The 72,089-nt window shown below is 39.1% G+C and overlaps 1 protein-coding gene and 1 non-coding gene across 2 annotated transcripts; both read right to left on the bottom strand.

Annotated features, from left to right (window-relative positions):
- Positions 1–29,006: 29,006 nt before the first annotated feature.
- LOC112699931 (small nucleolar RNA R71) lies at positions 29,007–29,114 on the bottom strand. Its single transcript, XR_003152862.1, has one exon. It is a non-coding gene; the product is annotated as a small nucleolar RNA R71 (small nucleolar RNA).
- Positions 29,115–58,877: 29,763 nt separating this feature from the next.
- LOC140173702 (uncharacterized) lies at positions 58,878–59,915 on the bottom strand. The gene is made up of 2 exons (XM_072198222.1): positions 59,746–59,915; positions 58,878–59,436 (listed from the first exon to the last, which is right to left on the bottom strand). Exons 1-2 carry the CDS (start codon positions 59,913–59,915, stop codon positions 58,878–58,880), a joined length of 729 nt encoding a protein of 242 aa, XP_072054323.1.
- Positions 59,916–72,089: the final 12,174 nt, after the last annotated feature.

Here is a 72,089-nt window from a genome sequence, read left to right on the forward strand (position 1 = left end):
CAAATAGGTCTCAACTTCTTTCTCAATCACATGAGTAGATCTATGGCAGATTGTAAGTGATTAGATCCCAATTCCTTGGCAACCTAATCTCTCTAATCACAATCAATCTTGCCAATTCCTTGATCTAACTGTCATGAGAAGAGGTTAAGCACTTTCTCTCATCCATAACCCACACAAATTATCAAGACCTCAATTTCTCCCGAATAGTGTTGGTCAAGAGAATTGTGAAGGATAGAGCCCCAACTCTAATGCCCATGATTCCCCTTTCGAGGCTCACACAAGCATTCAACAGATTCAAACCCCATTCCGGAGTAAATGAATCTCAAACAAAATAGAGGATATCCTATAGATACTCAAACGGATTGAGAAATAGAACAAGTTCACTCAATCATGTGATTTATAATAGAACTCCTCCCCTAATGAAGTGGGGTTCAATTGATCATTGCTCTAAGAACACTTGCAGGAAATTTAAATTACTTGAAAGTAAATCAATCTCAATGCCAAAGTAGATGTAACATTGCAGAAAGGAAAGTTGCAGAAGAGAAGTGTAAGAAATTGAAATTGCATAAACTAAGCTAAATTCCATACAACTAAAATGTAAAAGTGCAGAAAAGAAAAAGGAAATTTTAAGCAAAGCTATCTGGAGTCTCTAATCCTTCAGCCTTTAGTCCTCGAGAGCCTTCTGCTTCAAGCCTTACTACTCCTCCTAGCTCTTCTGAGTGTCCCCGAATTCTATGAAACCAATGCCTTTATATAGGCTTTCCTAAATTACAAATTGAAATGAAATTTAAAACAAATTACAATAAAATCAAAATTAAATCTAAATGATTCTTGTGGCCTTGATTGAATGATATGAATGGGCTTGCTTGGTTGTTCAAATGGGCTTGGAATGAAATTAATTGAACCACAATTCTGCTCCCAGGAGAACGCAGCGTTTTGAGGAGAGCGCAGCGCTTGGGCACCCATGCGTACAGATACCCCATGCGTACACATGGTTCGGCAATTTGGCATATCGATGCGTATGCATTGCCTTCAGCGCTCTTAAGGGGAGCATAGCAGTCGCGTTAAGAGCGCTCCTCCATGCGTACGCGTCACCTACACATATGCGTGGCTCTTCAAAGATGCCACTTTCACGCAGCGCTTGATTCACGCATTCGCATGCTTCTTCAAAAAAGTCACATCGACGCGTACACGTCACCCACGCGTACGCATTGCCATCCCAATTTTCCACTCTGTTATCGCAGGCGCTCTTGGGTGAAGAATGTAGTGCTCTTGTCTAAGAGCGCTCTTGGTCATGTACGGTGCTATGTAGAAGAACGTAGCACTCTTAGAGAAAGAAACGGAGCACCAAGCTTCCTTTATTTTATCATGGGCCACACTTTTAAAAGCGTGGCCTAAGGTTCCAAAGCGTGCTCAAACTTCAAATTGTGCGCCAAAATTTCTCTTTTCTCCTTTTGAGCTTAATTTGTGCTTTTTTTTGCTTCTTTTTCTACTTATTTCCTACAAAATTTATAAAATCAAAAGATCAAACCAATATACTATTTAAGCACTAAAATACACAATAATTAAGCATTAAATCATCAATTTCTTGTATGAAAAAGCATAGAAAAACCTAACATGATGCCCAGTCATCACAACACCAAACTTAAACTTTGCTTGTCCTCAAGCAAACAAAGATCCATGCAATAGAGTTTGACAATCCAAGGTGAGAAAAACAGCAACTTAATGTTCATGGTTGGCTAGTTTTCTATCCATGCTACAATCACAAAAGAAATTCAAATGATTGATGCTTCTATCTAACTCATTTTATGAAATTTTTTCTTTATGAAATTTTTTCTTTATGTTCCTTCCTTGAAACAAGCTTTTAATTCTCTTCTTAGCTTATCCTTTTGGGTGCTTTGCACCATGAGTTGAAAGCTATGACTCTAACTGCTTTGTTTTCAAGTATTACCACTTGATACATAAGCACCACAAGCATTTAATTAGAGGACTTCTTTAAGCTCATTTGTGTCTTTTCTTTACTCTCTACTCATTGATGCTCAGAGCCTTGAGCTTTGAGGGAGTGTTTTTACACTTAAGCCTAGCCTTGACTCTAAGTGTTTTGTTTTCAAACTTTTTGCTTGATACATAAACACCAAAAGTACTTAACAAATAAATTGTCATTGGTACTCAGAGCCTTCAGCTTTCTCATTCTTTCCCTTTTCTTTTCTTGCCTTATTTGCATTTGCTTCTTCAAGGTTTTTGTGATTTCAAAAAAAAATTTCATAAAAATGTTCTAAATGAAAACTTCAATTAAATAAATTCAAATGCAATTGAGCAACAACAATTAATCATGCTAGCCTCCCAGTATTCATATGTCCATGCTAAGTTCTTCTTTAATGACCTTGTTTGTTTATAATCATGATTACTTGATTACTTTGACTCACAAAATTCAAAATGGTACTCATAATATCACAGCATCATGATACAATTCAGAATTCAAGCTATGCTTTATTCACAAGGAGCAGCCACACATTCATAGAAAAGAATAAAAGACAATCATGCAATTTAAAGTACTAGAAATAAATAAGAGGAAAAGGAACTTTACCACCTTGTAGTTCATCTTCATTGTTGTTGTCATTTCCCTCCTATTATTCTCCTTTCTAACACCAAACTTAGAATGATTGCTTATCCCAAGTAATAAGTAAAACAGTGGTAATAGGGTTTATGATGGGTCATGAGTGTCTTTAACAATGAAATGTGAGTGATGCATGTGCTCAAGCAGGAAAAATTAAGGATACAATAAAGACACAAGAAGTAAAAACAAAGACAATATGATTGCAAAAATAAGTGGGGTGTGCATGATACATTGCATGAAAAATAAGTGGCATACCAAACTTAGTGTGATGTTTTCACTTGGAATTGATGCAAGTATCCAGTAAAGATTGTAAATCATTTTGTTGCAAGGCAACACCAAACTTAGAATGCAATCATATGCCAAATTATTGAAAATAAACAAAGCAGAGAAAGAAAATGTTACCTATAGTTGGGTTGCCTCCCAATAAGTGCTCCTTTAATGTCATTAGCTTGACATGCTGTTCATGGCTTTCTTCCTCTTCTTCCAGTTTATTAAGATGAATGACCTTAGAGAGATAGACGAGCCAGTCAGTATCCCCTGTCTTGGCCTCTTTCCAACAAGCTTTCTTTTGTTATTTGCTTGATTGAACTTGCTTGCTGGATCAGGGGTTGGATTGCTTGTGGTTGACCTTTTCTTCTTCATGGATGTGGTCAATTGTAGCTTGGTCATAATCCTCTCTTCGATGCCCTTGTTGGTTGCCTTCACTTCTTGGATATCATGACTTGGGTGTATGTGATGATTAGAGTGTTCTCTTCATCAAAAGCCTCTTGAATTGGTGGTTCAATGAACCTTTCCTCTATGCAACTCTCTGTTTTACTTGAGTGTGGACTCCCTTGATTGATTTCTCCCCTTTCTTCTACATGATGTTCCATTGAGTCATTTGGGAGGAAGTTTTCATGTTCCTCTGCCACCACAAGTAGCCTCTGTGGATATGGAATCCTAGGCTCATATACCTCAACAACTTCATTCTTCATTGAGATTTCACTTGACACAGGGACCTCTTCTTCCACTTCCTCACTCACAGATTGGTCTCCATCTTTATTGCTTGGCAATCCTAAGTTTTTTCCTATTTGCTCTAAGTGCCCATCCATCTTCTTAAAGAGGATTTCTTGCTCTTTCCAGGATTGTTCTTGACTTTCCAAGAATTGTTCTTGTATTTCCAAGAGTTATTTAGCTCTCTCCTGAGAGTCTATGGCACTTCGAAGGCATTGTTCTACTTGTAGCAAGAGAGGAGAAGGTTGTGGCAGATTTTGTGCACTTGTGGGTATTGTGGTGAAGTTGTGTTGAGGGATATGGAATAAACGTTGTGAGTAATCAGATGTGTTTTGTGGTTGGTAAAATGAATTGTATGGATTTTGGAGGGAACTTTGTGTTGAAGCATAATCAAGTGATGAAAAATCCTCAAATGAAAAATTGGGAGGTGGGGTTGGAAAATTTTGCATAAATGCATTGAAGGTACCCTCAAATGATGATGGCTCTTGATGAATGGAGTATGGACTATCAAGTGCTCTTTGAGTTTGATCCTCCAAAACACAACTTGAAGAATCGTTGAATTCATCACAGTATGGATCATTTTGTGGCACTGGGGAGCAATCTTGCATGAATGTATTGACAGCACAATCAAATGATGATGTCTCTTGATGAGAAAAATATGGATCATTAAAATCTCCTTAGTTTTGACCTTCCTAGCCACAACATGAGTAGTTGTTAGATTCATCAAAGTATGGGTCATGTTGTGTCTCTGGGAGGCATTCATACTCCATCATTCTTTGTTGATACTCCCATCCACCATTAAAATAATGACATGAATCATTTTGTGGTGTTGGGTAATATCCATTGAATTTGTCTTGATCATTTTGTGACTTTGAAGCATATCCCCACTGGGTGGATTACTCATAATCTGTCATTTCTTAGTGATATTCCCAAGCACCATTAGGATAGTCATTTTGTGGTGGTAGGTAATATCCCATGAAATTTTCTTCATCAAAAGATGAGGTGAACTCTATTTGAATTTTGTAGAACACAATCACCAAAGAAGATTGAAATTTCTCATGTCACAGAGAAGAATTTCTTAGTGAGGCAATAACACAAACACCTTAGTGTAAGCAAAAAATAGAAAATAAAAAAGAACTTAAATGACAAGAACAAAGAAAATGCTTAATCTAGACTTATCACCCACTTAATTATTGTCGATCTTAATCAATCCCCGACAACGGCGCCAAAAATTTGATGAGGGAAAATTGATTTCACACAAACTAACCGACAAGTGTACCGAGTCATATCAAGTAGTAAAACTCACCGGAGTGAGGTCGATCCCACAAGGATTGATGGATCAAGAAACTTTAGTATGGTGATTAGTTTAGTCAAGCTAATAGTGGTGAATTGAGTGAAATTGATTAATAGAATGTAAATTACAAGGGATTTAAAGTGCTAAAAGTAAATGGCAGAATATTAAATGAAGCTCAAAGCAATCAAAATGAGAAATAACAGAGAACAAGATTCATTAGGGATTGGAGATATCATAATCCATCACGAGTCAAATGGGTCTCAACTTCTTTCTCAATCACATGAGTAGATCTATGGCAGATTGTAAGTTATTGGATCCCAATTTCTTGACAACCCAATCTCTCTAATCACAATCAATCTTGCCAATTTCTTGATCTAATTGTCATGAGAAGAGGTTAAGCACTTTCTCTCATCCATAACCTACACAAATTCTCAAGACCTCAATTCCTCCCGAATAGTATTGGTCAAGAGAATTGTGAAGGATAGAGCCTCAATTCTAATGTCCATGATTCTCCTTCCGAGGCTCACACAAGCATTCAACAGATTCAAACCCCCTTCCGGAGTGAATGAATCTCAATAAAAAAGAGGATATCCTATAGATACCTAAATAGATTGAGAAGAAGAAGAAGTTCACTCAATCATGTGAATTATAATAGAGCTTCTCCCCTAATAAAGTGGGGTTCAATTGATCATCGCTCTAAGAACACTTGCAGAAAATTTAAATTGCTTGAAAGTAAATCAATCCTAATGTCAAAGCAGATGTAAAATTGCAGAAAGGTAAGTTGCAGAAGAGAAGTGTAAGAAATTAAAATTGCATAAACTAAACTAAATTTCATACAACTGAAATGTAAAAGTGCAGAAAAGAAAAAAGAAATTCTAAGCTAAGCTCTCTGGAAGTTCTAATCCTCCAAGATAGCTCTAGAGCTAATCCTCCAGCCTCTAGTCCTAAGAGAGCCTTCTACTCCAAGCCTTACTACTCCTCCCAGCTCTTCTGAGTGTCCCCGAATTCTATGAAACCAATGCCTTTATATAGGCTTTCCTAAATTACAAATTGAAATGAAATTTAAAACAAATTACAATCAAATCAAAATTAAATCTAAATGATTCTTGTGGCCTTGATTGAGTGATATGAATGGGCTTGCTTGCTTGTTCAAATGGGCATGGAATGAAATTAATTGAACCACAATTCTGCTCCCAGGAGAACGCACCGTTTTGAGGAGAGCGTAGCGCTCGGGCACCCACGCGTACGCATACCCCATGCATACGCGTGGTTCGGCAATTTGGCACATCGACGCGTACGCGTCGCCTTTAGTGTTGTTAAGAAGAGCATAGAGTTCGTGTTAAGAGCGCTCCTCCACGCGTACGTGTCACCCACGCGTACGCATGACCCTTAAAAGATGCCACTTTCAAGCTACGCTTCATTCATGTGTTCGCGTGCTTCTTCACAAAAGTCACACTGACGCGTACGCGTCGCCATCCCAATTTTTCCACTCTGTTATTGCAGGCGCTCTTGGTCATGTATGGTGCTATGTAGAAGAACGTAACGCTCTTAGAGAAAGAAATGGAGTGCCAAGCTTCGTTGATTTTATCATGGGCCACACTTTTAAAAGTGTGGCCTAAGATTCCAAAGCGTGCTCAAACTTCGAATTGTGCCCCAAAATTTCTCTTTTCTCCTTTTGAGCTTAGTTTATGCTTTTTTCTTCTTTTTCTACTTATTTCCTACAAATTTATAAAATCAAAAGATCAAAGCAATATACTATTTAAGCACTAAAATACTCAATAATTAAGCATTAATCATCAATTTCTTGTATGAAAAAGCATAGAAAAACCTAACATGATGCGCAGTCATCAACCGCCAAATTGAACTCCGAATCAACAAGAACACAATATAATTCACAAAATATCACTATAATCATCATAGAGTTTACTAATTCAATGATTCACAAAGATTCAATAGTTTCCTACTTTACCCATGGATCAATTGAACAAAAGCCAATGATTATTCACTGCTAGAGTTCACCTAAATCATCAAAATCATTCAATTCCACAATTCTCAAACTCAAAACCCACGAAATTGAAGAGAGAAAGAACTGGGTGAGAAATGTAAATTTTTTACCACTTTGTTCACATAGAATTAAAGAGAATTCCAAGAAGAACATGTGGCCATTGACGGCTCGTCAATCGGAGCTCCGAATCGAAAGTTATAGGCGATTGAATTTTCGGAGGCAAGGGTTAGGGATTTTTACGTTAAATCTCCTCTTCTCAACAGATCTGTAGAAAATAATGAAGAAGAAGGCTTGTTTTAGTGGTTTTATAGGTTGGGTCTTGGGTTCTGTTCAACCGATTTGGCCTGTTGGCCCGGTTTTGGGCCAAAATCTTTAAAAGTAGCGTCAAAATTCGTATTTTTAATATTTCTATTCCTCTAAATTATAAAAATTTATTTTTCTAATTTCTTTGAATAATAATTAATTTATTATCTAATTATTTATTAATTTCACGGGGTTTACATCATACCGACCTAATTAATAAGTTTGCTCTTAAAATTCAGATTCAATTGCCTGAAAATAAGTGTGGGTAGTCTCTTCTCATTTCAAATTTCAGGTTTCCAGGCATGTTCCTCAATCCCATCTTGACTCCATGCAACCTTTACTAACGGTACTACTCTTCCACGTAGTCGCTTATCACAGGTATCGTCAATTCTAACTGGAATTATTTGAAACGTCATATTCTCCCTCAATTGAACTGATTCGGGTTTTAAAACATGGCTTATCTCAGAATTATAATACCGAAGCTATGAAATGTGGAGTGTGTTATGCAGTTTCAAAAGATACGACGGTAAAATTATTTGATATGCCACCGGTCACTAATCTGCCTTAGTTCTTTAAACGGCCCAATACACCTTGGTTCCATCCCAATTGTCATGATTGCCCATCGATTCCAGTATGTTGAAGTAACCTCCAAGAATGCATAACTTCCTTCTTCAAACTATCTATGTTTTCTTCTCTTTTATTCGCATAACTCTTTTGTTGGCCTTGCGTAGTTAGGATCTTAACTTGAATTCGCTTAAATCTCTTTTTTGTTGTTTTGGCTATCTAATTCAAGATGTAAGACGCTTGATTTTTTCGGATCTACACCAACACAGAAGCGGTTAACACTTGTGCAACCTTACTGTCTTCTTGATATATAGCCTTGCCAATTTCTTTAAAGAATATATTTTATTAATTTATTATATGAAATATGCAAAACTATATAATCTATTCTCATGTCAGGTTGACTTGATTTAATCTAACTTATATGAGATTAATTTGAGATCAAGTTCAAATCTTTAAAATTTGACTGGTAAAATATTAGGGTCAAATCTAGGTCTAACAAAATTAGGTCTAAACCTATCCATGCACACCTTTACTTTGAATGGTGAGAGAAAAAAATAGAAAAAAGGAGATAATGATGATGATAGAGAAAATAGTAATGGTGATAAAGTACTAGACACAATGAAAATAGTTAAGGTAGAATTTATCAATTATCAGAATAAGAGAAGTGGTGTTTTTATTAGCATTTTTGACGTATTTTTACAATTGAGTTATGTTATCTCAAAATAACAAGATTAAATCGTATTACTATTGCTTTTGTAAGGAATTGTATTATCTTTTGTGTAAATAGACCGGGTCACTTATTTTAAATTGGACCTATTTTTAGCCAAAGGTTATACACATTCTATCATCACCAAGTCTTTAAACATTGAGATTGAACATGTGAAAATATTCAGTGTTATAAAAATTAAACTAGACTAGCCAACTCAACCAAAAGACTGACAAACTAGATCTTTATCTAGTTCGATTTGATGTTATGATCATTTGAGGTTGAAAACTGGTCAAATTTACTTAAACTAGTCAAAACTGATGTAAACCACAACTAAATCAGACTGGTCACCTCGTGGTCAACCGCGCGCTGATGATGTTAGTGCATGGATTTGACTTGCGCCTGGTGCACGAAATTGCAATCACACTTTTGCAACTCCGCACAACTAACCAGCAAGTGCACTGGGTCGTCCAAGTAATACCTTGCGTGAGCAAGGGTCGATCCCACGGAGATTGTCGGTTTGAAGCAAGCTATGGTTATCTTGTAAATCTTAGTCAGGATATCAGAAATTATCAGGATTGATTGTGAAAAGCTAAAGAACATGAAATGGTTACTTGTTTTGCAGTAATGGGGAATAGGTTGAGGTTTTGGAGATGCTCTGTCTTCTGAATCTCTGCTTTCCTACTGTCTCCTTCTTCAAGCACGCAAGACTCCTTCCATGGCAAGCTGTATGTAGGGTTTCACCGTTGTCAATGGCTACCTCCCATCCTCTCAGTGAAAATGTTCCTATGCTCTGTCACAGCATGGCTAATCATCTGTCGGTTCTCGATCAGGCCGGAATAGAATCCAGTGATTCTTTTGCGTCTGTCACTAACGCCCTGCCTTCAGGAGTTTGAAGCTCGTCACAGTCATTCAATCATTGAATCCTACTCAGAATACCACAGACAAGGTTTAGACCTTCCGGATTCTCTTGAATGCCGCCATCAGTTCTAGCTTATACCACGAAGATTCCGGTTAAAGAATCCAAGAGATAACTACTTAATCTAAGGTAGAACGGAGGTGGTTGTCAGGCACGTGTTCATAGTTGAGAATGATGATGATTGTCACGGATCATCACATTCATCCGGGTTAAGAACAAGTATTATCTTAGAATGGAAGCAAGCATGATTGAATGAGAAATAGTAGTAATTGCATTAATCCATCAAGACACAGCAGAGCTCCTCACCCCCAACCATGGGGTTTAGAGACTCATGCCGTGAAAGATACACAAAGAAAACATGTAAAGTGTCATGAGGTACTGATACAATGTCAAAAGATCCTATTAATAGTAAACTAGTAGCCTAGGGTATACAGAAATGAGTAAATGACGTAAAAATCCACTTCTGGGTCCACTTGGTGTGTGCTTGGGCTGAGCAATGAAGCATTTTCGTGTAGAGACCTTTCCTGGAGTTAAACGCCAGCTTTTATGCCAGTTTGGGCGTTTAACTCCAAGTTTTATGCCAGTTCCAGCGTTAAACGCTGGAATTTCTGAGGCTGATTTGCCACGCCGGTTTGGGCCATCAAATCTTGGGCAAAGTATAGACTATCATATATTGCTGGAAAGCCCAGGATGTCTACTTTCCAACGCCGTTGAGAGCGCGCCAATTGGGTTTCTGTAGCTCCAGAAAATCCACTTTGAGTGCAGGGAGGTCAGAATCCAACAGCATCTGCAGTCCTTTCCAGTCTCTGAATCAGATTTTTTGCTCAGGACCCTCAATTTCAGCCAGAAAATACCTGAAATCACAGAAAAACACACAAACTCATAGTAAAGTCTAGAAAAGTGAATTTTAACTAAAAACTACTAAAAATATACTAAAAACTAACTTGATTATATTAAAAACACACTAAAAACAATGCCAAAAAGCGTATAAATTATCCGCTCATCACAACACCAAACTTAAATTGTTGCTTGTCCCCAAGCAACTGAAAATCAAAATAGGATAAAAAGAAGAGAATATACTATAGACTCCAAAAATATCAAGGAAACATAGCTCCAATTAGATGAGCGGGACTAGTAGCTTTTTGCTTCCGAACAGTTTTGGCATCTCACTCTATCCTTTGAAGTTCAGAATGATTGGCATCTATAAGAACTCAGAACTCAGATAGTGTTATTGATTCTCCTAGTTAAGTGTAATGATTCTTGAACATAGCTAGTGTATGAGTCTTGGCTGTGGCCCAAAGCACTCTGTTTTCCAGTATTACCACCGGATACATACATGCCACAGACACATAATTGGGTGAACCTTTTCAGATTGTGACCCAGCTTTGCTAGAGTCCCCAATTAGAAGTGTCCAGGGTTCTTAAGCACACTCTTTTTGCCTTGGATCACAACTTTATTTCTTGCTTTTTCTTTCTCTTTCTTTCTCTCTTTTTTTTGTATCCACTGCTTTTTCTTGCTTCAAGAATCAATCTAATGATTTTTTAGATCCTCAATAACAGTTCTCTTTTTCCTCATTCTTTCAAGAGCCAACAATTTCTAACATTCTCAAAACAACAAATTCAAGAGACATATGCACTGTTCAAGCATTCATTCAGAAAACAAAAATTATTGTCACCACATCAAACTAATTCAACTAGTTTCAAGGATAAATTTCGAAATCCTGTACTTCTTGTTCTTTTGTGATTAAAGCATTTTTCATTTAAGAGAGGTGATGGATTCATAGGACATTCATATCTTTAAGGCATAAAATTTCAATTTATTAATTATGAATTAAGAACAAGACTCAAAGATAAATATAAGATGAGACTAAAAAATAAAAAATATAAAAATAGAAAACAAAACAAAAGAAAAAAAAAACGCAAAAACATAGGCTCCTAATGATAGAGGTTTTCACAGAGTTAGGACTCAACAACCTTGATTTTGAGAAGTGGATACTCCCTCAGCTTGAGAGGAGAGCTTTTGGCGTTTCAACTCTTGGAGTTCACGCCCCTGCTTCTCTTGTTCGTTCAGCAATTTGCAGAGCATGCAGTTCTGATTCTGCTGTTCTTCCTTCAGTTGCTCCATAGTCTCTTGCAACTTGGTGATAGATGCTTCTAGGCTGGTCCAGTAGTCAATTCTTGGGAATTCAGGGAGGAATTCCTGCGCCCTCCTCTTGATAGAGTTGTCTTGCATTTGTCCTTCCATTGACTTCTTGGTGATTGGGTGTTCAATGGGTATGAACTCATCTACTCCCATCTTCACCCCAGCCTCTTTACAGAGCAAGGAGATCAAGCTTGGGTAAGTCAATTTGGCTTCAGTGGAATTCTTATTTGCAATTGTGTATATCTCACAAGCAATCACATGATGAACCTCCACTTCTTTTCCAAGTATAATGCAATGAATCATCACTGCTCTCTTGATGGTGACCTCAGAACGGTTGCTAGTGGGCAATATGGAACGCCCAATAAAGTCTAGCCAACCTCTTGCAATTGGTTTGAGGTCTCCCCTCTTGAGTTGGTTTGGGACACCCTTTGAATTGGTTATCCACTTAGTTCCAGGGAGGCATATGTCCTCTAGAACTTGATCCAACCCTTTATCTGCTCTCACCATCCTCCTATTAAAGGATTCAGGATCATCTTGCAGTTGAGGTAGTTTGAAGATTTCTCTTATTTTGTCCAGATGGAAGTACATAACTTTCCCTCTGACCATGGTTCTGTAGGTATGGTAAGCAGTTCCAGTCATTCTCTGCTTATCTGTTAGCCACAGATTAGAGTAGAATTCCTGAACCATGTTCCTTCCAACCTTTATTTCAGGATTGGTCAGAACTTTCCATCCTCTGTTTCGAATTTGCTCTTGGATCCCCGGATATTCATCTTCTTTCAGATCAAATTTAACTTCCGGGATCACTGACCTCAGACCCATTATTTTGTGATAATGGTCTTCATGTTCTTTGGTTAAGAACTTCTCTTGATTCCAAAGATTCTTTGGATTATTCTCTTTCTTTCCTCTTAAATTGGTTTGTTTTCCCTTAGGAGCCATGATCTTGATGAATCTTGGCTTAGTGATCACGGAAAAGCACACCAAACTTAGAGGTTTGCTTGTCCTCAAGCAAAAGAAAGGAAAGAAGAGAGAGAGAGGAAGAGGAAATTCGAATGGTGTGGTGGGAAGAGGGAGCCAAACGTGTATTTATAAGGTGGGGAGGGGAGTTTTCGAAAAAAAAAGAAATTTGAAAAGAGATTTGAGAAGATATGGAAAGAAATTGAGAGAAAGGTGAGTTTTTTGAACAAAATTTGGGAATGATTTGAAAGATTTGAAGAATGATTTTAGATAATTGAAAATTTGAAAGTGAATGATGAGAGATTGAAATGTATTTTTGTAGAAAAATATGGGTGAGAAAAAGAAAGTTTGAAAAAATCTGATTTGAAAACAAAATTGTGGTCCCCCCACCTTACTGGCGTTAAACGCCCAGAATGGCACCCATTCTGGCATTTAACGCCCATTGGATGCCCCTTTTGGGCGTTTAACGCCCAGCCAGGTGCCCTGGCTGGCGTTAAACGCCAGAAATCCTTTATCACTGGGCATTTTTCTGAACGCCCAGGATGCTGCACACCTGGCGTTAAACGCCCAGAATGGTGCCCATTCTGGCGTTTAACGCCCAAAATGGCACCATTCCTGGCGTTAAACGCCCAGAATGGTACCCATTCTGGCGTTTAACGCCCAAAATGCCCCTTACTGGCGTTTTTTCGCCAGTAAGCTCTTTTTCTCTGCTTTTTGAGCTGAATCCTTCTGTAACTCTGTGAATTCCTTCATTTTTGATACTTGCCTCTGTAAAAACAAAACATATAACCTCCTAATGACTGGGTTGCCTCTCAGCAAGCGCTTCTTTACTGTCTTTAGCTGGACCTTCACTGAGAATCATTCAAGTCTCAGTTTTGAGCATTCCTGCTCAAAATTGCCTTCAAGATAATGCTTGATTCTCTGTCCATTAACAATGAACTTTTTGTCAGAATCAATATCCTGAAGCTCAACATATCCATATGGTGATACTCCTGTAATCACATACGGACCCCTCCACCGGGATTTAAGTTTTCCTGGAAACAGTCTGAGCCTAGAGTTGAAGAGCAGAACTTTTTGTCCTGGCTCAAAGACTCTGGTTGACAACTTCTTGTCATGCCATTTCTTTGCCTTTTCCTTATAAATTTTTGCATTTTCAAAGGCATTGAGTCTGAACTCCTCTAGCTCATTTAGCTGGAGCAATCTTTTTTCACCAGCTAACTATGCATCCATGTTTAGGAATCTGGTTGCCCAGTAGGCTTTATGTTCCAGTTCCACGGGCAGATGACAGGCCTTCCCATACACCAGTTGGTATGGAGAGGTTCCTATAGGAGTCTTGAATGCTGTTCTGTATGCCCACAGAGCATCATCCAACTCTTTGCCCAATCCTTTCTTCGGGCTATCACAGTCCGTTCCAGGATTCTTTTTAGCTCTCTGTTAGAGACTTCAGCTTGCCCATTTGTCTGTGGATGATATGGAGTTGCCACTTTGTGGCTAATTCCATATCTAACCATAGCAGAGTATAGCTGTCTGTTGCAGAAATGAGTGCCCCCGTCACTGATTAGTACTCTGGGAACACCAAATCTGCTGAAGATGTGTTTCTGGAGGAATTTCAGCACGGTCTTGGTATCATTAGTGGGTGTAGCAATTGCTTCTACCCACTTAGATACATAGTCCACTGCCACCAGAATGTAAGTGTTTGAGTATGATGGTGGGAATGGCCCCATGAAGTCAATTCCCCATACATCAAACAATTCTATCTCTAGTATCCCTTGTTGAGGCATGGCATATTCGTGAGGCAAGTTACCAGCTCTTTGGCAACTGTCACAGTTACGCACAAACTCTCAGGAATCTTTATAGAGAGTAGGCCAGTAGAAGCCACATTGGAGGACCTTAGTGGCTGTTCGCTCACTTCCAAAGTGTCCTCCATACTGTGATCCATGGCAGTGCCATAGGATCCTTTGTGCTTCTTCTCTGGGTACACATCTGCGGATCACTCCGTCAGCACATCTCTTAAAGATATATGGTTCATCCCAGAGGTAGTACTTGGCATCTGAAATTAATTTCTTTCTTTGCACACTGCTGTACTCCTTGGGTATGAACCTCACAGCTTTATAATTTGCAATATCTGCAAACCATGGAGCTTCCTGAATGGCAAAGAGTTGCTCATCTGGGAAAGTCTCAGAGATCTCAGTAGAAGGGAGGGACGCCCCAGCTACTGGTTCTATTCGGGACAGATGGTCAGCTACTTGGTTCTCTGTCCCTTTTCTGTCTTTTATTTCTATGTCAAACTCTTGCAGAAGCAACACCCATCTTATAAGTCTGGGTTTTGAATCCTGCTTTGTGAGTAAGTATTTAAGAGCAGCATGGTCAGTGTACACAACCACTTTGGATCCCACTAGATAGGATCTAAACTTGTCAATGGCATAGACCACTGCAAGTAACTCTTTTTCTGTGGTTGTGTAATTCTTCTGTGCGTCATTTAGAACACGGCTGGCATAATAAATGACGTGCAGAAGCTTGTTATGCCTCTGTCCCAACACTGCACCAATGGCATGGTCACTGGCATCACACATTAGTTCAAATGGCAATGTCCAATCTGGTGCAGAGATGACTGGTGCTGTGACCAGCTTAGCTTTCAGGGTCTCAAATGCCTGCAGACACTGTGTGTCAAACACAAATGGTGTGTCAGCAGCTAGCAGGTTACTCAAAGGTTTTGCAATTTTTGAAAAATCCTTTATGAACCTTCTGTAGAATCCTGCATGCCCCAGAAAGCTTTTGATTGCCTTAACATTGGCAGGTGGTGGTAACTTTTCAATTACCTCTACCTTTGCCTTATCCACCTCTATTCCCCTGCTTGAAATTTTGTGCCCAAGGACAATTCCTTCAGTCACCATAAAGTGACATTTCTCCCAGTTTAAAACCAGGTTAGTCTCTTGGCACCTTTTCAGGACAAGTGCTAGGTGGTTAAGACATGAGCTGAATGAGTCTCCATATACTGAGAAGTCATCCATGAAGACTTCCAGGAATTTCTCCACCATATCAGAGAAGATGGATAACATGCATCTCTGAAAGGTTGCAGGAGCATTACACAGACCAAAAGGCATCCTTCTGTAGGCAAACACGCCAGAAGGGCAAGTAAATGTTGTTTTCTCTTGGTCCTGAGGATCTACTGCAATTTGGTTGTAACCTGAATAGCCATCCAAAAAGCAGTAGTAATCAGGACCAGCTAGTCTTTCTAGCATTTGGTCTATGAATGGTAAAGGAAAATGATCCTTTCTGGTGGCTGTATTGAGCCTTCTGTAGTCAATACACATGCGCCACCCTGTGACTGTTCTTGTAGGAACCAGTTCATTTTTTTCATTATGAACCACTGTCATGCCTCCCTTTTTGGGGACAACTTGGACAGGGCTCACCCAGGGGCTATCAGAAATAGGATAAATAATCCCAGCCTCTAGTAATTTAGTGACCTCTTTCTGCACCACCTCCTTCATGGCTGGATTTAGCCTCCTCTGTGGTTGGACCACTGGCTTGGCATTATCCTCCAACAGGATCTTGTGCATGCATCTAGCTGGGCTAATGCCCTTGAGATCACTTATGGACCACCCAAGAGCTGTCTTGTGTGTCCTTAGCACTTGAATCAGTGCTTCCTCTTCCTGTGCATTTAAAGTAGAGCTTATAATCACTGGAAAAGTGTCACCCTCTCCCAGAAATGCATACTTCAAGGATGGTGGTAGTGGTTTGAGTTCAGGTTTGGGAGGCTTATCCTCCTCCTGAGGAATTTTCGAAAATTCCTTTGTTTCCACTGATTCTTCTTGATCAGGTTGAGCATCTTTGAAGATGTCCTCAAGCTCTGATTCTAGGCTTTCAGTCATATTAATCTCTTCTACCAGAGAGTCAATAATGTCAGCGCCCATGCAGTCATTTGGTGTGTCTGGATGCTGCATAGCTTTTACAGCATTCAACTTGAACTCATCCTCATTGACTCTCAGGGTTACTTCCCCTTTTTGTACATCAATGAGAGTTCGTCCAGTTGCTAGGAAAGGTCTTCCTAGAATGAGAGTTGCACTCTTGTGCTCCTCCATTTCCAGCACCACAAAGTCAGTTGGAAAGGCAAATGGCCCAACCTTGACAATCATGTCCTCAATTATGCCTGATGGGTGTTTAATGGAACCATCAGCAAGTTGGAGGCATATCCGGGTTGGTTTGACTTCTCCAGTCAACCCAAGCTTTCTGATAGTGGATGCAGGTATTAGATTGATGCTTGCTCCAAGATCACACAGGGCTGTCTTGGTGCAAGCACCTTCTAATGTGCATGGTATCATAAAGCTTCCTGGATATTGAAGCTTTTCTGGTAAGCTTTTTAGAATGACTGCACTGCATTCTTCAGTGAGAAACACTTTTTCAGTTTCTCTCCAATCCTTCTTATGGCTTAAGATTTCTTTCATGAACTTAGCATAAGAAGGTATTTGCTCAAGTGCCTCTGCAAACGGAATCTTTATTTCAAGAGTCCTTAGATAGTCTGCAAAGCGGGCAAATTGCTTATCCTATTCCGCTTGGCGGAGTTTTTGAGGATAAGGCATCTTGGCTTTATATTCTTCAACCTTAGATGCTGCAGGTTTATTCCTTACAGAAGTGGTTGAAGAAGCCTTGTTAGAGGGATTACTGTCAGCACTCTCAGGTGTCTGATCTTCCCTTGGCGTCTGAACGCCAGGATTGGGTGGAAAATGGGCGTTTAACGCCAACTTTTCCCCCTTTTCTGGCGTTTGAACGCCAGAACTGGGCAAGGAGTGGGCGTTTAACGCCAGCTTTCCTTCCCTCTCTGGCGTTTGAACGCCAATAACATTCCTCTCTGGGCTCTTACTGTCCTCAGAGGGATTTTGAACAGTGGTTTGGTTATCCCCTGTCAATCGTTCATTGTTTGGCTTTTTGCTACTTTGAGCAGTGTTATTCAGTGTCTTCCCACTCCTCAGTTGAACTGCTTGACATTCCTCTGTTATCTGTTTAGATATTTGCTGTTTTGCTTGATTCAACTGCAGTTCTATGTTCTTGTTAGCAACTTTAGTTTCATAGAGCATCTCTTTAAATTCTGCTAACTGTTCTGTCATTCGGAGCAATTGTTGATTAAGCTTAATCATCTGTTCTTGAGGATTAGGGTCAGTGACTACTGTCATGACTTCCTCTTTTGGAGAGAGCTCATTGCTAGAGTACAAATATTGATTTCTAGCAACAGTGTCTATAAGCTCTTGAGCCTCTTCAATTGTCTTCCTCATGTGGATAGATCCACCAGCTGAGTGGTCTAAAGACATCTGAGCTTTTTCTGTGAGCCCATAGTAGAAGATGTCTAACTGTACCCACTCTGAAAACATTTCAGAGGGGCATTTTCTTAGCATACCTCTATACCTCTCCCAGGCATTATAAAGGGATTCATTATCCTCTTGTTTAAAGCCTTGGATGTCCAGCCTTAGCTGTGTCATCCTCTTTGGAGGGTAAAAATGATTCAGGAATTTGTCTGACAACTGTTTCCATGTCTTTATGCTTGCTGTAGGTTGGTTATTCAACCACCTTTTAGCCTGATCTTTTACAGCAAATGAAAACAGTAATAGTCTGTAGACATCCTGATCCACCTCTTTATCATGTACTGTGTCAGTAATTTGTAAAAACTATGCCAGAAACTCAGTAGGTTCTTCCTGTGGAAGACCGGAATACTGGCAATTTTGCTGCACTATGATAATGAATTGAGGATTTAGCTCAAAGCTGCTTGCTTTGATGGGAGGTGTACATATGCTACTCCCATATGCAGCTGTAATGGGGTTAGCATATGACCCCAGAGTCCTTTTGGACTGATCAATTCCACTTAGGTCCATGATGGATAAAATATTTTTTTTTGAATTAATGAAAAAAATAAATTAAAATAAAAGAAAATTAAAATAAAAATTCGAAAATCAAAAAGAAAATAAGATCAAAGCAAATTGAGAACTGAATCAATTAGTTAATCAAAAAGATTTTGAAAACAGCAATTAAAAAGATCTGATTGAAAAATTTTTATGAAAAAGATTTGGTTTTTGAAAAGAGGAAAGAGAAAAACAACAAAAAGACACCAAATTTAAAATTTTTAGAAAATCAAACACTAATTTTCGAAAAATTTTAAGGGAAAAACACAAAGAGGACACCAAACTTAGAATTTTTATGAATCAAAAAGGGACTAAGAACATGCAAATTCGAAAATTAAAAGAAAAAACAAAAGCATGCAATTGACACCAAACTTAAAATATGAACTAGACTCTAAACCAACAAAAATAAACAGTCCTAATCTAAGCAACAAGATAAGCCGTCAGTTGTCCAAACTCGAACAATCCCCGGCAACGGCGCCAAAAACTTGGTGCACGAAATTGCAATCACACTTTTGCAACTCCGCACAACTAACCAGCAAGTGCACTGGGTCGTCCAAGTAATACCTTGCGTGAGCAAGGGTCGATCCCACGGAGATTGTCGGTTTGAAGCAAGCTATGGTTATCTTGTAAATCTTAGTCAGGATATCAGAAATTATCAGGATTGATTGTGAAAAGCTAAAGAACATGAAATGGTTACTTGTTTTGCAGTAATGGGGAATAGGTTGAGGTTTTGGAGATGCTCTGTCTTTTGAATCTCTGCTTTCCTACTGTCTCCTTCTTCAAGCACGCAAGACTCCTTCCATGGCAAGCTGTATGTAGGGTTTCACCGTTGTCAATGGCTACCTCCCATCCTCTCAGTGAAAATGTTCCTATGCTCTGTCACAGCATGGCTAATCATCTGTCGGTTCTCGATCAGGCCGGAATAGAATCCAGTGATTCTTTTGCGTCTGTCACTAACGCCCCGCCTTCAGGAGTTTGAAGCTCGTCACAGTCATTCAATCATTGAATCCTACTCAGAATACCACAGACAAGGTTTAGACCTTCCGGATTCTCTTGAATGCCGCCATCAGTTCTAGCTTATACCACGAAGATTCCGGTTAAAGAATCCAAGAGATAACTACTTAATCTAAGGTAGAACGGAGGTGGTTGTCAGGCACGCGTTCATAGTTGAGAATGATGATGATTGTCACGGATCATCACATTCATCCGGGTTAAGAACAAGTATTATCTTAGAATGGAAGCAAGCATGATTGAATGAGAAACAGTAGTAATTGCATTAATCCATCAAGACACAACAGAGCTCCTCACCTCCAACCATGGGGTTTAGAGACTCATGCCGTGAAAGATACACAAAGAAAACGTGTAAAGTGTCATGAGGTACTGATACAATGTCAAAAGATCCTATTAATAGTAAACTAGTAGCCTAGGGTATACAGAAATGAGTAAATGACGTAAAAATCCACTTCTGGGTCCACTTGGTGTGTGCTTGGGCTGAGCAATGAAGCATTTTCGTGTAGAGACCTTTCCTGGAGTTAAACGCCAGCTTTTATGCCAGTTTGGGCGTTTAACTCCAAGTTTTATGCCAGTTCCAGCGTTAAACGCTGGAATTTCTGAGGCTGATTTGCCACGCCGGTTTGGGCCATCAAATCTTGGGCAAAGTATGGACTATCATATATTGCTGGAAAGCCCAGGATGTCTACTTTCCAACGCCGTTAAGAGAGCGCCAATTGGACTTCTGTAGCTCCAGAAAATCCACTTCGAGTGCAGGGAGGTCAGAATCCAACAGCATCTGCAGTCCTTTCCAGTCTCTGAATCAGATTTTTTGCTCAGGACCCTCAATTTCAGCCAGAAAATACCTGAAATCACAGAAAAACACACAAACTCATAGTAAAGTCCAGAAAAGTGAATTTTAACTAAAAACTACTAAAAATATACTAAAAACTAACTAGATTATACTAAAAACACACTAAAAACAATGCCAAAAAGCGTATAAATTATCCGCTCATCAGCGCCTCCACGAGGGGGCTTGCAGTGTATAGATCACAGTAGGAGCTCCTGAAAATTTTCAAAAGGTGGTGCAAGCAAGTTTCGAAGCTTGTACCTTGTGAAACCATATTAACCACTGAACCAGATTCTTTCTTGCTATATATTTTGTTTATAATTCCCTTATACTTTTTCTTTTATATATTGTAAATAAAATAAAATAATTAATACTGGGAGAGAGTGAAATGTAAAGTAAAAATTATATATTTTTGTTAATGATAGGGCTCACAAGTCACAATAGAATAGATGATGAGCTGATCAGACCAGCACAATGAAGAACGGAAAACTGTTTGTTTATGTATGTGGTGCTGCTTACAATTTGTATATAATTTAATTAAGTTAAAACTAAGTGATTTGAAATATTAATTTTAATTTTTCATTTAATAATAATATTGTATTTTTTATTTTATTATAGATTTATATATTTATTTTATTACTATTAGATTAAACGGTTCGATGAGTGACTTACCAGTCGAATCACTGACCCAGTGACCTAGTACTTTGATAGGGTTGATTGTTGGTTTAGTTTTGATAAGTATAGAAATATCTTTTGCGATAATCATTTGCTACTTTTCAGGCTTATATGTTGCTCTTTCTGAAATATTTTCCTAAGCAAATGTAGTTAACAAATAGTATAGGAAGATTTTCACATATGTCAGTCAGTTTTACTGGCACTTTGCTATGTCATGTATCTTTAAGTTGCAGGTGTGACTTTTGTCTTGTAGTGCGAATGTGAATGTCTAAAGTAACCTCAAGCTCGTTAGAGAAAAGTTAGGAAAACCTAGTAGCAGTAGCGGCTTCCATAGTATGGCGCAGTGCAACCCATATGCAAGTATAACATAGCTGAAAATGTTCAGAGCCGCAGAGGATGGGCTGTTCTTTTAGATGGCCTAACTCATTTTGTTTGGGCTATATGTATGATAAAGTCATAGAGGAAGGGCCTTTCTCTTATGGACTCATTATTTTTTTTTGTGAGACTGCTATACTAGGTAAGAAGTGTCCTCGATAGAGGACCAAAGCAAGCAAAAATTACCTTTTGAAATGTTGGCTTGGGATTGATGGAGAAAAAAGTGTTAGGGTTAAGGCTGAGAAGAAATTGTAGATATACAAGGGGTGTTAATAATGGAATGAGAAAAGTAAAGGTGGATAGCGGTAGGTGAAGATGATCACCGAATCCTGAAGGCTAGGTGATGACGATGGTCGGTGAATGACTCGTTGGAGAAAGCATTAGAGGTACAATCTGATCTCGAGGTAAGAGGTAGATTTAGTGGTTGGTAGCATCATGGCGAATGACGAGTAGTGACGCTAGAATTGTTAAGTAATTGAGTTTGTGTGTTGTGTACCATTTCAGGTAAGAGAACTCCAATGGAAAATGGCATCAAGTAGCAGCAAGGCGGAAGACCCGTGGAAATGAAACGTAGCGACGATGGAGATGTTTTTGCAGGCTGAAACCGATTATGTTGACGAGTAGGTATGTATGCAATTTTCTCTAATTGGCCAAGATTGAATTTTGTCATAGGGTTGATGGTGAGGTATTGTGGTGTAAGAATATAATTGTGAGCAACATGTGATGATTTATTATTAATTAGGGTTTTTAATGGGGCTTTGCCGTTGTGTAGTTAGTGGGAAGGTAACATCGCTATAGGTGTTTTTATTTTTGGGGCTCATAGATGGAGAAGGTGAGGGTGCTGCTTGGTATAAATGTGCAATGACTATTTTTTTGGTATTAAAGAACGGTATAGGACACTGAGGAGTGGTTATGAGTTTGTTAATTATGGTGGAATGATGTTGATGTAATATGTGTCAATTGAGCTTGATGTTAAGTTTGCAAGCAATGTATTTCATCCAACTCATTTTATTATTAATTTCTTTTGAAACCAATCTTTTATTAATAAGTTCAAAATCTAGAAAAACTAAATTTACATGGTTATTGAATTAAGCCGTCATTGTTGTGGGTGATATGTCTTTGGAGAAAAAAATTGCAGGAAATTAAGTAAAGATGGAAAGACATATTTAGAAGAGGGAAACAAAAAGAGAGAAAATAATGAGTGAATGTGTTGCTTTTCTTTGAGTTTGTTTGGGTTTTGAACTTATTAATAAATGACTAGTTTGAAAAAAAATTGAAAATTATGAAATGAGTTTTTTTAATAACTCTTGTAATTTGAAAAAAATGTTGTTATGATTAATTAGTAATTTATTTCATTTAATAATTGTTAGACATGTCAGAGAGGGTAACTTACCCTTTATTTTTAAATAACATGAGCATAATATGTAATTTCATATTAGTAAATTATAAATCAAGTTACCAAAATAAATTGTTTGCCTTTCAATATTAGCAGAAAATAAAATCTATACATTGAAAATGCGAATGTGTTTTTCTTATTTCTATAGAAACCGCGATAAGGGTATGGTGGATTATGATTTGGACGAAAACTGCGGTAAGGGTGTAGCGGTTTACGTTGGGTTGCGTGTGAGAAGAAACTACTACACTCTTCTAGCGGTTTCTGATGGAACGCTTAAAAGGCATAAACCGTGGTACTCCTATAGTGGTTTATACTTGCTTATATCAATTTAAAAGTTGGATGAATAATTGGGATCTTGTCTATATCGATTTCAGGTTATATCCGTAATAATATCAACTTTAGCATATGATTGTTGTATCTTGTTTGGAATTTGAATTTGTTAGTTTGGCAGATGGTTAAGTACGATTTAGGTTGAGTATATACTCTGCACATTTTTTGAGTTTTGACACTACACTAGTTAGCCTAAATAATGATATGTTAAACTTGTATTCATATAAAATAAAAATCTTTCTCATTTATCTAAAATGGAACTTAAAGAGGTATAAAACAAAGAATTATGTGTTGTGTGCATATCATTTTAACTATCATGAGTTAATTAACTTACTATTCATTCCTTTTGGTGTACCATTCTAGATTCATTAGAACCAGATGTAAACCAAAGTGGTATAAAAATAATACAAGTTTTCATAAGTAGTGTTGTTTTAAACTCAACAAAAAAAATATGATACAGTTCATACAAACAACACTAAAATATATAACGACTTCAACCACTCGTACATGTGTACTTAATCCATCACAATAATTCATAGTATTAAGAACTTTAACCTCTCATTTTGTTTTCTTATTCCATTGTACCTTTATAAAATGAGAATAATTCTTGTCAATTTTTTTATTGTATTGTAATAGAGTAAACTACCATTTGTATCCACGAAAGTTGAAAACACTGACATATCTACCTATAGAAGAAAAAAATTACCATTTGTACCCATGAAACATAAAATTTTCCTAACAAAACTATCCAAATCCAAAAAAAAATTATTTGAAATTCCCAAATTACTCTACCATCACCACTTACTCCACGCCACCATTTTTCCAATCCCAAACACACCACCGAAACTCTTCCTCACCACCACCTTAAACCCTAACTACCACCACCACTCAAAATGCTTCCCGTGCCTTCGACAAACATTCCAGAAACAACGATTATTTCAACCAAACACAAAATAAGTACAAACTTCAACCATGTCTTGTTATAACTCAAAGAAAAGAAAGAGACGCACCTGGATTTAGGGTAGAGTCCTTCCATTGAAGGGGTTGCAGATGTGACGGTCATAGAATACAGATCCTAATCCGTTGGTTCTCCTAGGAGCGTTTTATGGCCGTAATGAGGGAGTGATGAATGAATTTTTGTCGGTATAGAAATTATCAAGTAATCAATCGTAGTATAGTCTAAACCGATGCAAAATCCATCATCAAACAATTCTACAATCTATAACCAAGAGTATTAGTCCCGAGTCGTTCTTCCCTAGGAATGCTACAAGGGTGTATGTTAGTGGTTAAGTGATCTTTTGTGGCTTGAAGAGTGTGGCATAAAAGTGCTAATAAAAGAAAACAACAATCAATCAATATTAAAAGCCTTGGCCAAGGTTGAACATTGGAAGTTCCATCACTATAGCTTCCTTCAATTGTGATAACAAAGGAGTGTTGCTTCACTTAGTTAACCCCTAATTATATAGGAAAGTCAAGTAAAAGTAACTAACTTGAGTCACAAGTCCTAGTCTTACCCTAGGGAAGTCTAGCTTTAGTGCACCCTAAATCAATTAGCAATTCTCAATTCTTAATCAACAATTGACATCCATTATTCAAGTGTCTCCAATGACTTAACTACTAGGCCAAGTGAGGGGATGCTACTCCATATCTAAAGTTGGCATTTTCTCAAACATTTGGAGAGCAAGAATGAAAGACATAGTAAAATTGAGAAGAGGTTTAGAATCAAAGTGATTCAACACAAGAGATTAACAAGAATCAACAATGAACAACAATGAAAATGAGATCTTCAATGAATTAATAGAATCCAAAACAACAAAGTTAAATCTAAGATCTATGAGAATTGAACAATTACAAACACTAATTGAGATTAGAGAAGATGATCTACAACATGAACAAAGTAAAGTGAGAGTTGCAATAGATCTCACTAAGGAATGGTTGAGAATTGAGAAAATGAAGATGAATCCTAGAGAGAGGTTGGAGTTTCTCTCTCTACAAATGTAACTAACTAAAAATATCTAAGAAAACTTGTAAAATGAGTCTATGGATGTGAATGTGTGTCAATCCCCTTCAATCCTTGGCTCTTATATGCATTTTGGCGCCAAAGTTGGTTGCTGAAACCTTCCAAAATCGCCAGGCACGTGTTGCAATAACAGAATCACGTGCGGACTACGACGTGTGCGCGCATGGTACGCGTGCGCGTCCCTGGCTTATTCCACAATGTGCGCGCGAGCGCCTTGTGCGAGTGCGCGTGTGATGAGCGGATAATTTATACGCTTTTTGGCATTGTTTTTAGTATGTTTCTAGTAGGATTTAGTTAGTTTTTAGTATATTTTTATTAGTTTTTAGTTAAAATTCACTTTTCTAGACTTTACTATGAGTTTGTGTGTTTTTCTGTGATTTCAGGTATTTTCTGGCTGAAATTGAGGGACTTGAGCAAAAATCTGATTCAGAGACTAAAAAGGACTGCAGATGCTGTTGGATTCTGACCTTCCTGCACTCGAAGTGGATTTTCTGGAGCTACAGATACCCAATTGGCTCGCTCTCAACGGCGTTGGAAAGTAGACATCCTGGACTTTCCAGCAATGTATAATAGTCCATACTTTGCCCAAGATTTGACAGCCCAAACCGGCATTCCAAATCAGCTCAAAACTGCCCGGCGTTAAACACCGGAACTGGCACAAGAATGGGAGTTAAACGCCCAAATTGGCACAAAAGCTGCCGTTTAACTCCAAGAAGAGTCTCTACACGAAAATGCTTCAATGCTCAGCCCAAGCACACACCAAGTGGGGCCGGAAGTGGATTTTTATGTCATTTACTTATCTTTGTAAACCCTAGGCTACTAGTTCTCTATAAGTAGGACCTTTTACTATTGTATTTTCATCTTGAGATCTTTGAATCTTTTGATCTTTGGGATCTTTTGATCATGTTTTGATGATTGAACCCTCTTTGGGAGGCTGGCCATTCGGCTATGCCTAGACCTTTGTTCTTATGTATTTTCAACGATGGAGTTTCTACACACCATAGATTAAGGTGTGGAGCTCTGCTGTACCTCGAGTATTAATGCAATTACTATTGTTCTTCTATTCAATTCAGCTTGTTCTTGTTCTAAGATATCACTTGTTTTTCAACTTGATGAATGTGATGATCCGTGACACTCATCATCATTCTCACCTATGAACGTGTGACTGTCAATCACCTCCGTTCTACCTTAGATTGGGTGGATATCTCTTGGATTCTTTAACCGGAATCTTCGTGGTATAAGCTAGAATTGATGGCTGCATTCAAGAGAATCCGGAAGGTCTAAACCTTGTCTGTGGTATTCTGAGTAGGATTCAATGATTGAATGACTGTGACGAGCTTCAAACTCCTAAAGGCTGGGCGTTAGTGACAGACGCAAAAGAATCACTGGATTCTATTCCAACCTGATTGAGAACCGACAGATGATTAGCCGTGCCGTGACAGGGTACGTTGAACATTTTCACTGAGAGGATGGGAGGTAGCCACTGACAACGGTGAAATCCTACATACAGCTTGCCATGGAAATGAGTAAGAAGAATTGGATGAAGACAGTAGGAAAACAGAGAGACGGAAGGAACAAAGCATCTCCATTCGCTTGTCTGAAGTTCTCACCAATGAATTACATAAGTATCTCTATCTTTATCTTTATGCTTTATTCATACATCATCCATAACCATTTGAGTTTGCCTGACTAAGATTTACAAGGTGACCATAGCTTGCTTCATACCAACAATCTCTGTGGGATCGACCCTTACTCGCGTAAGATTTATTACTTGGACGACCCAGTACACTTGCTGGTTAGTTGTGCGAAGTTGTGATAAATAGTTGAGATTACAATTGTGCGTACCATGTTAATGGCGCCATTGATGATCACAATTTCGTGCACCAAGTTTTTGGCGCTGTTGCCGGGGATTGTTCGAGTATGGACAACTGACGGTTCATCTTGTTGCTTAGATTAGGTTTTTTTCTTCAGAGTTCTTAAGAATGAATTCTAGTGTTTCAAGGTGATGTTCTTACCATCACCAAAGCTGATTGATTCTCATCAATTTAGCTCTTGAATGCAATGTCCTGCTGAAGCTTGACTAGCCATGTCTAATTTCTTTAGACTGAAGCTTTAGACTAACATTGCATGATTCCTGGAATTCTCATTAAGAATTTTGATATTTTTATTTTTCCTCTTCACTTAATTTTCGAAAAATCCAAAAAAAAAATTACAAAATCATAAAAACCAAAAATATTTTAGGTCTCTTGTTGAGTCTAGAGTCTCATGTTAAGTTTGGTGTCAATTGCATGTTTCTGTTCTTCTTGCATTCATTCATGTGTCTTCATTAAATCTTCAAGTTGTTTTTGATGATTTCATTGCTCTGATCTTTAAATTCTCTTGACTTGAGTGTTTTGTGTTTCTCATGCGCATTCTCATTTTGTTAGTGTCAGTAGTATACAAACTGCTAAGTTTGGTGTCTTGCATGCATTGTTATTTGATTTTAGTTGCATTTTGATTATTCCTCATTATTAAAAATCCAAAAAATTTTTTAATTTGTGTCTTTTCAAGTTAATAATACAGAGAATTGAAGATTCAGAATATACAGCAAAGGATTTATACAGAAAAAGATGGGCGTTCAAAACACCCAGTGAGGAAGGCAAACTGGCGTTTAAACGCCAGTCAGGGTGCCTGGCTGGGCGTTTAACGCCCAAAAGGGTAGTGCTTTAGGCGTTAAATGCCAGAATGTATACCATTCTGGGCGTTTAACGCCAGGATGGCACAAGAGGGAAGATTTTGTTTTCAAATCAAATTTTTTTTAGTTTTCAAAATCTTTTCAAAATAAAATCTTTTTCAAATCAAATCTTTTCAATCAAATCTTTTTCAAAATCAACTTTTTTCCATTTTCAAAGATACTTGCTATCAATTAATGATTTGATTCAACATTTCAAGTATGTTGCCTTTTCTGTTGAGAAAGGTTTAATGTTTGAATCATATCTTTTCTTGTTAGCCAAGTTATTAATTTTTAAAATCAAATCTTTTTAAAATATTTTTCAAATCATATCTTCTCAATCACATCTTTTTAAAACCAATCATATCTTTTTAATAACATCTTTTTCAAAATAGTTTTCAATCATATCTTTTTTATTTTCTAACTTCAAAATCTTTTTCAAAAATCACTTGATTTCTTTTCCACTCTTAGTTTTTGAAAATCAATTAGTATTTTTCAAAATGTTTTTAAAATCTTTTACTTAATTTTCGAAAATTTCTTCCCCTCTTCTCACATCTTTCTATTTATGGACTAACACTACTCCTTAATGCACAATTCGAACTCCACATTTCATTGATAAGTTCGAATTCTTCTACTTTTGCCTTCTATTTTTCTTTTCCTCTGTCACCTCAAGGAATCTCTATACTGTAACGTAGAGGATTCCATATTTTCTGGTTTTTTTTCTTTCATATGAGCAGGAGCAAAGACAAAAGCATTCTTGTTGAGGCTGACCCTGAACCTGAAAGGACCTTGAAGCGAAAGCTAAGAGAAGCTAAGGCACAACTCTCTGTAGAGGACCTAACAGAAATCTTCAAAGAAGAAGAACCCATGGCAGCCGAAAACAACAACAATGCCAACAATGCAAGGAAGGTGCTGGGTGACTTTACTGCACCTACTCCCGACTTCTATGGGAGAAGCATCTCTATCCCTGCCATTGGAGCAAACAACTTTGAGCTTAAGCCTCAATTAGTTTCTCTAATGCAATAGAATTGCAAGTTCCATGGACTTCCATTGGAAGATCCTTATCAGTTTTTAGCTGAATTCTTGCAAATCTGTGACACTGTCAAGACTAATGGGGTTGACCCTGAGGTCTACAGACTTATGCTATTCCCTTTTGTTGTAAGAGACAGAGCTAGAATATGGTTGGACTCACAACCTAAGGAAAGCCTGAACTCTTGGGAAAAGCTAGTTAATGCCTTCTTGGCAAAGTTCTTTCCACCTCAAAAATTGAGTAAGCTTAGAGTGGAAGTCCAAACCTTCAGACAGAAGGAAGGAGAATCCCTCTATGAAGCTTGGGAAAGATACAAACAATTAATCAAAAAGTGTCCCTCTGATATGCTTTCTGAATGGAGCATCATAGGTATTTTCTATGATGGTCTGTCTGAACTGTCCAAGATGTCTTTGGATAGCTCTGTTGGAGGATCTCTTCATCTGAAGAAGATGCCTACAGAAGCTCAAGAACTAATTGAAATGGTTGCAAATAACCAATTCATGTACACTTCTGAAAGGAATCCTGTGAACAATGGGACAAATCAGAAGAAAGGAGTTCTTGAGATTGATACTCTGAATGCCATATTGGCTCAGAACAAAATATTGACCCAGCAAGTCAATATGATTTCTCAAAGTCTGTCTGGAATGCAAAATGCACCAAGCAGTACTAAGGAAGCTTCATCTGAAGAAGAAGCTTATGATCCTGAGAACTCTTCAATGGAAGAGGTGAATTACATGGGAGAACCCTATGGAAACACCTATAATCCTTCATGGAGAAATCATCCAAATCTTTCATGGAAGGATCAACAGAGACCTCAACAAGGTTTCAACAATAATAATGGTGGAAAAAACAGGTTTAGCAATGGCAAGCCTTTTCCATCATCTTCTCAGCAACAGACAGAGAATTCTAAGCAGAGTAACTCTGACTTAGCAAACATGGTCTCTGATCTAATCAAAACCACTCAAAGTTTCATGACTGAAACAAGGTCCTCCATTAGAAACTTGGAGGCACAAATGGGTCAGCCGAGCAAGAAAATTACTGAACTCCTTCCTAGTACTCTTCCAAGAAATACAGAAGAAAATCCAAAAGGAGAGTGCAAGGCCATCAACATGGCCGAGTTTGGAGAGGAGGGAGAGGCAGTGAACGCCACTGAGGAAGACCTCAATGGACGTCCACTGGCCTCCAATGAGTTCCCTAATGAGGAACCATGGGAATCTGAGGCTCCCACTGAGACCATAGAGATTCCATTGAATTTACTTCTGCCATTCATGAGCTCTGATGAGTATTCTTCCTCTGAAGAGGATGAGGATGTCACTGAAGAGCAAGTTTCTAAATACTTTGGAGCAATCATGAAGCTAAATGACAAGTTATTTGGTAATGAGACTTAGGAGGATGAACCCCCTTTGCTCACCAAAGAATTAGATGACTTGTCTAGGTAGAAACTACCTCAAAAGAGACAAGATCCTGGGAAGTTCTCAATACCTTGTGCCATAGGCACCATGACCTTTAAGAAGGCTCTGTGTGACCTAGGGTCAAGTGTAAACCTCATGCCTCTCTCTATAATGGAGAAGCTAGGGATCTTTGAGGTGCAAGCTGTAAAAATCTCACTAGAGATGGCAGACAATTCAAGAAAACAAGCTTATGGACTTGTAGAGGATGTTCTGGTAAAAGTTGAAGACCATTACATCCCTGCTGATTTCATAGTCCTAGAGACTGGGAAGTGCATGGATGAATCCATCATCCTTGGCAGACCCTTCCTAGCCACAGCAAAGGCTGTGATTGATGTTGATAGAGGAGAATTGATCATTCAAGTGAATGAAGAATCCTTTGTGTTCAAGGCTCAAGGATATCCCTCTGTCACCATGGAGAGGAAGCATGAAGAGCTTCTCTCAAAACAGAGTCAAACAAAGCCCCCACAGTCAAACTCTAAGTTTGGTGTTGGGAGGCCACAACCAACTTCTAAGTTTGGTGTTGAACCCCCACATTAAAGCTCTAAGTTTGGTGTTGGGAGGTTCCAACATTGCTCTGAGTATCTGTGAGGCTCCATGAGAGCCCACTGTCAAGCTAATGACATTAAAGAAGCGCTTGTTGGGAGGCAACCCAATCTTATTATATTTATCTATCCTCTTTTGTTATTTTATGTTTTCTGTAAGTTGATGATCATGACAAGTCACAAAATTAATTGAAAAAGCAAAAACAGAAAGAAAAATAGCACACCCTAGAGGAGAACTTGCTGGCGTTTAAACGCTAGTAAGGCTAGCAGATGGGCGTTTAACGCCCAGTCTGGCACCATTCTGGGCGTTTAACGCCAGAAAGGGGCACCAGACTGGCGTTAAATGCCAGGAAAGGGCAAGAAGTTGGCGTTAAACGCCAGAAATGGGCACCAGCCCGGCGTTTAACGCTAGAATTGGCACAGGGAGCAATTTTGCTCGCCACTTGGTGCAGGGATGACTTTTCCTTGACACCTCAGGATCTGTGGACCCCACAGGATCCCCATCTATCCCACCACTCTCTCTCTTCTTCACCCATTCACCAATCACCTCAACACCTCTTCCCCAAAAACCCTTCACCTATCAAATCCCATCTTTCTCTTCACCACTCACATCCATCCTTCATAAAACCCCACCTACCTCACCATTTAAATTTAAACCACTTTCCCTACCAAACCCACCCTCCCATAACCGAACCCTAACCCTTTCCCCACCCCTATATAAACCCATCTTCACTCATTCATTTTCACACAACCTAAACACTACTTCTCCCCCTTTGGCCGAACCACAAAGCCATTTTCATCTCCTTCATTTCTTCTTCTTCTACTCTCTTCTTTTCTTTTTTGCTCGAGGACGAGCAAACCTTTTAAGTTTGGTGTGGTAAAAGCATTGCTTTTTGTTTTTCCATAACCATTTATGGCATCCAAGGCCGGAGAAACCTCTAGAAAGAGGAAAGGGAAGGCAAAAGCTTTCACCTCCGAGTCATGGGAGATGGAGAGATTCATCTCAAGGGTGCATCAAGACCACTTCTATGAAGTTGTGGCCTTGAAGAAGGTGATCCTCGAGGTCCCTTTCAAACTCAAAAAAAGTGAATATCCGGAGATCCGACATGAGATCCGAAGAAGAGGTTGGGAAGTTCTTACCAACCCCATTCAATAAGTCAGAATCTTAATGGTTCAAGAGTTCTATGCCAATGCATGGATCACCAAGAACCATGATCAAAGTGTGAACCCAGACCTAAAGAATTGGCTTACTATGGTTCGGGGGAAATACTTGGATTTTAGTCCGGAAAATGTAAGGTTGGCATTCAACTTGCCCATGATGCAAGGAGATGAACACCCATACACTAGAAGGGTCAACTTTGATCAAAGGTTGGACCAAGTCCTCATAGTCATTTGTGAAGAGGGCGCCCAATGGAAGAGAGATTCAAGAGGAAAGCCGGTTCAATTGAGAAGGCATGACCTCAAGCCTGTGGCTAGGGGATGGTTGGAGTTTATCCAACGCTCAATCATTCCCACTAGCAACCGGTCCGAAGTTACTATAGACTGGGCTATCATGATTCATAGCATCATGATTGGAGAAGAAATAGAAGTTCATGAGGTTATATCCCAAGAACTTTATAAGGTGGCGGACAAGTCCTCTACCTTGGCAAGGTTAGCCTTTCCTCATCTCATTTGTCACCTCTGTTATCAGTTGAAATTGACATAGAGGGAGACATCCCCATTGATGAGGACAAGCCCATCACTAAGAAAAGGATGGAGCAAACAAGAGACCCCTATCATCATCAAATCCCTGAGATGCCTCAAGGGATGCACTTTCCTCCACAAAACTATTGGGAGCAACTCAACACCTCCCTAGGAGAATTGAGTTCCAACATGGGACAACTAAGGATGGAGCACCAAGAACACTCCATCCTCCTCCATGAAATTAGAGAAGATCAAAGAATCATGAGAGAGGAACAACAAAGACAAGGAAGAGACATTGAGGAGCTCAAGCACTCCATAGGATCTTCAAGAGGAAGAACAAGCCGCCATCACTAAGGTGGACCCGTTCTTTAATTTCCTTGTTCTTTATTTTCTGTTTTTCGAAAAAATCATGCTTATGTTTATCTATGTTTGTGTCTTGTGATCATTAGTGTCTTAGTGTCTATGCCTTAAAGTTATGAATGTCCTATGAATCCATAACCTTTCTTGAATGAAAAATGTTCTTAATTGAAAAAGAGAAGAATTGCATGAATTTTGAATTTTATAACAGATTAATTATTTTGATGTGGTGGCAATACTTTTGTTTTCTGAATGTATGCTTAAACAGTGCATATGTCTTTTGAATTTGTGGTTCATGAATGTTGGCTCTTGAAAGAATGATGAAAAAGGAAAAATGTTACTGAGGATCTGAAAAATCATAAAAATGATTCTTGAAGCAAGAAAAAGCAGTGAATACAAAAAAAGGAGAAAGACGAAAAAAAAAGGGGAGAAAAGAAAAACGAAAAAAAAAGAGAGAAAAACGAAAAAAAAAAGTTGTGATCCAAGGCAAAAAGAGTGTGCTTAAGAACCCTGGACACCTCTAATTGGGGACTCTAGCAAAGCTGAGTCACAATCTGAAAAGGTTCACCCAATTATGTGTCTGTGGCATGTATGTATCCGGTGGTAATACTAGAAGACAGAGTGCTTTGGGCCACGGCCAAGACTCATAAAGTAGCTGTGTTCAAGAATCATCATACTTAACTAGGAGAATCAATGACACTATCTGGATTCTAAGTTCCTAAAGAAGCCAATCATTCTGAATTTCAAAGGATAGAGTGAGATGCCAAAACTGTTCAGAGGCAAAAAGCTAAAAGCCCCGCTCATCTAATTAATACTGATCTTCATAGATATTTTTGGAGTTCATTGCATATTCTTTCTTTTTATCTTATTTGATTTTCAGTTGCTTGAGGACAAGCAACAATTTAAGTTTGGTGTTGTGATGAGCGGATAATTTATACGCTTTTTGGCATTATTTTTAGTATGTTTCTAGTAGGATTTAGTTAGTTTTTAGTATATTTTTATTAGTTTTTAGTTAAAATTCACTTTTATGGACTTTACTATGAGTTTGTGTGTTTTTCTATGATTTCAGGTATTTTCTGGCTGAAATTGAGGGACTTGAGCAAAAATCTGATTCAGAGACTAAAAAGGACTGCAGATGCTGTTGGATTCTGACCTCCCTGCACTCGAAGTGGATTTTCTAGAGCTACAAAAGTCCAATTGGCGCGCTCTCAACGGCGTTGAAAAGTAGACATCCTGGGCTTTCCAGAAATGTATAATAGTCCATACTTTGCCCAAGATTTGAGGGCCCAAACCGGCGTTCCAAATCAGCTCAAAACTGCCCGGCGTTAAACACTGGAACTGGCACAAGAATGGGAGTTAAACGCCCAAATTGGCACAAAAGCTGGCGTTTAACTCCAAGAAGAGTCTCTATACGAAAATGCTTCAATGCTCAGCCCAAGCACACACCAAGTGGGCCCGGAAGTGGATTTTTATGTCATTTACTCATCTCTGTAAACCCTGGGCTACTAGTTCTCTATAAGTAGGACCTTTTACTATTGTATTTTCATCTTGAGATCTTTGAATCTTTTGATCTTTGGGATCTTTTGATCATGTTTTGATGATTAAACCCTCTTTGGGAGGCTGGCCATTCGGCCATGCCTAGACCTTTGTTCTTATGTATTTTCAACGGTGGAGTTTCTAAACACCATAGATTAAGGTGTGGAGCTCTGCTGTACCTCGAGTATTAATGCAATTACTATTGTTCTTCTATTCAATTCAGCTTGTTCTTATTCTAAGATATCACTTGTTTTTCAACTTGATGAATGTGATGATCCGTGACACTCATCATCATTCTCACCTATGAACGTGTGACTGTCAATCACCTCCGTTCTACCTTAGATTGGGTGGATATCTCTTGGATTCTTTAAACGGAATCTTCGTGGTATAAGCTAGAATTGATGGCTGCATTCAAGAGAATCCGGAAGGTCTAAACCTTGTTTGTGGTATTCTGAGTAAGATTCAATGATTGAATGACTGTGACGAGCTTCAAACTCCTAAAGGCTGGGCGTTAGTGACAGACGCAAAAGAATCACTGGATTCTATTCCAACCTGATTGAGAACCGACAGATGATTAGCCGTTCCGTGACAGTGTGCGTTGAACATTTTCACTGAGAGGATGGGAGGTAGCCACTGACAACGGTGAAACCCTACATACAGCTTGCCATGGAAAGGAGTAAGAAGAATTGGATGAAGACAGTTGGAAAGCAGAGAGACGGAAGGGACAAAGCATCTCCATTCGCTTGTCTGATGTTCTCACCAATGAATTACATAAGTATCTCTATCTTTATCTTTATGCTTTATTCATACATCATCCATAACCATTTGAGTTTGCCTGACTAAGATTTACAAGGTGACCATAGCTTGCTTCATACCAACTGTTCCGAGGGTTACCTGAAACGTGTAGCTCGGTCGTCTTGGAGAAGCCCGAGGTGGGGGGACTGATGACCCGAGCTTGATATGTAGAGTGGTTGGTGGTTGTACCTGCAATGACACTCCGATGCTTAAGTTAGCATGGGTCCAAGCAGATATGTGTAGAATGTGGAATAAATGCCATACCTGGGTGTTCCAGTGTATTTATAGTAGTTGGCCGTGATCTTCCCTGGATAAGATATTCTTATCTTATCTTATCTTTTGGGAGTTTTATCTCTATCTTTTGTGGAACCGCCCTTTCTAGGCCTTTTCGGCCTTTAGGTTTTGGGCTGCGTTCCTTTTGACGGGCCTTCCTTGCTTTATGGTCCGAGGTCCGACCTTTAGGCGTGGGCCTTAGGGCGAGGTCGGACCTTCTATGAACTTGCCGAGTTGGGGAGCTCGGTCAGGGTATGAACAGTGCCCCTGCCCGAGTTCGTCCTTTTGGAGAGGTCGAGCTCGGGCATAGTAGTTTTTCAAAATTCAAAAATGGCCGTTTCAGCATTTATTGCTTTTTACCGTTTCTCCTCGATTTCCGTTCGGGCTCTGTGAAGGCATTATTTATTTGCTCCCTTCCTTTTTCTTCGTTTATTCTGTTCCCTTCCTATTTTTCTAAGTTTTGCCATCTCCTTTTTCGAGCACCGCTTCTTTTCTCTTTGTTCCTTTTTTCCCGAATCTTTTCCGCGTGTCTTTCCGGGGTTTCCTCTGCGCCGCCGTTCCGTTCTCCTTTCTTCGGAGCTCGTCGTCCTCGTTTCTTTCTTCCAGGTTTGTTCCCCTCTCTTTTCTTGCGCATATATGCTTCTGTTTCTTTTGTGTGGCTCTTTGTTTGTTTCTTTTTTCTCTATGCCTGGGTTGCCCCGAAAAGAGGTGCCGCCATCGCTTTGTTTGTTTGTATATGGGGGGGGGCTCTTTTCTCTGGTATTTTGTTCCGGGTTGCTGCATTTTCTTCTAAAAGATCTTTGTTTCTTTGTTTTGCTGAATGGGTTTTCGCTGTCTGCTTTTTATGTGATTTTTGATTGCTGTTGTATTCTTCTTTGTAGGCAAGAATTTTATGTCTCGAAAGGTTCTTCAAGCGATGTCGACCAAGATTCCAAGTGGTCTTGGTTGGGTAGATCCTGTTCCTCTAAGAGTCCCTTCTGTGGTAGATTCTGAGTATTTAGCTAGGTTTCGTAGGCAATGTAGCATATGTGAAGATAGAGAGTCTGAGAGGGATTATGAACTAGTAGCCCCGGATTCCGAGGAGAGAGTGTGCTTCCCGCCCCTAGATAGTTCCGAGAAGCTCTTCTTTTACGCTTATGACTGTTTTTTCTCCAAGCTGAGTGTCCGACTTTCTTTTACCGACCTGGAGTCCGAGGTGTTATGGTCTTGTAACCTTGCCCCTACGCAGCTTCATCTAAATTCTTGGGCGTTTTTAAAGCTGTTTCAACTTTTGTGTCAGTTTTTGGGCGTCTCTCCCTCTATTTCTCTTTTTTCCTATTTGTTTGTGTTGACGAAGCCGGGTTCGGGTGGAGGGAAGGTATCTTGGGTCTCTTTTAGGGCTAACCAGGGGAGGAAGTTTTGTACCCTGTATGATGAGTCTTTTCACGATTTTAAGAACTTTTATTTCAAGGTCCGGGCTACTGGAGACGTCCGACCTTTCTTTCTAGATGAGAGTGGGGAGCCTTCCTTTCCTCTTTGTTGGCAGGAGAATGTAGTGTCTGCTAAGTATACCTTTGAGAGTCTAGATGAGGTGGAGCAGGCTTTTGTGGGTGTGGTGAGTAGTTTATGGGGTCGGGCACCTCACTTGGACACGAAGAAAATGTTGGAAGACCCAAGCCTTCTCCGTTCCGAGTTAGGTAGTTCCCGACCTCTTCCGAGATTCATCTTTTTTAGTATTTTGGTTTTGCTTGTTTTTGGTGGAATTTCTGTTGTGGTAATCCTTTTCTTTATTTCTTGTAGAGATGTCTTCTCAGGCGGATTCCATGAAGTTCCTTCGTCGGACGAAGAAGTCTGTGGCTGCTCGGAATATCGAGGCCGGGGAGGCTTCTGCCCGATCTTCTCCGCAGAAGACTACTGTGGGTGTTCAGACTCGGTCGAAGACTATTCCGACTCCCCAGTTCCGAGCTATAAGTCAAGATCCTCCGACCTCTGGGCCTGTTGCTTCTTCTCCTCCTTTGTCTTCGGGTCCTCCTCCCAAGAAGCAGAAGACCTCTCAAGAGCTTGCGGGTTTTAACAATAAGGATTTCGATGCTCTTGGTTGGATTGAACAGCATATTCTCCCTCAGACTTTCATTTCTACTGATGATGTGTCTATGGAGCACCATTTTCAGTATATGGCGCGGAGCTGTGTCCGGATGGCCAGTCTTCATGCTGCTATTGCCCGGGAGTTCAAGAAATCCCCTATTGGTGCGACCAGCTCCCGACTTGAGAAGGCTCAGTCTGAGTTTGAGAGGTTTAGTCAACTGAAGGCTGCCAGGATTACTGAGCTGGAGGCATCTTTGGAGACAGAGAAAGCTAAGGCTACCGCGGCTGTGGCGGCAGCGAAGACATCGGAGGAGATGGCGAAGGCGGCGACGGAGAATTATACTCGGTTATGTGCTGAGCTTGTGGAGACAAAGGAGAAGTTGCAATCTGCTCAGGATGGTTTTTACGAGCTAGAAGGTCATGTGGCCAAGGGTATGGATGCTATGTTTGAAAATCTGAAGGCTCAGGTCCGGGTTCTTGCTCCCGACCTAGATCTGAGCTTATTCAGTACGGATAACGTCGTTGTGGAGGGAAAGATTGTTCCTGCTCCTAACGAGGATGAGGTTCCGGTGTCCGACCCCAGAGTTTCGGTTGCGAACCCGACCTCACCTTTGGCCGGGGATGGCTCTGGTGTGGAGGTTTCAAACCGGGATGACGTTGCCGTCGATGCAGTCCCGATTTCTATGTTTCCTCCGCAGCCTTCTGTTGATGTGGAGTCCGGAAAGGACCTTGATCCTCTGTAACCTTTTTATTTTTGGTGTTTTGCCCGACCTGTGGGCTCTTTTGTTTTTGGATGGTTTCTATGAACGCTTTGGACACCTTTTTGCTTTATTAGCTACTTGTAGTAACTTTTTAGCTTATTTGTGCGGTGTTTTTGTTCGCGTTTTGACTTTTTGTTCCGCTTTTATGCTTTTTAGTTGTTTTTGGATAACAACTTTTTAGCTAGCGTTTGGAAATCTTTGTTTTCGCCGTTTTAAGGCTTCTTTCTTTGGGTCCGGGTTTTTTCTCGGACCTCGGGCGTTCCGAGTACCTCCTTTCGTTGGGTCCGACCTTGTTGTTGGTCGGCCTTTCAAGTTATTTTTGTAATCTCTTTTTATTTGGCTTTTTGAGCCTTTTCAGAGTTACTTTATAACTTCTCACATTAATTTGAACCTCGTCGCTTTATCTTTGCCGACCATGTGTGGCCTCTTGGCAAATGATTTTTTGCGTTTTGCCGAGCATAAATTAATGCGCCTTGGCGGGGTACTTTCTAGGATTTGTTTCATCATGAGGAAGAAGAAAAGAAAATAGAAAAATTTGATTAGTGTTAAAAAAGAAAGAATATTTACATAGTGTTTACCCTTGAATAGGTCGGGTGTCTTTACTTTAACCGGGTGTCTCATTAAAAAACCCTTGTAGGGGAAAAAGAGTACACCTCGGGTTAAATTTTTCTAGCTGTAGTACCGTCTTAGATTACAGGCGTGCCAGGCCCTGGGCAGCTCATTGCCTTCTAGGTCGGATACTTTGTAATAGCCTGTCCCTAAGACTTCTGTTACCTTGTAGGGTCCTTTCCAATTGGCAGCTAGCTTTCCTTCTCCCGATTTTTGTGTTCCGATGTCATTTCGGATTAGAATCAGGTCGTGTATGGAGAAGCTTCGCTTTATCACTTTCTGATTGTATCTGAGGGCCGTTCGCCGTTTTAAGGCTTCTTCTCGAATTCGGGCTCTTTCTCGGACCTCGGGGAGGAGGTCGAGTTCTTCCTTTTGTGCCTGCGGGTTGTCTCCTTCGTTGTAGAAGATGACTCTGGGTGACCCTTCATCTATTTCGATAGGAATCATTGCCTCCATCCCGTAAGCTAGTCGGAATGGTGATTCTCCCGTTGTAGAGTGTGGGGTTGTCCGATATGCCCATAGCACCTGGGGGAGCTCTTCGGCCCATGCCCCTTTGGCCTCTTGGAGTCTTTGTTTTAACCCGGCCAAGATGACTTTATTTGCAGCCTCTGCTTGTCCATTGGCTTGTGGGTGCTCGACTGATGTGAATTGCTGTTTGATTTTTAGTTCGGCCACCAAGTTCTGAAAACTTGTGTCCGTGAACTGTGTTCCATTGTCTGTTGTGATGGAGTAGGGGACTCCGAACCTTGTGACAATGTTTTTGTATAGGAATTTGCGGCTTTTCTGAGCCGTAATGGTGGCTAAGGGTTCAGCTTCGATCCATTTTGTGAAGTAGTCGACCCCTACTATGAGGTATTTGACTTGCCCCGGTCCTTGTGGGAACGGGCCGAGTAGGTCGAGTCCCCATTTTGCGAAGGGCCATGGTGCGGTGATGCTGATAAGGTCTTCGGGCGGTGCTTTGTGAAAATTGGCGTGTTTTTGGCAGGGGGGGGCATATTTTCACAAACTCCGTTGCGTCTCTTTGCAAGGTCGGCCAGTAGAACCCGGCTCTGACTACTTTCTTGGATAGTGCCCGAGCTCCGAGATGGTTCCCACACATGCCTCCGTGGACTTCTTCGAGGACGCTTTTTGCTTCTGAGGTTGGGACGCACCTAAGGAGGGGGTTTGAGAATCCTCTTCTGTATAATACGTCATGAATTAGTGTATAATTCTGGGCGTCTTTCGTGAGTCTTTTAGCTTCCTTTCTTTCGGCGGGGAGAGTTCCCGACTTCAGGTAGTTGAGTATGGGGGTCATCCATCCTTGCTGTTGGTTGGATATATTTAGCGTTTCTTCCTTTTTTAGCACGGAGGGAGATTGTAAGGTTTCTTGGAGGAGACTCCTGTTGTTGCCTCCGGGCTTGGTGCTGGCGAGCTTTGAGAGAGCGTCTGCCCGGGCGTTTTGTTCCCGAGGTATGTGCTGGATTTGTATTTCTGAAAAGTGGCGTAATTGCGCCTGTGTTTGATCCAGGTATTTTTTCATAGTTGGGTCTTTGGCCTGGTAGCTTCCATTTACTTGTGATGTGACGACCTGGGAGTCGCTGAAGATCGTGATTCTCTGGGCTCCGACCTCTTCGGCTAGCTTTAGACCCGCCAGTAGGGCCTCGTATTCGGCTTGGTTGTTCGAAGCCTGGAACTCAAATTTTAGGGATAGTTCTATCCGTGTTCCTTGGTCGCTTTCGAGTATAACCCCGGCTCCGCTTCCTGTTTTGTTTGAGGATCCGTCGACATACAGGTTCCATGAGAGTGGGGTTCCAGGGGTCTCCGTGTATTCTGCGATGAAGTCGGCTAGATACTGAGATTTTATGGCAGTCCGGGCTTCATAGTGGAGGTCGAACTCGGACAGTTCCACCGCCCATTGTAGTATTCGTCCTGCCAGGTCTGTTTTTTGCAGGATGTGTCTCATGGGTTGGTTTGTCCGGACTTTGATGGTGTGGGCTTGAAAGTAGGGACGGAGCCTCCGAGCTGTGAACACTAGGGCGTAGGCGAATTTTTCTATCTTCTGATAGTTTAACTCGGCCCCTTGTAGTGCCTTGCTTACAAAGTATATGGGGTGTTGTGCTTGGTCGTTTTCTCGTATTAACGCTGAAGCGACTGCTCGATGTCCAACCGAGAGGTATAGTACGAGTTCTTCCCCTTTTAGAGGTCGGGTTAGGATTGGTGGCTGCCCGAGGAATTCCTTGAACTCTTGAAAGGCTTTTTCGCACTCCGGGGTCCATGAGAAGGGTTTTCCTTTCTTTAGGAGTGAGTAGAGAGGTAGTGATTTTATCGCTGATCCTGCCAAGAATCTTGATAGGGCAGCTAGCCTTCCATTCAGTTGTTGTACTTCTTTGACACACGTCGGGCTCTTCATATTGAGTATTGCCTGGCATTTGTCCGGGTTCGCTTCGATGCCCCTTTGAGTCAGCATGAAGCCTAGGAACTTTCCGGCTTCTGCGGCGAAGGTGCACTTTGTCGGGTTAAGTCTCATGTTGTGTTTTCTGAGGGTGCCGAAGACACTGGTGAGGTCGGTTAGCAAGTTTCTGTCGTCTTATGTCTTTACCAGCATGTCGTCAACGTACACCTCCAGCTGTAGTCCGATGTGCTCTGAGAACACTTTGTTCATTAGCCTCTGGTAGGTTGCCCCTGCGTTCTTTAGCCCGAAGGGCATTACGACGTAGCAGTAGTTTGCCTTTGGGGTTATGAACGAGGTCTTTTCTTGGTCGGGTCCGTACATCGGGATTTGATTGTATCCTGAGTATGCGTCCATGAAGGAGAGATATCTGTAACCTGAGGCTGCGTCTACTAAGGCGTCGATGTTTGGTAGTGGATATGGGTCTTTGGGGCAGGCTTTGTTGAAATCCGTGTAATCGACGCACATCCTCCATTTACCGTTGGGCTTTTTTACCAGGACCACATTTGCGAGCCATAGGGGGTATTTGACTTCCCTAATGAACCCTGCGTCTAGCAGCGCTTGTACTTGTTCTTCTATTGCTTGCATGCGCTCGGGTCCGAGCTTCCGGCGTCTTTGTTGGACAGGTCGGGATCCCGGGTAAACTGATAGCTTATGGCACATCAGGTCGGGGCTTATGCCTGGCATGTCGGAGGCTTTCCAGGCGAAGAGGTCGGAATTCTCCCTTAAGAGGGTTATGAGTTCCTCTTTTAGGCCCGTTTCGAGGTTTGCTCCTATGTTTGTTACCTTTTCAGATGTGTTTCCGATCTGGATTCTTTCGGTTTCTCCCTCTGGTTGTGGCTGAAGATCTTCTCGGGCTTGAACTCGCCCGAGTTCTATTGTGTTGATCTCTTTTCCTTTTAAGCTCAGGCTTTCGTTGTAGCATCGCCGCGCCAGTTTTTGGTCGCCTTTCAGGGTAGCGATTCCTTTTACGGTAGGGAACTTCATACAGAGGTGTGGGGTTGAGACTATAGCTGCCAGTCTGTTTAGGGTTGGTCGCCCAATGAGGGCATTGTATGCTGAAGTGACGTCGACTATAATGTAATCGATGCTTAATGTTTTAGATTGCTCGCCTTTTCCGAAGGTAGTGTGTAGCGAGATGTATCCTAAGGGATGGATCGGGGTATCTCCTAGCCCAAATAGGTCGGTGGGATAGGCCTTTAGTTCTTTTTCTTCAAGCCCGAGCTTGTCGAAGGCCGTTTTGAACAGGATATCTGCTGAGCTTCCCTGGTCAATCAGGGTTCGATGTAAGTTGGCGTTTGCTAGGATAATGGTGATTACCATTGGATCGTCGTGCCCGGGTATTATCCCTTGAGCATCTTCTCGGGTAAACGAGATGGTAGGTAGTTCGGGCAGGGGACTGTCTTCTCGGACATGGTAGACTTCTTTGAGGTGTCTTTTTCGCGAGGATCTGGATGTTCCTCCGCCTGCAAAACCTCCATTTATCATGTGAACGTGCCTTTCAGGGGTTCGCGGGATTTGTTCGGCCCGATCTTCGTTATCTCCCCGCCTTCTCTTCCTGGTCTCTTCTCCTTTCTCTGCTATGTATCTGTCGAGTTTCCCTTCTCTGGCTAGCTTTTCTATAACATTTTTTAGGTCGTAGCAGTCGTTAGTAGAATGACCGTAAAGCTTGTGATATTCACAGTATTCGGACCGATCTCTCCCCGCTCTCTTGTGCTTTAGCGGTCGGGGCGGGGGGATCTTCTCGGTGTGGCATACTTCTCTGTAGACGTCTACCAGGGAGACTCGGAGGGGGGTGTAGTTGTGGTACTTCCGTGGCTTGTCCGAGTTGGGTTCTTCTTTCTTCTTCTGTTCCCGATCTCGATCTCGGAGTGGGTAGGTTGATTCCTTCCTAGAAGAGTCTCTTAGCTGGGAGGTTTCCTCCATGTTGATATATTTTTCTGCCCGCTCCTGCACCTCGTATAGGGAGATCGGGTATCGTTTGGATAGGGACTGGCTAAACGGTCCCTCTTTTAGGCCGTTTGCTAGTCCCATGATGGCTGCTTCAGTGGGCAAGTGTTGTATGTCCAGGCAGGCTTTGTTGAATCGCTCCATGTATTCTCGGAGAGTTTCTTGGTTACCTTGTTTGATCCCGAGTAGACTGGGGGCATGTTTTGTCTTGTCCTTTTGAATGGAGAACCTTGTTAGGAATTTTTTGGTTAGGTCCTCGAAGCTGGTGATTGATCTTGGTGGCAGGTTGTCGAACCACTTCATGGCTGACTTGGTGAGAGTGGTGGGGAAGGCTTTGCACCAAATCGCGTCGGAGGCGTCGACTAGGTACATTCTGCTTCTGAAGTTGCTGAGGTGGTGACTTGGATCGGTGGTGCCGTCGTAGAGATCCATATCGGGTGGCTTGAAATTTCGCGGTACCTTCTCCTTCATGATCTCTTGCGTGAAGGGATCATGGTTGCATTCGGGGGTGGTGCTGCGTTCTGTCCGGTCTTTTAGATTGGCCTCTATTTTCCGTAGTTTTTCTTCTAATTCTCTGCGCTTTCGAGCCTCCCTCCTCAGATTTTGTTCAGTTTCTTTCTGCTTTTTTATGTCCTCTTCGAGTTGTTTCAGTCGGTTTTGTTGTGCCCGGACTGCTTCTAAAATTTCCGAGCTCTTTTCTTTTTCGGAATTTTGTGGATCTCTGTTTGGGAGTGATGTCTTTGGGCGATTCTGTTTGTTTCCTCCTGGAGTGCGTGGTGATAGAGGGCTGTCCGGTTGTTCTCCGGTGTCAACTTCGTCCTCTTGTTCTGATGCGGCGTGGTCATTGTTGAGAGGGTCGTCCGCCATGGTAAAGGGATGACTTCCAGGTCCCCGGCAACGGCGCCAATGTTCCGAGGGTTACCTGAAACGTGTAGCTCGGTCGTCTTGGAGAAGCCCGAGGTGGGGGGACTGATGACCCGAGCTTGATATGTAGAGTGGTTGGTGGTTGTACCTGCAATGACACTCCGATGCTTAAGTTAGCATGGGTCCAAGCAGATATGTGTAGAATGTGGAATGAATGTCATACCTGGGTGTTCCAGTGTATTTATAGTAGTTGGCCGTGATCTTCCCTGGATAAGATATTCTTATCTTATCTTATCTTTTGGGAGTTTTATCTCTATCTTTTGTGGAACCGCCCTTTCTAGGCCTTTTCGGCCTTTAGGTTTTGGGCTGCGTTCCTTTTGACGGGCCTTCCTTGCTTTATGGTTTGAGGTCCGACCTTTAGGCGTGGGCCTTAGGGCGAGGTCGGACCTTCTATGAACTTGCCGAGTTGGGGAGCTCGGTCAGGGTATGAACACCAACATTCTCTGTGGGATCGACCCTTACTCGCGTAAGGTTTATTACTTGGACGACCCAGTACACTTGCTGGTTAGTTGTGCGAAGTTGTGATAAATAGTTGAGATTACAATTGTGCGTACCATGTTAATGGCGCCATTGATGATCACAATTTCGTGCACCAGCGTGCTTGGCCGAGATCAATTCTTTGGCTTTTTGTGCTTCTCTCCACTTGCATGCTTTCTTCCTTGCTCCTTTGACTCATGCCTAGCTTATTTCAACCTGAGATTACTAGCAAACACATCAAGGCATCTTATGGAATCAAGGATGAATTAAAATTATCAAATTAAAGGCTTAAAAAGCATGTTTTTACACTTAAGCATGAATACGGGAGAGATAACAAAACCATGCTATTTCATAGGCTAAATGTGAGAAAATGTCATCAAAATACTCTAAATTCAATACAAGATAAACCCTAAAAATGGGGTTTATCAGGGAGTTCGACACCAAAGGTCCGTCGTCCTCGGAGGTGGAGGAGGTTGATGAGGGTTTGGAGGAGGGGAGGCGGTCGAGGGACACGCTGATGGAGAGTTCAAGGGCATGCAGCTGGAGGCGTGGGGAGACGGTTGCGGCTGCGGCTACGGCGATGACGGCAGTGTGCGATTGGGTGATTGCGTCGCAGGGGGAGGAGGAATGGGGGGGCCAAGAGAGCAGAGACTATGTGGAGGGAGGTCATCTAGGAAGCCTGTGGATTTTGGATGGCGACATTGATGGTGGTAGTTGGGGATGAGAGTGGTAGTGAAGAAGAGTTTGGGTGATGGTGGGATTTGAGATTAGAAAAGTGGTGGTGAAGATAAGGGTAATTTAGGAATTTTAGGTAATTTTTTAGTGTTTGGATAATTTTGTTGTGCAGAACTCATATTTCATGGGTACAAATGGTAATTTCCTTCTTTTATGGGTAGATATGTCAGCGTTTTCAACTTTCGTGGGTAGAAATGGTAGTTTACTGTTCCGAGGGTTACCTGAAACTGGAGGTCGATCTCGGACGAGATCTTCTATACTGGTCGGTGCTAACGTGTCCGACTGGTGGAAGACGGCCGGAGCTATCGTGTCCGAATTATTGGACTGACTGCACTGCTGATCCCTTGTCACCGAAAGGTGGGGGGTACCTACAAGGAACTCCGATGCTTAAGTTAGCAAGGGTATTAAACAGGTATTGAGAAGAATCAGAGTATGAGTTATACCTGGGTGCTCCAGTGTATTTATAATAGCGTAGAATGACCTTCTTAGATAAGATAAGTTAGTTATCTTATCTTATCTTTATCTTATCTTCAAGGGAGGTCATCTTATCTTTAAGGGAACCGCCTTTATCTCTACGGGCTTGGGCTGCCCTTGGATTTGGGACATGTTCCTCTATTTGGGCCCTTTGTTTGGGCTTTCCTGTGATTTGGCCGAGCTCTTTGAGGAGAGGTCGGATTGTCCTGACCTAAAGAGGTCGGTCGCTTTGTCTTGTCGAACATCCCGGGTCGGACAATTCGACCCAGGGTATGAACATTTACTCTATTGTAATATGAATTTTTATTATCAATTTCAAAAGACTAATTTAACTTGTAGCACTCAAACAAAACTCTACCTTCCAATTTCTTTGTATGAGTTTCATATCATAAGAACTCAACTTTAATTTAGAAGATCATCAGACATATGACTCAGATAATAAAACAAATCCAAATTGGATTCAACGTCAGTATAAATGGAAGAAATTAGGTTTGATGAATCTGAAAACTATTATGAGTTTTTATATTGACAATGACATATCATTTTTTAGAGGATATATAGGCAAACATAAAACACTATAGGGGTAACACGGTTTATGCCTTTTAAGCATTCCATCAAAAACTGCTAGAGAAGTGTAACAGTTTCTTCTCACACGCAACCCAACATAAACCGCTACACCCCTATCGCGGTTTACGTCCAAATCATAATCCACCATACTCCTATCGCGGTTTCTATAGAAATAGGAAAGATGCATTTGTGTCTTCAATATATAGATGTTGTTTATCTATAAATTATAATTTTTTTATTTATATCCTACATCAAAGTTATTCATAAAGAATGACTATAAAATGTGAAATAATTGAGAATATTAAAATATAAATAATATCTCATTAACTTTATATCGTGAACAATTTAACAATTTAACTAAATTAATATTCATGGATGAGTAAAGTTGAGTCACATTTGCAATCTGTGGAGTGTGAGGATAAAATAGAGTATGGTGAGAATTGCAACCATGAAATAGGAAGAGTCGTTAACCAATTCTTAAGAGTTTTGTTCTGGACATACAAATATTTTATTCAACTTCATTTGATGGACCTTTCTACAGGAGCTCCATCAAATACTTTGCCAAGTTTGTAAGGTATATATGATTTTGCTGTCATGGTTTTGTTGACTTTTTTGTAGGAAACATTGATTGACCTGGGTACTAAGGCTAAAGATGTGGTTGGAAATTTGGAGTGCAAAGGTGGGGGTGTCACATGGATATATAAATATGGGTGGCCTTAGACCAGAAGACGTTCTAATAGAATTTAACACGCCTGAGGAAGCAAGTGGTTTCTATAATAACTATAGCTACATTAAGGGTTTGCAACAAGAAAAGGAAAGAAGGTAAGAAATATTGTCGGAGAGATTGTTAGGTGCACTTTTATCTGCAACAGAGAGAGGTTCAGAGAGAAGAAGTGGTTGAAGAAGACTGATAGAAAGAGGAAACACAAAGTAGTAACTCGTTGTAGTTGTGTGGCCAAGAAGAGGATTAAGAGGAAAGACGGTAGCAGAAAGTGGTATGTTTCACGGTTTGTTGATGAGCACAATCACAACTGTTCCGGAAAAGTTTGTGGATTTTTTAAGATCACATAGGAAAATTTCAGAGGTTGAGATTGCTCACCTAACAAACATGCAGGATATAGGAAGTAGCATTCCTAAAATCTATGAATTATTTACAGCCCAGCTTGGTGGCTTCAACATGATCATGTTCACGAAGCAAGATATCTATAACGAGGTGAGGAGGCAAAGAGTATTGTAGGATGGAGATGTGAACGCGAAAATTTGGTTCCTAGAAGGTGTTGGTCATGTTGATGGGAAAATGTTTTGGAGGCATAGATTGGGTCCTGGACAACACTTGTGCGACCTGTTTTGGAGTGATGAGCGCAATAAGTATGATTATGGGGTATTTGGTGATGTGTTGGCATTTGATGCGACCTACGGGTAGAACAAATACAATCTACCCATAGTGGTTTTCTCCAGGGTTAACCATCACAACCGGATGTGCATATTTGGCACCGGTTTGGTGTCATTAGAGTGACAAGAATCTTATATATAGGTGCTTGAACAATTTGTGGAGTGCATGGGGGGTAGCACCAAAGTTGGTAATCACCGATGGCGATCCAACAATGCGCATAGCTATTCAAAGGATTTTTCCTACTGCTCATCACCGGTTGTGCACGTGGTATCTTCTTCAAAATGCGACATCAAATAACGTAACTTTTTAAACATTGCATATTGGCACACATCGAGATAGATGAATTTGAGGTAATGTGGGAGGCAATGCTTGATGAGTGTGGTCTGAGGAGGTTGAATGGGTGCAAGAGTTATATAGGAAGAAGTATTCATGGGCAAGTGCTTATATTAGTGGAAGATTCTTTGCAGGGATTAGAACAACTTCTTGGTGCGAGTCTTTGCACGCCAAACTGGGATGTTTGTGGAAAGTAGTAGATGCATGAGCATCTTTTTTATATTTTTTATTATTTTATATATGAATTTATTAAGTTTTATTGAGATTATAGTGTTTGAAGCCTATTTGGATGCTACTTTGAGGCACATTGTGGTTTTATTTATTTCAGAAAAAACCGAGCGAGTTTGGCAGAGTTCGTGCAAAATAAATAGAAGAAATTTGATGCTGCCAAGTTAGGGCTAAATGCCGCTAGGGCGTTTGGTGCCGGGTTCCTTGTAACGTGTGCAACCATTTTGTTGGGTTAGCACTAAATGCCACGACCTAACATTTAGCACCAGGAGCTTCGTAAGATGTGCCTGACATACACGCTAGGGGTGCTAAATGCCGATCTTGGTGTTTAGCGCCAGGAAGACAGCAAGCACACCATCCGTTTCAGCCTCAGCGGCACTAAACGCCGAGCCTGGCATTTAGCGCCAGTTGCGCAAATCCGGATTCCAAAGAAGGGACTTCGTTGCTGAATCGTTTGATAATAATTAATTTATTTTAATTTCTTTTCATTATTAGTTAAAACAAAACATAATCTTTTGAGTTTTTAGTAGTTATTTTTTTTAGCTTCAAATCAATTATGTTAGATATAAAAGGGAAAAAGATTAAGCCCTTCGGGCTCCTTCTCTTCTCTCTACCTCATTCTACATTTTACACCCTTTTGGAACCCTAATTTTTTCTGAACCATGAGCAACTAAACCTCCTTTGTTAAGGTTAAGAGCTTTGTTTATTCTATGGGTTAATACTATTGCTAGTCTACTTTTAATTAAGGTATTGATTTAAATTCAAGGATTACTTTCGTTCTTCATCTTATGAATTTGAATATATTCAAAAATAGCTTTTTTCTACATGAATTCTTGTTGTTTCTCGGAAAAGTTAACTCACTTGAATAATAGCTTGAAAGTAAATCCTCATAACTCTCTTATTTCTTGGACTTAACGTGATACGTGGTATATAATCACCTTATCTTGAGTAATTAGGGTTTGTGTGGCTAATAAGCTAGAATTGGACTTAAACTTTTAATTTAAATTAAGTGACCAAGGAATCGGTAGTTGATTAGATTAGAGGAGATTAAATTACTAAGAAATTAGGGTAAGGCTTGCCATGAATTAAATCTTTTATGATTAAAGTAGTTGGTAGGAATTGTAAATCCGAAAAAATAAATATCTCTGAAACCTTATCTGTTTCTCACATACTTTTCACACCCAAGCCATTATTTGCTTTCTTAATGTTTGAATTATTGTTTAATACTAATTGCATTCAAAACACTCTTTTCTGTTTGTCTGACTAAGTGAATCACTCAATTATTGTTGCTTGGTCCATCAATCCTCGTGGGATTGATCCTGACTTACCTGATGTATTATTTGTTACGAACCGGTGTACTTGCCGGTTCAATTGTGGTATTCAAAATTCTACACCAGCAGGTATGGGGTGATTGAATTTGTTACAAACTTCCAGAGGTGTGTGTATTTTCTTAGAGACAATGAGAATGAGTTGGAATTTTGATCGTGCTAGGGACTCCGGTGTTGCAAGCTCGGTTCATAGAGTTAGAAAAGTTTGGTGCCACGCTATTCACGCGCGAGATGTTTTGGAGATATCGTGAGTCACTAAAACGGTGTGTGCGGGTGAGGATAAATGCTTGTGATGAGATAGAATGTGGAAAGATTTCAATGTCCAGAAGTATCGCAAGCCAGAAATGCTATGGTAGGTTAAGCACGAGATCAACATAGTGAACACCTTCACGTGCTCCTGTTTGAGAATGGAGTCGTTCGGGCTCCCATGTGTACATATACTAGCTGTTCTTGAGCAGCTTGATGTTGTGGTTATTTCTAATAGCCTCGTGCTACGACGGTGGTCGAAGACAGCAAAGATTGACATGGATCCGGAGACGTGCTCGTGTCCGTCCAGGGAACTATCGACAATCTACCATACTAGATTGGGTGTGTTCTCAATGTTATGCAATAGGCTCGGAAGGGTTACTTGCATCAGTGACGAGGACTTCAATTGATTTCACAAAAGGTTGTGAACGACACATTGTCTTTGGAAAAGAAGTATGGACTTTGAGGGGACAATCTCGTGTCAAATGAAGCGTAAGGAGGAGGTGTGAAGGATTTGCTTCGTGTGAGAACCAAAGGGACTGGACGTGGCAACCAAGCATCCCCATCAACTGGTAGGAGGAGATGGAGATGCAGCAGCTATGGCCGATTGGGCCATCGAAGGACTAGGTGCCTAGGTGTGGCTGTATCAGGGACAATTGGCGGTGGATTTCATGTAGAGGTAGGCACTAGTGGCAAATCAGTTATGGTAAGAACATTTAATTGTATTATGTTAAATTCTTGTTAGGCCCCTGTGATTTAGTTAATGTCCCTGCCTGGTCCGTCATTGAGGCACCACTTCAACAAATTTCTTCTACAACTAAACACAGAAGGGTTCATCAATTTTTCGAAATGAGAGTGATTGTACAACTAAGTGGATTGTGATCCAGTGTGATTCGGGGGATGACCTTATATATAGATGGTGTGCAGAGAGAACGAGAACCTACTAAAGACCTCCCAGTGCCTTCTAAAGTACCTCCCCACGTGTGAATTTGCATGTAACCCCAAGCATTGAAATCTTACTCTTTCCATTTGCATCTCGGACTGCTTGCTTAGGTACAATGACTAGAATAATATAGAAAAAAAAATTATTTCTCAATTTGAACACACAAGACACATTGGGGAAGTAAAATGACTCCATCGCCACTGTATAACACTAATAGTTGGACCTAATCCACTTAATCATTTGGGTTAAAATAAAATCTTCTCTCCACCATAGGCGTAATTTTTATCATTTTCCTTCACCCTGAAGCATCACATCAACCAATGTACTCAGTTGTCATGGTGATCTTGGCGCATAAGGCAGAGATACCTTATCAACAATTGGGATCATACCTGCAACATCGCCTGTCATATTTCTTCCAAATCATTCTTCTTTCGGCGTGTAGGTACCTGGGAAAGGGAATGTGCAAGGATCGCATGCCATATTTACATGAGAGGAAGAACCATTGCGAATAAGTACTGTACTTGGACCAATTTCTTCGCAACACAGAGCAAAAAGTGGCCATTTTCGTACTTGCCATTACATGGAAGGGAACAGAGAAACATGAAGCATGGGCTCTGAAACACCTAATTCCCAGTACGTCATGATCATACTGAACATTGAATGTCACCAACTTGCTTACCTAAAATTTTAACTATTTATTATTAAGCCTGTAATCGTATTAGCGCACTATTGAATTTTTGGGAAAATTTTTTCTTTATTAAAAGATTTGCGATGGCAACTAATTAAACATACACAAGTCATATAAAGGAATTAAGTAAAACATATACAAGGCCAACATTATATATAAACATAACATATATCATAGGTCACACATACATATAAAGGTACTGTCATATATATATATCATAAGTTTGTATACAACCCTTCACATCCTGCTACTATATACATAATCGACATTCTGGGCCTTGGTCCATATAGGAAGCCTCTAAGCTGGCGCCCAAAACTAGCCTAGTCAACTATATACACCTTACTCTCTCAGTGAGTCTAATCAAAAGTGAGAGACTAAACACAAAAGTAAGGCTAACACAAAAAACTACCAAAAGGCACATCCTCAACTCCCAGGCATCAACTGTCGTTGTCAGAGAAAATCACAATCACATCTGAACACACCTCAAAATCTTCATCCTCATCATCAGAAATCTCAAAAATCTCAGAAGGGGCTCTGGCACTCGTACTACTGGTCTGGCCAACACTCGTCGGTCCACTAATGCAGGTGATAAGCGGCTCCTCAGATGACCGCTCAGACAAAGATACTGAGATATGCTCTACAGGAATATCCTCCTCAAGTATAGGCTCTGGTATATGCTCCTCCATAGGCTCAGGCTCAGGGTCCACCTAATCCTCAGGCTAATCGGGATGCTGATAAGGTACATGCCCATCATGGAAGGGGTGAAAGGGAGCATCCGGGTGGAACCAATGCAATAGGTAATCAGAAGGCATACCAGGGTTAAAGTGCGGAGTGTTAATCGGATGAAGAAAGGGTTGGTCGCGTAGAATGTACATACGGGTCCTAATCTCTGCAGCTACTACATAAAACCTATACTGTACAAGTTCCTCATATATATAGGGAGGGTCCATCTGAAGGGGAGGAAGGATAGGGGTAAGAACTAGGGAGTTCTTAGTATGGTCGGGGGTAGTTAGTCAAGTTAGAATTATCATAGTTCAATTAATTCACAACCAAATATACAAGTGTCACAGAGAAATATCTAGTCACAACAATTCAAAATAACATTAAGGAATGCATAAACACAAGAAGACAATCACAAATAATTTCACAGTATCAAGTAAAATGCAAATGCGCAACAAGGATTATGCAAGTCTAGTCCTATCGCAGCTAATGAGCTTATTTGTCGGTTTTGACCTGCACCTGACGCAATCTAACTCACAAGTCGATAAGGCATTCCAGCGACATAACCTCTGCAAGTTTCTACTTCTTGCATGCGCTGATTCTCCAGGTGAAGTATGTCAAACATGACCTCTGTAAGTACTTGCAGGCGCTAATTCTCCAGCTGAAGCATGTGACCCCTTATCTTGGAAGCCATTCGATATTTACGGGCGTCTTTACACAATCATTCACATACAAAGCCCACGGCTTAAGATTTTCACATCGCCACCATAACTATTTACTTTCCATCACCCTCTTGTGACCTTTCAATCATTCTCATAATCACACATGCCGATTTATCTTTTCGCTTTCTTCAGTCTTTCACTTAATTATCCTTAATAATTCAAACTATCTTCACACTATTCTCTAATCATCCACTAAATATTTTATGGAAAGAGAAATATAAGATTCTTTAATTAAGTTGGTGTTCCCTAAAGCTTTTAAAATCACTCTATTTGTCCTTCTTTGACTTATAATAATATTAATAATATTTTTACTAATTAATATTCTTAATAAAATATTAACAATAATATAATTAAAATCATTTAAATAATAAATAAATAATATTTATATCTTTTCTTAAAAACTTAGCTTCGTAAAGCTTTTATTCTTAAAATTTTATTACCTACGTTTTAAACTTCAAACTTTAAATATTTTATTTTTAACCCAATATTTTTATAAAATTATATTTGAAACCTCACTTATCTCAATATTTATAAAAGAAACTCTGAAATTTTATAAAATACCCATTTTTACCCCTGTATTTTATTTATTATCCAAAATACCCAAAAATTTATATAATTACAAATTTTACGTTGATTTTTATGTACAAATACAATATTACCCTTCAAAAATAAAATCTATTTACTAATCTTTCACTTATACCAAAACCAAAACCCTTAACCTTTTACTTTCAAAATATTACTTGTATTTTAATCCATTTTTGAGTTTTTCGATCACCGATTCTTTGTAACTTTTAATTTAATCTCTCGGCTATCAAACCTCACATATTTTTACTTGATCCTCAATGATATTCCAGAAAAAATCCCCAAGACAGTTTGGTCCCTACTAGTTTCATCACAGCCAAGCCATGAACTTCACAAATATATCAATATATTGCAAAAATCCAACATAAATACAACCGAACTCAATCAATAATCAATCACAACATCAAATCACCTAATCAATACATATTTAATCATTGAGATTTACAAAAATTCTACTTCTGTATGAAATCAAAATACTCAAAACTCCGGAGAAGCTTTCTGACCGAGCAACTTAAGAAGAAAACGTCATAAATTAATTCATCTTCCAGGAACACCAAAGGGTCGAACTTCAAGAGGAAGGAGAGTTACGTCACCGTCAACTTCTATCAAATAAAAATGAAGCCAACACGTAGAGGAGGAGGATACAAACACTTTTATCGCATTAGACTTTTGATTGGAGTTACGGATCACAAAAAATTCAAGCCGAAATTTTGGTGGGAGTTACGGTTCTCTTCCATGCAAGCTTCAGTCTCTCTCTTCCTTATTTTCTTTCTTTTGGGTTTGGTGGTGATAAGAAAAGAAATGAAGGATGATGATAGTGATTAATGAAATAAAAGGAATAGGTGATTAATGAAATAAAGGAGATCGGTGTCACATTATGTATATATGTACATTTATATATATATATATATATATATATATATATATATATATATATATATATATATATATAGTGGCGAAACTAGAAATTTCATAAGAGGGGGCCCAATTAAATATAAAATATAATAAAAAATTAACAAAATATGATTTGTAGCATATATATCAAAAGAATAATTATATTATATAAAAGTCAATGATCAACTACATACTTTAAGATTTTGGTATTTTTAAACTTGCTTGACGATGCTTCATGGAACTAAAATCATCAATTATCATCTCTAAAGTGAATTTTGAAGCAATCTCCTTTTCAATATATACAATCATATAATCTGCTAAAAATTCATCTTCCATCTTGTTTCGAAGCCTTGTTTTAATAATCTTCATAGCTGAAAAGGCCCGTTCAGTTGTTGCTGTTGTCACAGGAAGAGTCAAAACAGGACGAATTAATCTATTAATTAAAGGATATATATTTGATTTTTATGTCTGTCAATTTTTGACACAATTCAGCAAGAATAGACAAATCCTGAAAATCTGGAGCTTTAACCACATCAAGTTCATAATGTTGTAACTCATAATCCAATTGAAACTTTTCTTGCTTAGAAAAATCTAAAGAATAGAAATTCTTTGTAAGATTGCATATGTTGCAAACACTGAATAACTTGAAAGCATCTTTAGGATCCAAAGATGTACTCAATATGAGGAGCTCGGTTGCTTGCTCACTAAATCTACTATTTAGCTCTTTCAATTGAAAATCTGTCACGCTAGTAAAAATGTCAACACGATAGTGCTGTTCAACAGTGACAACATCCTTTTTACGATGAGACCGAATTATGTCACTAAAAGAAGCATCCATATCAGGTATCTAAATAGCATGATCATTGCTGAAAGAACTAACTTTCTTCAAAAGTGCTCCCTGATAAACCACTATTTTATGGTTTACAATGTGTTTAATTGTGTGGTTTTATCATGATCTTTACCCACTTATTCATATAATTAGCATGCATTTATATTTCCTTCCTAAAATTATTACATGATTGAAAACATGCTTCTTTGGTCTTAATTTAGCTAATCTTAATCCTCTCTTATTACCATTCGATACCTTGATCTGTGTATTAAGTGTTTCAGGCTTCATAGGGCAGGAATGGCTTAGAGAATGAAGAAGAAGTGTGCAAAGATGGAAGGAATACAAGGAATTGAAGAGATGACCAGCGAAAAGTCACGCGGTCGCATGGCTCACGCGACCGCGTGAAATAGAAGAAATCAGAGTGACGCGATTGATAAACCCCATTTGTAGGGTTTATCTTGTATTGATTTTAGGGGATTTTATAACCTTTTACCCACATTTATCCATTGAAATAGCATGGTTTTATAACTTCTCCTTTAATTGTGCTTAAGAGTGAAAACATGCTTTTTAGGTCTTAAAATAACTAAATCTAATTCTCCTTGATTCTATTAGATGCCTTGATATGTTTTTTAAGTGGTTTAAAGTTTAGGAGGCAAAGATTGGATCAAGGGAATGAAGAAAGAAGCATGAAAAGTTGGAGAACTCATGAAGAAATGAAAGAACCGAAAAGCTGTCAAGCCGACCTCTTCGCACTTAAACGACCATAACTTGAGTTACAGAGGTCCAAATGATGCGGTTTTAGTTGGGTTAGAAAGCTAACATCCGGGGCTTCGAAACGATATAAGATTTGCCATAGTTGCTACACGTATGGTGGCGCGCAAGCGCATAGTACGCGCAAGCGCCGTTGCTGCCACCTGGTTCACTTAAAGCAAAACGTGGCCAGCGAATTCTAAAGCCTTGTGGGCCCAATCCAACTCATTTCTGATGCTATTTAACCCAAGGAATGAAGAAGGAAACACATGTTAGTTACCATTATTTTAGTTTAGTAGTTAGAATTAGTTTCTAGAGAGAGAAGCTCTCACTTCTCTCTAGAATTAGGATTAGGATTAGGATTAGTTCTTAGATCTAGGTTTTAATCTTTGCTTTCTTCTACTTCTACATCTCAATTCCTTGTTGTTAGATTCATTCTTCTTCCATTCTTTTGTTGTAATTTCCTTTATGTTGTTCTTGTATTTTGTTGTAGATCTAGTATTGTTCCTTCCATTTTCTTTTAATTCAATAAGAGGTAATTCATAATAATTGTTCTTCTTTACTTTTCTATTGTTGATCTCTTGCCTTTGTAGTTAGATCTCTCTTTAATTCTTGCAATTTATGTTGTTTACTTTTATTGCCTTTTATGTGTTTGTTGAAATGCCTCTTCTAGATATAGTGTAGATTTTGTTCCTCTTGGCCTAGGTAGAGTAATTAGTGACACTTGAGTTATCTAATTCCTTTGTTGATTGGTAATTGGAGAGATTGCTAATTGGTTTGGAGTGCACTAAAGCTAGTCTTTCCTTGGGAGTTGGCTAGGACTTGTGGCTCAAGTCAATTCATCCACTTGACTTTTCTTTATCTAGTAAGGGTTGACTAAGTGGTAGCAATGGACAATTCTCATCACAATTGAGAAGGATAACTAGGATAGAACTTCTAATTCTCATACCTTGCCAAGAGCCTTTTATAGTTGTTAGTTTACTTTCTTGCCATTTATCTTTCATGTTTCTTATTAAAACCCCAAAATAACTCACAACCAATAACAAGACACTTCATTACAATTCCTAGGGAGAACGGCCCGAGGTTTGAATACTTCGGTTTATAAATTTAGGGGTTTGTTTTAGTGACAAACAACTTTTTGTATGAAAGGATTATTGCTTGGTTTAGAAACTATACTTCGACGAGATTTTATTTGAGAAATTCTAAACCGTCAAAAATCCAATCATCAGCGATCGCATGGCTCACGCGACCGCGCGGATTGGAAAAGCACAAGTGACGCAGAAGCGTGGACGACGCGAACCCGTGGCAGGGAAAAACGCGAATGACGCATCCGCATGGATGACGCGATAGCGTGACGTGCGCGATTTGCAGAATTACAAAAGTCGCTGGCAGAGATTCTGGGTCGCATTTCAACCCAGTTTTTGGCCCAGAAACACAGATTAAAGTCAGGGAACTTGCAGAGACTCATCATGCTCTCATAATTCACTTTTCACAATTTTAGATGTAGTTTTTAGAGAGAGAGGTTCTCTCCTCTCTCTTAGGATTTAGGTAGAGTTTTTAGAAATTAGGATTTAGGACTTCTCCTAGTTTTAGGAGTGACTCTCGATCCCACGTTCAATGTTCTTTGTATTTATTTATTTTCAATGTTCCATGTTTAGATTGATTTTCTTAATTAATGTTATTTGAGATATTTCAGTTTATGATTGTTTTATTTATGAATGCTTTTTATTTAATTTAGATAGTTTTCCTTTTTGGCTTTGGTTAAATAATTGGTGACTCTTGAGTTATCAAACTCATTGTTGATTGAAAATTGGATTTCTTCATTTCATTAATTCAAGTTCTAATAACTCTGACTTTTCCCAAGGAAAGACTAGGACCTGAGGAATCAAAAATTAATTCATTCACTTAACTTACCTTCATAGTTAGAGGTTAACAAAGTGGGAGAAAAATCCAATTCTCATCATAATTGATAAGGATAACTAGGATAGGACTTCCAGTTCTTCATACCTTGCCAAGAGATTTTATTATTATTAATTTATTTTACTTGTCATTTAAATATGCTTGTGCCCATTGCCCAAATTCCAAAACCCCAAAACACACTTTTTCATAACCAATAATAAGAATATACCTCCCTGCAATTCCTTGAGAAGATGACCCGAGGTTTAAATACTCGGTTATCAATTTTAAAGGGGTTTGTTACTTGTGACAACCAAAACGTTTGCACGAAGGGATTTCTATTAGTTTAGAAGCTATATCTACAACGCGAATATTTTTATAAATTTTTTACTAGCAAAAATCCTAACGTCACTCCCCAACTACTATCTCTTAACTGTTGAATCAATGACTTTGTACTAGAAATCAGATGCATAGCATTCAAAATGTCTTGAGATTTTTGTTGTAATGTTTGACAAAGTTTATCAGTGATTCCCATGATTTCTTTCATCATATGCAAAATAAAAACAAAATCAAATGATAATAAAGATTTAGGAGCATAAGTAGCATCACCACGTTGAGAATATGTAGATCCATTAATAGCCAAATCTTCCAGAACTGAAGTTGTTGCTCCAAACATACGTAAAAGGCTACAAATTGAGTTGAAGTGAGAGCCCCACCTGGTATCTCCTGATCTTTTTAATGTACCAATTTGATTTACTCCCCTTTCTGTTTCAATTTGATTAGTTGCAACTAAATGGGAAATTTCAGTTGCATAAGCAGATCGTAATTCATCATTGCGTTTGCTAGAAGAGCACACAACATTGATAATATTACTCAAACTTTGAAAAAAAAACATGAACATCAACAACTTCTTTAGCCGCAGCAACAAGAGCTAGCTATAATTGATGAGCAAAGCAATGAACATAATATGCATAAGGACATTCTTGAATAATTAAAGCTTGTAACCCTTTCCACTCTCCACGCATATTACTAGCCCCGTCATACCCTTGACCTCGAACATTTTGAATGTTGAGATTGTGATGAGATAATGCAAAACAAATTTCTTCTTTTAGAGTAGCAGAAGTAGTATCTTTGACATGAACAACATCTATTAGCCTTTCTTTGACAAATCCATGCTTATCAATAAATCTAACAAGTGCCATTTGTTCTCTTTTAGATTCATCTCTAACTTCATCAACAATCAAACAAAATTTTGCATTACCAATCTTATTGCGAATTTCATTTTGTACCTTTCTAGCAAAAACATGTAGAATTTCCTTTTGAATAGAAGCTGATGTGTATATTGCATTTTGAGGAGCATTCTCCAAGACAACTGCATCCACTTCTTTATTGTAAGAAGCTAATAATTTTAATATTTCAAGAAATTTTTCTCGATTCTGAGACTCATGACTCTCGTCATGTCCCCTAAAAGCACTAGCTTGAAACGTTAACCATCTGACAATATCAATAGAGGTTTTAAGACACAATCTATTGCTTAAAACTTGTTATGAGCTTTGCTTAGCCAATACTTTGTCAATGTGACATAATTGATTAAGCAAATCTTTACAAGACTTAACAGCAATATTATAAGGAGAATTAAGAGATTTACCCACATGAGATAAAAATACACAATCCTTTCCATTATTCACTTTTTTCCCATTGCGAAATTCTCCTGATGTTAATGGACTTGATTTTCTAGAAAATAAATAACATGGAAGATAAAATGCAGCATATACTTCTGAAAAATATTCTAGCCAAGAAAACCTCTTAAACCAATGAGCTTTGAAACGACGAAGATGACTTTCTAGACCAGAAAGAGGGTACTCATCCATAATAAATTGATATGGTCCAAACTTTATGTATGCTCTACGGATTTCATCTTGTTGATTGATAGGATAATTCCAAATTTGCGGATGCTTTCCGAGATCACGCATCAATGTATCAATATTAACTTGATCTATTTCCGTCCTTGTTATTTTGGAAACAGGGGGGTTAAATATCTTGCTCAACAAGTTGTGTCACAGGTTGTATCTTAGGTTGTTCAATAATATTTTGAACATTACTCAAAGAATCTGAAGTTGAACTTTGTTCATCATATATTCTCTCTTTTCTCTTGAAAAGTGAGTGAATTGTTTTCATCTTTGACATTCTTAACTTAACTTGAACTATCTAAAAAAAAAAACCAAAATAATTGCATATATGTTTTTTTTTTTAAAATATTAAACCTATTGAGCAATAACAAATAATTTTAGAAACACAAATATATAATAACCAAAATTAAAGTTATTGATTTACCTTATTATCTTTTGTTCCAAGTCTTATCCAAAAATAACTCTATTGAGTTTTACCCTCACTTCAATTTTTGAACACTATCCATTATAAAAAAAATAAATTAATTATTTTAAATAAATAATATAAATAATACTTGACATTGTTATTAACTTAAAAAAAATGAGATATACCTCTTTAAATTTTTGTTGTGCATTTAATGGTTAATATTTTGCTATTCACTTCAAATCTTCACTGATTTTTCTTCATATGTCTTGTTTTGGTATGGAAAGAAAATTAGAATGAGAAGAATAGAAGACCAAAAGTCTGCACAAATGGGAGTAGGGGTGGAAACAGGCCAGGCCAGGCCAGGCTTTGCTCTTAACAGGCCTGGCCTGTCATACAGTTGATTAACCTGAGCTTGGCCTGCAGCCTGTTATAGGCTCTTTATAAAGTACTAGGCCTGGCCTGTTATTCAGTCTGGCCTGGCCTGAAGCCTGTTAAAAGGCCTGATAATTTTTTTACAAAAATAAAAATATTATTTAAAAAAATATTTTTAATAAAATAGTTATATGTAATATGTCATATATTTAATATTTATAAAAAATTTTAAACTTTTAACATATTTAAAATATTTAAAAATATTTATAATAAAATATAATAAATTTAAAATATTTCATAATTTTATTAATAATAAATAATTATTTATATATTTAATTATATTTTAACAGGTCCAGGCAGGCCTGACAGGCCTATAAGGCTAATTAGTAAGCCTGGGCCTGGCCTATTAATGTATTAAGGCTTTTAAAAGAGTCTGGACCTGTACCTATTTTATAACAGGCCAGGCTAGACCAAGCCAAACACAGGCCAGGCTGCAGGCTCCTGGCAGGCTGTCTGGCCTTTTTCCATCCCTAAATGGGAGCCACTAAAAGAGAGAGAAAGTGGCGTTGATGCCTCTGATGATTTGAAAAAAATGTTTAAAAGATGTACTAATATTACTTTAATTAATAATATGGACTATTGTAGTATTGTCTATTGGGCTAGAATAATAGAACCATTTTTATTAATTATTAGAATGGGCTATTTGTTAACAAGAACAACAATAATCCAAATATTCAATACATAGTGCAGTTTTTAATTACTTTAATTTACAAAATTTTGTATTATATTTTTTTAATATTATATATAAAAAATATTTAATATTATTAATTATTACTATTTACAAATATATATATATATATATATATAAACAAGCCACGTTTGGCTTTCTTTATTTTTGTTTCCTTAATGGCTTAGGTCAAAGAAAGGAATCAAGGAAATTATTATTAAATAATGCTAATTAAAGTGTAATAGTGCCATTAATGAAGGATTGGGTGTCGCATTTATATGCTGCTGAGTGAGCGGTTCAAGTTATAAATATTTTAAATGGGTATTTATGAAAATTGAATATATTAAAACACAAGTAATAATATATATAGAGTTAAATATATATGAGTTACTAATGTAAATGCCATTAATACCTTGAGGATGAAAGATATTTGATGAAGTATTAGCAACTCTAAGCTCATCAAGAAATACCAATAATTACTTATATCGGTAAAAGTAAAATTTGATTATAATAATAATAATATTATCTAGCTCCATTATAATTTGAGCAAGTAAAATAAATAAATAACATAATAATAAAATTATATTACCATTTATTTTACTTTGGGGTTCGAATTCAACTCGTCAAAATAAAACTAATCACTTTAAAATATTATTTTAAGAAAAAATCGCGCTAATGCAAAAATTAGAGTTGTTACAGTCTTCTCCCCTGAAAGAAAATTTGGCCTTCAAAATTTCCTTTACTAATAAACACGTGCTAAGAATGAGTCCTTATCTTATCTTCTAGTTCTTAGTTGTTTTCTATTTCCTCATCTCGTCCCAACTTACGTATAACAGTTAAAGAAATAAAAGAGTCGAATACACCGGAATCGTAAAGTATAGTTAGGAAGCAATTTTTCTTGACACAATACTGACCTTAGGTCAGAGAGTCTGAGTTCGAGCATCTTTGGCAATCACTGTAAATACTCTTCCTAGCTATTGCAATCTAACTACTCATTGTACCGACTTTTCTGGATAATTGCTTGCTATATGCCCTGGTTTACCGCAATTGTAGCAGAATTTCATTCCAAAATAACAAGGCCTACTAATGTGACCCCTTCCACACTGCCTACACGTCGGACCTTCCTAAATCTGCTGAGGTTGCTTACCGGTATTTTGTCTTGGCCTATTTCTATTCCCAGCAGTAGAGCACATAGGAAAGTTTTTAACTTGTTGGTTTTCTCGCATTAGGTACTCCCAGTGCCTTAAAATCAACCTTCCACTGCACCGCATGCCTATGAAAATTATTAAGGTTTCTTGGTGGTAAGCTCGGATGACTCATCCTTGATGCTGCCATCTTATTTTTACAGTCTTCCATCAGCTGACTCTTATTAACAAGCTCCGTAAAATTTCGTATTTGCAGTGGTACTAATGAATGTATCAACTCATCTCGAAGTCCTCCTTCATACTTCAAATACTTCCATTTTTCAAAATAATCTAGATTTTCCTTACAGATCTTAGAGAATCGGCACAGATCATCAAATTTCTGGGTATACTCTTCCACTAACATATTCTTCCGTTTCAACTGCATCAATTCTATCTCTTTAGCATCACGGATGGATCTAGGAAAATACTTTTTGTAAAATTTCTCCTTAAAAGTAACCCAGACAATCTCTTCCATCTCCTATCTCAATAAGCGTTACACTCCATGCGACCAGTGTTCAGCTTCTCCCTCTAGCATATAGGTTGCAAATTCCACGTGTTATCTTTTTGGTACATGTTGCGCTCGCAGCGACTTTTCGATACCGCGTAACTAGTTATTAGCTTCAGTAGCCACTAGTGTTCCTCTAAACTTGGGCGGATTTACTTTTAGAAAAGTTGCCAGCGTCATAGAGTTATGTGATTTCCAACGCCTTCATTACCATTACCATCTCCACTACGCTCACCATTACATCCTCCATGACGATCTCCATTCCTTTCTCCTAAATGGTCAATTGCTTGTGTCGTTGTAATTGCTGTTTTACGCACAGCCTCAGCCATGGTGTTTACCGCAGCTATAAAAGCATTCGCATTCCTCATCGGATCATCTACAGGGTTCGCACCATGCCTACCATGTCCTCGTCCCCGTGCAGCCATCAAGACCCTGTTCACACCCCACATTCAACATTAAGGTGATCAGTCTTAACATTTTAGGCAAAGTGTGAATAGTTTCTAAAATGGATACGCAATGACAATCATGCAATTCATATCACAAGGATATCCTATATACATGAAACACAACTCAGGGTATACAATGAAGCATAATTCAGTCCATTTCTCCAAGCTTTAATGGGAACGAACTGCTTTGATACCAAATTGTAACGACCCAATTCCTGGTATGTCATGATCATACTGAAAACCGAGTGTCACCAACTTGTTTACTTAAAATTTTAACTATTTATTATTAAGCCTATAATCGTATTAGCGCACTATCGAATTTTTGAGAAAACTTTTTCTTTATAAAAAGATTTGCGAGGGCAACTAATTAAACATACACAAGCCATATAAAGGAATTAAGTAAAACATACACAAGGCCAACATTACATATAAACATAACATATATCATAGGTCATACATACATATAAAGGTACTGTCAAATATATGATAAGTTAGCGTACAACCCTTCATAACTTGCTACTATATACATAATCAACACTTTGGGCCCTGGTCCATATAGGAAGCCCTTAAGCAGGCACTCGAAACTAGCCTAGTCAACTATATACACCCTACTCTCTCAATGAGTCTAATCAAAAGTGAGACACTAAATACAAAAATAAGGCTAACACAAAAAAACTACCAAAAGGCACATCCTCAGCTCCCAAGCAACAACTGTCATCGTCAGAGAAAATCACAATCATGTCTGAACACTACTCAAGATCCTCGACCTCATCATCAAAAATCTCTAAGGTTTAATGAGAAAAAGTGAATCTGTGGGTTGGTGAAACTCAAGGCTCAAGGTGTTGACCTTGGAAGAAGAACCCAGCAACATGCAAGGAGATAAAAGAAGACTTTCTGCTCAATCAGAGGCAAGGAGAGAAAACCAGAGTTTGAGAGTAGTGTTCTGCAAAGAAGTTCCTCTACCTGGATAATGCTATCTTTCAAAGAAGCATTTGGCCAATACTGAAGAACTGTATCTGAGGTTTGCAAATCTGGTTTTGCACATAGCAAAGAGGCTGTTGATAAAGTCAATCTCCTTCATGTTTTACAGATTGTGATGTACTTTTCTATGTTTATCTTTCTGTAATTTCTTGTGAGAAAAGGCATTGTGAGAAAGCTCAAGTAAAAGCCATGAGTGGAAAAAGGCTGAGTGATACACTTGAGAGAAAAGCCTAGAGTTATTTTCTGATTTCTTTAAGTTGGTTAAGTGTTTTGTATCTTGTACTTGTTAGGTATCCCTTTCTTAGTTGGGTTAGCACTAAGAGTGAATAGTTAGGTGTTAGCATAGCCAATGCCAAGTTAGGTTAGAACTTGAGTGTAAAATCGGTGTATGTAATACTTTTAACTATAGTGGAAATTCCTCCATTTTTGTGGAAGAGACTAGCGTAGGTTGCATAGTACAAGGCAACCGAACCAGGATATATGCTGGTGTTAGCTTTTTTCTTCTCTGCTGTGTTCTATTTTCTGATATTCATGAGACAAAAATAAATTGTCTCATAAATTTTTGCTGCTGAGTACAAACAGAATTAGAATTGAAAGTTTGATTTAAAAGGTCATAACAGCAACTTAAAAAGGAAGGTCATAACTTTAAAAGGTCAACCCCCTTCTCTAAGCCTACCACAACCTTCAAATTGAACTGTGATAATCCTGACTTGACTAACTACCCCTGACCCTACTAAGAACTCCCCAGTAGTTAGTCAACTCTATGCCTTCCTTTTTAACTCTATGCCTTCCTTTTTAAGTTGCTGTTATGACCTTTTAAATCAAACTTTCAATTCTGATTCTGTTTGTACTCAACAGTGGAAATTTATGAGACAATTTATTTTTGTCTCATGAATATCAGAAAATAGAATACAGCAGAGAAGAGAAAAGCTAACACCAGCATATATCCTGGTTCGGTTGCCTTGTACTATGCAAACAACGCTAGTCTCCTCCACAATAATGGAGGAATTTCCACTATAGTTAAAAGTATTACATACACCGATTTCACACTCAAGTTCTAACCTAACTTGGCATTGGCTATGCTAACACCTAACTATTCACTCTTAGTGCTAACCCAACTAAGAAAGGGATACCTAACAGGTACAAGATACAAAACACTTAACCAACTTAAAGAAATCAGAAAATAACTCTAGGCTTTTCTCTCAAGTGTATCACTCAGCCTTTTTCCACTCATGGCTTTTACTTGAGCTTTCTCACAATGCCTTTTCTCACAAAAAATTACAGAAAGATAAACATAGAAAAGTACATCATAATCTGTAAAACATGAAGGAGATTAACTTTATCAACAGCCTCTTTGCTATGTGCAAAACCAGATTTGCAAACCTCAGATACAGTTCTTCAGTATTAGCCAAATCCTTCTTTGAAAGATAGCATTATCCAAGTAGAGGAACTTCTTTGCAGAACACTACTCTCAAACTCTGGTTTTCTCTCCTTGCCTCTGATTGAGCAGAAAGTCTTCTTTTATCTCCTTGCATGTTGTTGGGTTCTTCTTCCAAGGTCAACACCTTGAGCCTTGAGTTTTACCAACCTACAGATTTACTTTTTCTCATTAAACCTTAGAGTAAATCCACGGTCTCAAACATGTCTGAACACTCACTTTCAAAAGGGGTGGTTCAGTGAAACAACACATTTACCATCCTATTATCCTATTATTATTACTCCTCCTTTTGTCATCAAGGGCGGATAAAAAGCATGATCAACACAAAACAATGTCTTGAATCCTGCAGAAAAGAGTTAGTTCATAGTGCAAAGAACTAACTAAGTTACCAAAAGTGCAACAGTTTTTAGAGTTATTTACAATCATCCAAAATGAAATAGTTCAATAGTAGTAAAAGAAAAGGAGTTCATTAGACAAAAAAGAAAGCGGCAGCAGCAGTTTTCATGAGACAAATCCTAGGCATCAGAACCATTCCCCTCCGAATCAACTTCCTCTTCAACATTAGTAGCAGGGTCTTCATCCTTTTGAAGGTTATCAATGAAGGTCATGAACACAGCTACTCTATCCCTTGATTTTCTTAGGAAATTCTCATGCTTGCTGGCTGGCTTCCTTTGTTCCTTACTCATGGCAATCATATGATTGGATTGAGAGACAAACTCTTGAACAACATCCTTGACCATATTCAGCAGAGCGAATTTCTTCTCAGTATAGATAGAAGTACCCTCAGTGGAAGGAGCAGGGGATTCCTCGGGGACAAAATCATCATCTTCATCATCTAAGACCACCCATTTAGATCGAGTAGGTCCTTTGGGTTGTTTCACTGAACCACCCTTTTAGGTATGAATGTCTATTTTAATATTCCTCATTGGTCAAGTCAACACCAAAATACTCAAATATGCAGGTTAGAAACATGCCATAAGGAAGTGCTTTGTCTTTTTCACTCCTAACAGAGTCAAGCATATATCTAACCATCAAGTATGCAAATGAAATTTCAGTTTTGGTGAGAAGGGCATATAAAACAAGAGTATCAGTGTAGAAACCCCTTTGATATGAGCCACTTTGTGGAAGAATAATGTGGTTGACCATTCGGTGCAACTGAGCATGCTAATATCCTAGGGCTTTGTGAGTGGGTGTAATGCCATCAATTAAAGAGACATGTTCACAAATATGAGCCAATGCATCATGGTAAAAAATTCCAACACCTTCATCCCACTTAACCGAAGTGTAAGCACAAGGCCCAACATCGGTATACTTCAAAGCATCACTGATAGTTTCATTGTTTAAAACTATGTCTCAGCCCTTTATATATGAGTGAACAGTGCCTTCATGATAAGTCATGTTGGCATAAAATTCTTTGACCAATAAGGGATAAACAGGCTTTTTGATGTCAAAAAGATGATTCCAGTCCAGAAAAATCAAGTTATCAACAAAAGGAAAACCTTTTCTTTTCAAAGATGGAAAATCAGCTAGAAAAGATGGACACATTGTACGATACCAAATAACCCCTTCATAAAAGTCATTGTTCATGGCAGATTTGAATCTATAAGTATTATAGTTTGAATGAGAGGTCAAAAAATGAGCTTTGTGATCAAACGACCCAATGTCAGGTTCACTAACTGTTTTAAGAGGAACTCGAGTTTTACCTTGCTGAGAACGCACAGGAATAGACCGTGACCTAGGTTGTGGTGGCTCGGGAACAGGTTCTTCAGTAGCAGGGCATTTGCCCTTAGATGAGGTAGGTTTCGAGGAGCTTGGTTTGAAAGGCGTTGCCTTTGGTGGTGGCGTTGGTTTGGCAGAGGCAGGATACCTTGGCGTGGTCTTGGTTTGCACCATGGGATCAGTGCGAGGAGGAGAGGTAGGAGGAGAAGAAGAGGGTGTGAAGGTTTGAACTTGGGAGCGAGTTGATGGTTTGGTGGAACGCTTGAGGATTTTCTCACGAGGAGGCCTTTTAGCCAGGGTTTTCGTCCTCATTTGGTAAGCTTCAGGCTTTTGAGGGAAGAGAAGTAGTAAAGGGAGTGGGAAGAAACCGAAGGGTCTGAGGAGAAGTTATGGAGGGAAGAGAGGGAGTGTTGGTAACCGTACCCAAAAGAAAGTTTCTCAAACCATGCAACTGCATCACCACTGATTTGACTTGAAAAGACATGACCTCATTAAAGAAAGATTTTATTTGATTTAAAAATAAAACACGAAATTAATTTTAAATTAAAAAAAACCTTAAAAATTAAATCAAACTGAAAATCTTTTTGGACCAGAAAAACATTAAATGAAAGTCCTTTCAAAAAATGTAAAAACATAGCCCAACAAAAGTTAACAACCAAACAAAAATGTAACATTCATATTTGGGCCCAGAGGTAGTTGGATTTAAGGAAACACATTTGACCACTCTAAATCTGGTTTTTGAGGTTGGCCCAAATTATTTTTTCACTTGAAATAAGCCCAGATCACGCTGATTAAGGGGAACGTTCTTCTTCTGCCCAGAATTGTCTCATACCTATTTATGAAACAAAAAGCTCCAGCAAATACATCAGCAGTTATCAAACAAAGAATCATAACTCAAAATTCCTGGACTAGTCCTAAGCATGCAGAATCTGTCCTCAGCTAATGGTTTTGTGAAAATATCTGCTAATTGCTCCTCTGATTTAACAAATTGAATGCTAATATCCCCCTTTTGGACATGTTCTCTTATTGAGTGAAATTTCACTTCAATATGATTAGTCATAGAGTGCAAAACTGGATTTTTAGAAATATTAATGACACTCATATTATCACACATCAAGGGAATATTTTCAGCATTTAATTTGTAATCGGTAAGCTGTGTTTTTAACCATAAAAACTGAGAACAACAAGAAGAAATAGCTATATACTCAGCCTCTATAGTGGATAAGGTCACTGTTGGTTGCTTCTTACTTGACCAAACATTTAAGGACTTTCTAAGGAAACAACATAGGCTTGAAGTGCTCCTTCTATCAACTCTATCACCAGCAAAATTTGCATCATAATAACCAACTACAGAAAAATCATCAATTTTAGGATACCAAAGACCAAAATTGGATGTGTCATGAACATATTTAATGATCCTTTTAACTGCAGAAAGATGTGACTCTTTTGGTTTGGATTGGAACCTAGAACACAATCCTACACTTTGCACAATATCGGATCTAGAGTAAGTTAATTACATAAGAGAATCAATCATTCTTCTATACCTAGTCTCATCAACATCTTTCTCAGTTTCTCCCTTATCTAATTTTGAACTAGGATGCATAGGAGTTCCCATGGGTTTGGCATTTTCCATACCAAATTTCTTAACTAATTCCTTGGCATACTTCTCTTGGTGAATTAAAATACCTTTTTCAATTTGTTTAATTTGTAGCTTAAGGAAAAAATTAAGTTCACCCATCATACTCATGTCAAATTCACTTGTCATGAGTTTTCCAAATTCAGAACAAAGGGATTCATTTGCTGATCCAAAAATAATGTCATCAACATATATTTGGACTAGAATAAAAGAATCATTAGAATTCTTGATAAATATAGTTGTGTCAGTGGTGCCTCTTTGAAAACAATTTTTCAAAAGAAAAGAGCTAAGTCTCTTATACCAAGCTTTAGGAGCTTGTCTTAAACTATAGAGAGCTTTAGATAATTTGAAAACATGATCAGAATGCTCTTTATTTTCAAAACCAGGAGGCTGCTCCACATACACTTCTCTATCTATCACACCATTCAAATACGCACATTTCACATCCATTTGATATAATTTAAAATCACAAAATGCAGCATAGGCTAAGAGAAGTCTTATGGCTTCCATTCGGGCAACAGGGGCAAAGGATTCATCAAAGTCTATTCCTTCTTCTTGGTCATATCCTTATGCCACTAGCCTTGCCTTGTTTCTTGCAATGCTACCATCTTCTCCCAACTTGTTCCAAAATATCCACTTGGTGCCAGTCACTTTCTTTCCACTTGGCCTTGGAACCAAAGTCCACACTTGGTTCTTTTCAAACTCAAGAAGCTCATCCTCCATAGCTTTAACCCAAGAGGGGTCACTAAGGGCTTCCTTGACATTTTGAGGCTCTATTTGTGAGAGAAGGGCACTGTTTGATCCCTCATTTACCTTTCTAGTGGAAGACCGTGTTTGCACTCCATGAGAAACGTCCCCAATGACAAATTCCTCAAGATAATTCTTCAAGAATCTCCATTCACGAGATCTAGTGGATTTGGAGATAGATTCAGATACCAAGGGATTCTGGGTGCTACTGGCTTCAGGATTTCCTTCAAATTCATGAGACAAAATGGAATTGTCTCTTGAATTTTCAGCAGTTGCAGTTTCTGGTTCAGTTTGACCAGAATTTTCTTTTTCATGATTTTGAGTAGTTTTATCTTCCTTTTGAGCTTGATTTCCTGCATCACAATCTTCCAAAATGCTTTGCACCAAATTAGTATCACAAAAGGTAACATGTATGGATTCCTCAATAATCCTAGCATCTTGATGATAAACCCTATAGGATTTACTAGTTATGGAATATCCTACAAACAAACACTCATATGCCTTTGGATCAAACTTACCCATATTTTCCTTGTTATTTAAGACAAAACATTTACATCCAAAGATGTGCAAGTAATCTAAGTTTGGTGGGTAACCTTTCCAAGGTTTATAAGGGGTTTTCTTCAAAATTTTTCTTATGATAGTTCTATTCAAAATGTGGCAAGCCGTGTGTTCATACCCTGGGTCGAGCTGTATGACCCGTGATGTTTAGCAACAAGACGACCGACCTCTTCAGGTCAAACTACCCGACCTCTTCTCAAAGAGCTCGGCCAAATTGCCAGGAAAGGCCAATAAAGGGCCTAAATAGAGGAATACGATCCAAATCCAAAGGCAGCCCAAGCCTATAGAGATAAGGGTGGTTCCCATGAAGATAAGATAAGATAACTAACTTGTCTTATCTGAAAAGGTCACTCTACACCATTATAAATACACTGGAGCACCCAGGTATAACTCATACTCTGATTCTACTAAAAACCTGCTTAATACGCTTGCTAACTTAAGCATTAGAGCCCCTTGCAGGTACCACCACCCTCCGGTGACGAAGAATCAGCACTATCACCAAGTCCAACAAGCTGGACACGGCGGCTCCAGCTGATCTCATCAAGTCGGACTCCACAGCGCCGACCAGTACAGAAGATCTCGTCCGAGATCGACCTACAGTTTCAGGTAACCCTCCGAACATTGGCGCCGTTGCCGGGGACCTGGAAGTCATCCCATCATCATGGCGGACAACATTGACAATGACCACGATTTGGGTCTAGAAGACAGAACGCCACACAAAAACGTAGACACTACACCAAAAGATACCCCGCAACCTAACGGAGACAAAAATTCACCAAACCCGGGAGCCCTTGAGACACTTCAAGATCGTTTAAAACAACTTGAGAAAGAAGCCCAACATCAGCGAGAAGCTGGGAAGGACCTACAAAGGGAGATAAGGCGACGCCGGGAATTAGAAGACAAACTCCTAAAACTCGAAGCCGATCTCAAACCCAAAGCGACTCGATCCACCCACGAGGACAGCTCCCGCAAAGACATCGGAAAAATCATGGAAGTATATGTGGATGACATGTTAATAAAGACACAAAGTGAAAAGACGCTGCTGTCCGACCTCACCCAAGTATTCGACACTATAAGAAGGCATGGCATGCGACTTAATCCTGTAAAATGCACCTTCATAGTAGAAGCTGACAAATTCTTGGGTTTTATGCTCGCACAAAGAGGAATGGAGGGAAATCTGGATAAATGCCGGGCCATACTCGACATGAGGAGCCCGACTTGTGTCAAAGAAGTACAACAACTCAATGGAAGGTTGGCAGCCTTGTCCAGATTTCTAGCGGGATCAGCAATAAGATCTCTCCCTTTCTATGCCACTCTAAGGAAGGGAAAGAGGTTTGAATGGACAACAGAGTGCGAGCAGGCCTTCCAAGATTTCAAAAGATATCTGGGACAGCCGCCTATCCTAACTCGGCCTCAGGAAGGAGAACCACTTATATTATATCCTGCAGTAGGAAGTTGGGCAGTAGCCTCAGCACTAGTCCGGGAAGACGACAATGGGCAACAACCTGGATACTTCAT

This window comes from Arachis hypogaea, chromosome 6, assembly GCF_003086295.3.
Source record: "Arachis hypogaea cultivar Tifrunner chromosome 6, arahy.Tifrunner.gnm2.J5K5, whole genome shotgun sequence".
Lineage (NCBI taxonomy): Eukaryota > Viridiplantae > Streptophyta > Magnoliopsida > Fabales > Fabaceae > Arachis > Arachis hypogaea.

Coding starts and splice junctions, on each gene's coding strand:
- LOC140173702 (XM_072198222.1), bottom strand. CDS start 59,915: ATGCGTGATCTCGGAAAGCATCCGCAAATTTGGAATTATCCTATCAAT. Junction 59,437..59,745: donor AAAGCTCATTGGTTTAAGAG/GTTTTCTTGGCT, acceptor TGATATTGTCAG/ATGGTTAACGTTTCAAGCTA.